This window comes from Beta vulgaris, chromosome 1 (assembly GCF_026745355.1).
Source record: "Beta vulgaris subsp. vulgaris cultivar EL10 chromosome 1, EL10.2, whole genome shotgun sequence".
Classification (NCBI taxonomy): Eukaryota; Viridiplantae; Streptophyta; class Magnoliopsida; order Caryophyllales; family Amaranthaceae; genus Beta; species Beta vulgaris.
In genome coordinates, this window is record NC_079202.1 from 59,337,698 (window position 1) to 59,392,519 (window position 54,822).

The 54,822-nt window shown below is 35.1% G+C and overlaps 5 protein-coding genes across 17 annotated transcripts; 3 read left to right on the forward strand and 2 right to left on the reverse strand.

The window, feature by feature from the left end:
* Window positions 1-3,511: 3,511 nt before the first annotated feature.
* Window positions 3,512-4,222, reverse strand: LOC125499392 (uncharacterized). Its single transcript, XM_048648139.1, has one exon. It carries the CDS (start codon window positions 4,220-4,222, stop codon window positions 3,512-3,514), a length of 711 nt encoding a protein of 236 aa, XP_048504096.1.
* A 1,739-nt stretch (window positions 4,223-5,961) lies between these two features.
* Window positions 5,962-16,316, forward strand: LOC104887345 (signal peptide peptidase-like 2). Of its 4 annotated transcripts, none has more exons than XM_010671963.4 (14): window positions 5,972-6,459; window positions 7,401-7,559; window positions 8,333-8,444; window positions 11,115-11,231; window positions 11,354-11,505; window positions 11,613-11,795; window positions 12,344-12,378; window positions 12,532-12,694; window positions 13,247-13,300; window positions 13,384-13,476; window positions 13,573-13,715; window positions 14,269-14,339; window positions 14,440-14,523; window positions 15,715-16,316. In XM_010671963.4, the coding sequence occupies exons 1-14, from the start codon at window positions 6,322-6,324 to the stop codon at window positions 15,819-15,821; spliced, it is 1,611 nt and encodes a 536-aa protein (XP_010670265.2). In that variant the 5' UTR covers window positions 5,972-6,321; the 3' UTR covers window positions 15,822-16,316. The 4 variants fall into 4 exon arrangements, with proteins under 4 accessions (XP_048494307.1, XP_010670265.2, XP_019103687.2 ...); XM_019248142.3 differs by having other exon boundaries at window positions 6,319-6,459; window positions 8,374-8,444; XM_048638350.2 differs by lacking the exon at window positions 8,333-8,444 and having other exon boundaries at window positions 5,962-6,459; window positions 11,338-11,505.
* Window positions 16,317-18,120: 1,804 nt separating this feature from the next.
* On the forward strand, window positions 18,121-30,478 carry LOC104887331 (SKP1-like protein 21). Of its 10 annotated transcripts, none has more exons than XM_048638301.2 (11): window positions 18,121-18,360; window positions 19,129-19,280; window positions 21,490-21,709; window positions 22,459-22,705; window positions 22,933-23,124; window positions 23,210-23,320; window positions 23,421-23,499; window positions 28,713-28,834; window positions 28,956-29,182; window positions 29,468-29,596; window positions 29,967-30,478. In XM_048638301.2, the coding sequence occupies exons 3-10, from the start codon at window positions 21,675-21,677 to the stop codon at window positions 29,568-29,570; spliced, it is 1,116 nt and encodes a 371-aa protein (XP_048494258.1). In that variant the 5' UTR covers window positions 18,121-18,360; window positions 19,129-19,280; window positions 21,490-21,674; the 3' UTR covers window positions 29,571-29,596; window positions 29,967-30,478. The 10 variants fall into 10 exon arrangements, with proteins under 10 accessions (XP_048494258.1, XP_048494261.1, XP_048494269.1 ...); XM_048638304.2 differs by having other exon boundaries at window positions 21,493-21,709; XM_048638312.2 differs by having other exon boundaries at window positions 19,129-19,230.
* Window positions 30,479-31,201: 723 nt separating this feature from the next.
* Window positions 31,202-37,539, reverse strand: LOC104887325 (elongation factor Ts, mitochondrial). The gene is made up of 8 exons (XM_010671942.3): window positions 37,130-37,539; window positions 36,771-36,943; window positions 36,151-36,240; window positions 35,884-36,058; window positions 35,492-35,676; window positions 34,206-34,331; window positions 33,960-34,048; window positions 31,202-31,492 (listed from the first exon to the last, which is right to left on the reverse strand). Exons 1-8 carry the CDS (start codon window positions 37,398-37,400, stop codon window positions 31,450-31,452), a joined length of 1,152 nt encoding a protein of 383 aa, XP_010670244.2. The 5' UTR covers window positions 37,401-37,539; the 3' UTR covers window positions 31,202-31,449.
* A 4,008-nt stretch (window positions 37,540-41,547) lies between these two features.
* LOC104887314 (probable aquaporin PIP1-5) lies at window positions 41,548-45,358 on the forward strand. The gene is given in 4 exon segments (XM_057395364.1): window positions 41,548-42,073; window positions 42,559-42,831; window positions 44,075-44,215; window positions 45,055-45,358. Coding segments are annotated over 4 exon segments (864 nt in total). The 5' UTR covers window positions 41,548-41,719; the 3' UTR covers window positions 45,151-45,358.
* The last annotated feature ends 9,464 nt before the right edge of the window (window positions 45,359-54,822 follow it).

A 54,822-nucleotide genomic window follows, 5' to 3' on the forward strand; every position in this document is an offset into this window, starting at 1 on the left:
TAAATTGTTGATCTCGCACCCCAAAGCACCTCTCAATACACTCAACTTTCCACTCATGCGTATCCTCATCAATCAAGTCATGCACTACATTTAGCCCCTCCACTCTCGCGCTCGTAATATATCGACCTTGCCCATCCCCTATCCAAGGCTCACTCCAAATATTGATATCACGCCCGTCTCCCACTCTCCATATTATCCCCTCCTTCACTAAACTTTTCGCACTCCATATACTTCTCCACGAAAAACTAGTAGAGTAGCCAAGTCTAGCATTCAACACATCACCATCAGGGTAATATTCAGCCCTTAATACACGACTCAACAAGGAATTTTTGAGTTGTATAAGGCGCCACACTTGCCTTCCCAGAAGGGCATCGTTAAAAACGGAGAGATCCTTGAAACCCATACTTCCCATACATTTAGGTTTGCACATTTTTTCCCAACTTAACCAATGCATTTTCCTTTCCCCACCCTTACTTCCCCACCAAAATCGAGCCATCGCAGAGTGAATCGATTGAATAATTGTTGCAGGAATCTTATAAACTCCCATCAGGTATGTAGGCAATGCTTGTATAACAGCTTTTATCAAAACTTCCTTCCCCGCCCGAGATAACATTTTCTCCTTCCATCCACCCAATTTCTTCCACACTCGATCTAACAAATCCCGGAACAATGTCTGCTTCGACCTCCCATAAATCGTCGGAATGCCAAGATACTTTTGGTGCTTCTCAACTTCCCTCATCTGAAGAATTCCCGTCAAACTTTCTTTCTGCACACAGTTCACTCCTTTACTAAAAAGACACCTCCGACTTTTCATAATTAATTTTCTGCCCAGATGCCGCTTCGTTATTTGTTGAGAATATCAATACTTTTATGCATTCCTGTCGGGTAGCCCTAGTAAACAACAAACTGTCATCTGCAAACAAAAGATGAGAGATTTCCGGACCATTCCTACTAGCCTTCGCTCCATGAAGTTCCTTATCATTAACCTTCTGCTGAATCATCTGGGAAAAAGCATCAGCCACCAGAATGAAAAGAAAAGGAGATAAAGGATCGCCTTGCCTCAAACCCGGGAAGGGTTAACAGCTCCACACACCTTCCCATTCACAACAAAAGAGTAGGAGACAGAGGAGACACAACTCATCACCAGATTTACCCATCTACCATCGAAACCCATTGTTAGCAATAACTTGCGTAGAAAGCCCCACTCGACCCTATCGTAGGCTTTACTCATATCAAGTTTCATAGCAATGAGACCCTTCCTACTGTTGTTTCTTTTCTTCATAGAATGAAAAATTTCCAGGGCAATCAGAGAGTTATCTGTAATCATTCTTCCAGGGACAAAGGCACTCTGGTTCTCCGTAACAATCTCATGAAGGAAGCTTTTTAATCTAAGCACAATAGCTTTCGAGGCAATTTTGTACAACACATTACATAAGCTGATGGGTCTAAACTCAGATACAAGAGTAGGGGACTTGACTTTTGGGATAAGCGCAATATTAGTACAATTGATAGCACCCTGACAGGAATAACTATGCAACATATTACTAACATATAAAAATACCTCATGTCCGATTATGTGCCAGAACCGTTGATAGAAAAGTGCATGCATACCATCCGGTCCCGGAGCTTTACTGGGGTGCATTTGACTCAGTGCATTGTAAATTTCTTCTTTCGAATACGGTTTCATCAACATTGCATTATAATCCGCAGTTACCGATCGTTTCACGCTTTTTAACACCTCCTCCATATCATCATCCGATGGCTCATTTGATTTGAAAATGTCCCTAAAATATTTTTCCACCTCCATTTCAATCTCCTCCTCTTCTACTCGCCACACACGCTGCGAATCATAGAGACCCTGGATCTTATTCCGTCGCTTTCGTTGGGATGCCTTGTGAGGAAGTATGCAGTATTACGGTCTCCATCTTTTATTTCAGACACTCTCGATCGCAAGAACCAATGTGCTTCCAATTTTGCATTCAAGCTATCAAGTTCACCTTCTAGCTCTCCACTCCTCTTACAATTAGCTTCAGAAATATCCTCCTTTTGATAAAGCACGAACCCCCATCTTGTTCCACCCCACTAAACCACGCGCAATTGCCTCCAACCTGCATTGAAGCGCCTCCCCCGTCGACCCCTCCCATGATGCTCGAACCACATCTTCGCAACCCTCCTCCAGCAGCCATTTTGTTTCAAACCGAAATCCCTTAGCCCGCTGTTTTGGGGGGGAAGGCACTTTGCCACGCAACAGGACCGCGGCATGATCCGACCGATAGCGTACTAGGTGCTCTATGTAAGCCTCCGGATATCGTTGCACCCATGACGATGAGACCAAAAAGCGGTCTATCTTCTCCGAATTCTCTTCTCTGGACTATCCCCCCTCTCCCAGGTGTACCATTGCCCTACAAAACGCAAGTCATGTAAATCACATTCATCCTTAGCCTCTCGGAATCGCCTGATCTCCCGTCTTTCTCTCTCGGCACCCCCTTCTTTCTCCGCATATGTCAAGATTTCATTGAAATCTCCCCCAAAAACTAATGGACCATCAAACTCCGCCTTCAACTCCTTCATTAACTCCCATGTACAATGCTTATTAGCTTCCTCCGGCCACCCATAAATTCCACAGAAACGCCACTGAAAACCGTCCCCACTCACCACATCTCCACAAATATGATGTTGCGAAAACGATACCAATGAAAAATCAACCCTGTCATTTTTCCAGTAAAGACATAATCCTCCAGAGCGCCCAACACTTGACACTCCAAAAGCATTTGAAAAATCAATCCGATCCTTCGCTTGCTCCGCAATCTCTTTTTTAATCATAGTTTCCGACACAAACATCATGTCGGGGGTATTAGAAGAATTCCATCTTCTAAGTTGTCGAACTGTCCAAGGGTTACCCATACCCCGACAGTTCCAGCATAGAATATTCATAACGCCCGACGGGGTTGGTCCTCGCCAACCTCCGCCTCGACAGTTTTGGAACTACTGCCACCATCTACATTATCGAAACCTTTCAGGCGCTTTTGCGCCATATCATCACAATTATCCTCATTAACAATCATCATATCATGCCACTTCCTCTTATCCCCACTGGTAACCTCATTCAGTTTAATAACTACACCACCCTTATTTGCCACATTAGCCACCTTCTTTTTATGAGATTTTACTTTCACTATTTTTCCTTTACTAACCCCACTCTCAACCATAGCAGTAAAAGAAAAGTTTGATGTAAGAGTATCACCTGGAAAAGTATTTGGTGTAGTCTCTTGAGTGACCACAACAGGTTCTAGGAGCTTTTGTGCATCAACCATGCTCGTATCATCACCTGCTGACCGCTCGCACTCCAGCCCACCTACAGCCTTCAATCCACCCTCGTCAATTTCTGGCACCTCATAACACCTCTCCTTCCCCACTGCCGACTCTTCGAGAAAACTCAACCGGCGAGCATTCTTGAGAAACAACTTCGTTTCCTCTTCGAGCCGTAGCCTCCCTTTGCGTGGAGATGCTCTCAACCATGTCCCCACTGCTTCCCTTCAATCCTGTCATCCTCGTTAACCATCGAACAATCTCGTTCAATATGTCCAATTAAACCACAACCATAGCAGAAAGTAGGGAGCCTTTCGTACTTGAATTCTACCAGAGCCGAAACTCCCTTCTTCACCGAAATCCGCTGCACTCTTCGCAAAGGTTTTGTAACATCTATTAACACTCGAACACGTGCCGACGTATCCCACTGTACACCATCAGATTCCACCTCCATAACCTCACCCAAGCATCCTCCCACCATTCGGATATGCCCCTCAGTCCGACAACCCAATGGCAGATTATAAAGGCGAGCCCAAAATGGGCATCGCGTCAGGTTGATGTTCGAAGGCTGAACATGATCCTCCATCTCCTGCAACATAACAAGATGTTGGTCGAACGTCCACGGTCGGCCATGTAAAACCTTCTCTTTGTCCCTGCGGCACGTAAACTGTACTACAAATAATCCGTTCTCAATAGGGCGAAATAGGGCAGCAGATGAAATTGCCCAAATCTGGTTGAACGTTCGCTTTAATGCCTCGAAATTAAAGTTTCTTGCGGTAAGAACCTTGCCTACCGTCGCCAGTTCAAGATTTTGGTTTGTTTCGTGGATTTCAACGCTATCAAGATTCAAAACTTCATTCTCCGCATCGGTAATATGTAAACTCGAAACCCTAGATGCAATATCATCAGCCATGCTGGCTTAAACAGATCCCAAGAGGAATTCGCAGCTCGAAGAATCGAGGAACCCTAATGGAGAACCAAGACTTTCCACTCAAACCCTAGTTTCCCTAGAGAGAGACTTCTTATTATTACAATGGTACTTTATTATACCCACAAATTACTTTCTCCTGTTCACTAATTACTAATTTTAACACTTCTTGTAAGATTGGATATTTTTATCTTAATACTTTTTACTATAGTTATTTCACTTTTCTTCTCACTCTCTATGGATACTTATCATTGAAGTCTATTTTTTCTTTCCATTTATATATCTCTCTTCTTTTTAGAAGTATTATTTACATTATTAATTACTAGGTGCACCATCGAAAAGAATGAATAAAGTAACCCAAACAAAATATTTGAATAACTCAATAATGAGCATGATTAACACTAATTTAACTTATAAGATAAGAGGGATATTATAAGAGAAAGAGTTGGTAAATTTAGTAATTTTATAGATTAGAGGTACATATAAATTGGTATCAAAGTCCGGTTAAATTCATATCAAAATTTTGGTACTAAATAAGAGAATGTGAAAATTACGTCACCAATTTTATTGTGTTGGTACTATCTTACTTTTACTTAATACTTCCAACATACAACTAACGTTCATACCCTTGTTGGAATCAATTTGGACTTGAACAATAAGATGGTAAACCAAGCTCGTATTTTACAACAATATACTTTTTATATTACTTTTTAATTTACTCATTTCATTTTGGAAAAAATAAATCAAAGATAAAATACAAAATTATGACAAAAAAATATTGTAAAGTAAGAGAGTAAAACTAAAAAGTGAGTTAAAAATATTAAAAAGTGAATGACACGGATAAGATAAAAGAAGACATTAAAAGTATGTTACCAAAAACAATATAAATAACAGTATAGATTAAAAAGAACAAATTAAAAGAAATTAATGTATATACTTCCTCCGTCTTATTTTAGATGTTACACTTTCTATTTTAGGAAGTTTTAAATTAGATGTTACACTTTTATTTTGGATAATAACCTTTTCTCTATCTCTCTCCTATCACATGTTCACATGGGACCCTTTTATTTTTCATTCTCTCTATCTCTCTCCTCTCCAAAAATTACCTACGAGTCCGTGATTTGAAAAATGTAACATCTAATAAAAAACGGAGGAAGTATTAAAAAGAAACAAAATGGTAAAAATCTCTCAAGTTTCTATACTTGACAAGTTGAGATAACATAGTTAAAAAAAAAAAAAAAAAAAAACTCCAAAGAAGAATCAAGGACTAGTCAAAATATTCTCATCAAACAAGTTGACTTTTTATGAAAGCTTTCAAATAATCCAAAAAAAAAAAAATTTAACATGAAACCCATAAATGTGAAATGTCAGTCACTTTAACCCTTCTTTTTCTTGCCTAAGTTCATAACACTTTTTTGACTTTTCACACATTCCCCCAAAATTAACAAAAATATAATTAATTTTATCATCATATAATTAAATTTAAAAACTAATAAATAATCACTGTTATAATTTCTCCCCTCTTTTTGCTGTCTTATCTGTACGGTTCAATACGGAACCACATTTCTTCAATTTCCAACCTCCTCAGATGATTTACCGGTTCAACCGGTAACAAGTTGCCATCACTCTAACTAAATCACCGTCAAACTAGCAAGTCAATAGTCACCCTCTTGTACGGATGCCACGTGCCCTTATATTCTGCGTTTTTATTGGTCCGTTTAAACACGCGCTTAATTGACACGTGCCCTTCAATCATCAGCTGTTTAAATAGATCAGACGGCTATAAATCAAAAGTACAAAAAAAAAAATTTAAAAAAAAGAAAAAGAAAAAAAGGCATTTCTTTGATGACTTACCATATTAACATTTTCTTCCCCCGTATTTTCTCTCTCCTATTTTCTCCCACCTTCTTTCTTGCTTCTCATGTTGTTTCACTCATATGCTTGAATAAATAAATAAATAAATAAAACCCTTTATATTTTGATATTTTGTTTGATGATATTTGAAGAAAAAGTTAAGAAATTTGAGGAAGAAACCCTAAAAAGATTAGATTTTTATTCAGGGGAAAATAGTTTAGTGTGATTTCATGAAGTTTTGGAAATTTTTGATTTTTTGTTGTTGTTTTTTTGTGGGGTGGTTTTCTATTGAGGTTTATGGCGGTGATATAGTTCACGAAGATGATACAGCTCCAAAGAAGCCTGGTTGTGAAAACAATTTTGTCCTGGTAAATTATCATATTTTCTTCTCTTTTTTTTTTGTATTTTTTTCATTTTTTCTATGATTTGTTTGTGTTTTTTTTATTAGTTTTTCATGATTGTTGATTACTAGTTTAGTTCAAATTGATTTGATTGATTTATGAAATTAGAGCTGAAATGGTAATGTTTTTTTTTGGAATTAAGAGGGTTTTTTTTGTTGGTCAGAAGTTTGTAATTTTGGGTTTTGACTTTTTTTTTTGGGATTATTTTTGTGTAATATCAAGTTCAATCATTTTGGTAGATTTATGTGATTTTGATTTTTGATTCAAACTCCAGGTTAGGTGCAGTGATGTTATACTCACTATAAATCTAGTGTTGTGAAAGTGAAATCTTCTGTTTGATGCAGTTTTTATTGAGTATTCTCTAGTAATTAATAACAGCAACAAAAATAACTAATAATAACATAGTTATAATTATCATAATCATGTTTGTTAATATGGTTATTGTTACCGTGATAAACTTTTTGCAGTCTATTCAATGGTTTATGATCTTCTTTTGATTTGGTCTCATTTGTGTTTCTTTTTCCTGTGATGGAATTATATGTCCTTTCAGTTTCAAGCTATAATATCTTGTGCTTGTGGATTGTGACATGTAGCTGAAAAGAACAATTGTATACATGTTTGAAAGGGAATTAGGAGTTTCAGTTGAGCAGAAATTGACTTCTGCCTATATTGCGTCTTGTCGATTATATGGCTGAAGTAATTATGTAGATATTTTCTTTAATGATCTTGGGATGTTGATTAATGATTATTTTGATATTTTGTAATAGTTCATTTATTTTTGATTTTTGGGCACTATTTAGTTTCATTGTCCTCAAGATTGGGTGTAAGTTGGGAAGAATAGATAGTCCTTTTAGTTCTTTTAATTTTTCCGGTAATGTTTCTGAACACTTCTGTTTTATCCTTAACAGGTTAAAGTTCCGACATGGGTTGATGGATTTGAGGATAGTGAGTATGTGGGAATCGGTGCTCGGTTTGGCCCTACACTAGAGTCAAAGGAGAAACATGCCAACCAAACAAGACTTGCTATTGCAGACCCTCCGGATTGTTGCAGTCCTCCCAAAAATAAGGTTCTTATCTTTGATTTTCAGCCAAGTCCTTCAGTGTGATACTTGATAAAGTACACCCTTGAAGTAAATTACGGTCTATTATTCTTATGGCAATTCTCCTATATCATTGTACAAAAAAAAAAAAATTGTTCTTTTCTTGCCATGGATATTAAGGATTACCCAATTCGCTATTACCTGGTGATCCCCCAAGTTACCGAACTCCTGGGGACACAATTGGTACCTTCAATTCCCCAAGTAGAACCCCTTTAGCCTTTACCATCGCCTAAGATGGCAGATCATTATTAAGAAATGCGAAAAAAACTGCACCTCGAAGATTCTTCCGATATCTACAAGTTAAGCGTCTGAATAAGAATCTGAAAGAAAAAGGGTTTTGATAAAAAAATCCTAGATATAGCACGTGAAGTATTAATTGGAACTTTGAGAGTAAGGGAGACCAACTAGAGCACCCCTTCCCTCCAAATTGTTTGCCTAGAATAGTATATTTGGGTGCTTTTACCTTTCCCTAGTAAGTAATTTTTTTTCCATGCAATATACTTTATATTAATAATTTGATATGGTATGATATCAGCGTGCCAGTAATATGTAGTACCCCATAAAATCAAATTCTTCTGAGGTACGTATTGCGTATCTGCACTGCATTTGCCATGTGAACAATTGCACATACAGTGAATTAGGTTACTCTGCCTTATCCTTTATAGGCTTTATCTTGTATCAACCTTGAATCCATCCATTCCTTTTCTAACAGCTATGCCTTTCTTATTTTATATGGGTAGCTTACGGGTGAAGCTATTCTGGTATACCGTGGCAATTGCAGTTTTACTACAAAGACAAATATTGCAGAAGATGCTGGTGCTTCAGCTATCCTTATTGTGAATAATAGCACGGGTATTTGCCTGTCTCTTCTCTGTTATGGATTCTGCTCGTTCATTTTTTATGCTCTGGTTTGCCCCTTTATGGTGGAGTGTTGCACTTTTTCCTAGCTCTCCTTTTTGATATGTTGGTACGAATGGTACCCACTTGATATTCTTCTTGTACATATTCTTCTTACTCATTACAAACATGTAGGCTCCCTATACTTATCTAGGTTATATATACTTCCTCCGTTCTATAATAATTATAACATTACCTCCATTCAGACATTTTTTAAGAAACCCATGTGAAAAAAAGTGGGGGCTATGCGGTAGGAGAGAGATAGAAAGAAGATATTACCAAAGAAGGAAACGTTGAATTAAATATAAAACTTCCAAATAAGGGAAATATTGCAATTAAAAAGAACACAGGAAGTATCCATTTGCATGAATTTCACTAGTCTTTGCTCTTTCATGTCCTCACTTGCCTGTGTTGACATGCTAATTCAAGTATATAAATGACAGAACATGTCTTGGTGACATCCTCGTGTTATTGGTTTCAGTTAACTCATGGCCACGTCAGTTATCTTCTCGAAGAAATCCTATATATAGTGTTTGTTCTACTATGGCCTTGAATGTACTTTTTTTGGCTCTTGTATCTCAGAGTTTCCTTCAGCTGGCTAATTTAGTATTGTGGACCTGTGGTCTTTGAACTTCACCACCTTTTAGAAGCTCTCACATGTTTCATACCTTATAAGTGGTCTCAAGTCTTGACAGATTTTTGCTGGCCAATTGGAGGTCTATGCCTTGTTTTGTTTATGGTCTATAAGAGACTTGGAATACAGGTGCAGTGGCATACTTGTTTATGGCTGGTGTAGCATGAAGCTTTCTTATAGAATACTATTAAGGCTATGTTCAGTTCACCTTATTTTTGCTTATTTCAGATCTAATCAGATCAGATCAGAAAAAATAAGTTCAGATCAGACCAGATCAGTTCAGATCAGATCATGCTTACATTTAAAAACTCATTATTATTAAATATCTTTCATTACATATTAGTAAAAATTATAATAATTGAATATCAATAAAGTACTTATTGAGACGAATCAAACAAGACCCCACATGACTATATTTTTTCTTATATATTGAGAAAAATCTAAAAGATTCTCTCTAATTGTGAATAGTGTCAAGATTTTAAGTGAGAAAGATAAAAAAATACAAAGGGATATTATTATTTATTAGTACATTTGTTCAAAAGAATTATTATGTTGTGTTGTTGTACTTATTAATTATTTATATTGGTAATTATTATCAATCTTGTTGTTACCATTATAAATGTCATTGTTATCATTATATTAAGTTATTTTGTTGTTATTAAATAATAGAAAATTAAAAGCCACGTGTTAAGAACATAAGATTGATGCAAAAATAAGAAATATATAAAATATGATATCTCAAATTCATGACAACGAAACTACTAAGTTCGGATTACATTTCAAAATAAGCTAAGTGTGAGATACAAATTATAAATTTAGATTCGGTATACCTCTTCCTACCGAATTCCAAATCTCTCTAGCTATTTGAAGTTGCACGATATTTATTTCTTTTTTGTTCAGTCATAGTTGTTTGTATATCTTATTTATTTTATATGGAAAAAAAGAGTTGAGTTTGCCGACTTCTCAAGTGTGAAACATTTTTTTTAAGGAAAAGTGTGAAACATTGTATAAGTGCTCTTATAAATTAATGACTTGAGTTATATAATTATTTTTAGTAATAATAATAATTATTATTATTATTATGATTATAATTATTATTATTGTTCTTATAATAATGATAATAATAATTATTACTATTAATAATAAAAGTTGTGTAAAAGTTGTAATAGAAATAAAATGATAATAATAGTAATACTATAAAGAAGATCTTATAATGTATTGCATAATAATGATTTACAAAGTAATAATATAATAGTAATAATATATTTTATAAAAGATAAGATCTTGTAAATCAGATCAGATCAGAAAAAATAAGTTCAGATCAGATAAGTTCAGATCAGAAAATTTCAGGTGAACTAAACATAGCCTAAAAGTGAGTTTGGCACAAGCATGTCAAGTTCTTCAAATCAGAGCTGCTGCACTTAAGTTCAAAGTTGAACTTTAATCTGGAATCAGCATATTTGTATCTATTTGTCCGGTTCTTTCTACTATATAGACCCCATAATCCAGGCCTCTATACACTTCTGACCCTTTATTTAGTAGAAAACTTGGTGAATTGGTCACGAGATGTCAGCTGTGTTCTTTGGGTAGAATTTTTTTTAAAGTGTGATAGATCAATAATAAGTGCTTGCATTAGCTGGTAAAGGGGTTGTTTCAGTTTAACTAAAGGTCTTGGGTTTGAGCCCTAGACCGCAACTCCACTTGTTGGGAGAGCTTTACCCCAATTAGGTCTTCCCTGCTTGAATCCGCAATAGTAGGAGTCTAGTAGTCTTTGAATTGCCGGCTGGTTTTAACCAAAAAACAATAGAAAGAAAAAGAAAGTGAGATCCTTTACATGGATAACTATGACTAATATCTGTTGGATGTACCTCCGTATGAGAACACGAGAGGATTTACTCAGTTTGGAGCTGGGAATATTTTCATTTGTGTCAGGGAAGAGAAGGCACTCGTCTGATAATGAAGCATAACTATTGATTGGATCTTGCATGCAGAACTCTTTAAAATGGTCTGTGAGGATGATGCTGATACAAATATCCGGATTCCTGCTGTCATGTTACCAATATATGCTGGTGAAGTCTTGGAAGATCTTCTATCTAACAATTCCAGGGGTAAGATATAGTTGCTTTTTTCTTTATTGACACTTATTGGTAACCATGTATGGCTTGATCAGCCATTATTTTCAACATGGGTTTTCATTTGCATTACAATTTACAGGATTCCCTTTCTTCAGTTTATGTGCAGCTGTATTCCCCTAAGCGTCCAGCAGTTGATGTCGCAGAAGTTTTTTTGTGGCTCATGGCTGTTGGTACTATTTTATGTGCGTCTTATTGGTCTGCGTGGAATGCAAGGGAAGCAGCTATTGAGCATGACAAGATTTTAAAGGTTCTTCCCTGCTATCTTTGGATGACTTTGTATTTACTTATTTAAGGTGTTGGAAGATGGATGGCACATATTGTTTGAACAAGCATTTATTTGAATCCGTTCTGTAGGATGCATCAGATGAGGTGGCAGCTTCTGTAGAAACTGGCTCAGCTGGTTTTGTAGATATCAGTACCACATCAGCACTTCTTTTTGTTGTGATTGCTTCAGGCTTTTTGGTTATGCTGTACAAACTTATGTCAGTTTGGTTTATCGATATTCTGGTGGTTCTGTTCTGCATTGGTGGGGCGGAGGTGAGCACAGCTTATACATTTAGTTATATATTTTACAATACTCTTCTATCATTGGTCAGAGAGGCATCTTATCTATGACTTTTATTAGCATGTTTAACTTTGCTTTCAGAGCCGCAGTGCATCTTAACTGATTTACTATTCCCAAACTGATTTTGCAACTTTTTGTGGGCTTAAATACTGAACTTGAGACAAAGAGGGGGAAGGAAGAATAATTATAAAATTACTTAATTTGGGAGGAAATAGTTGTTTAAAAGCATCTTCCTTTGGCTTGATCTCTCAAGTACTTCATTATATAACTGTTTAAAAACTCAAGAGATCAAGGCCAAAGAAAGATACTTTATCCTTCATATTTTTCTCCCTCCCTTTCAACCCCTCTCCTTTGGATCGTAATCCTGAGGCCTCTTTGACTCTTCGTATGCTCTGCAAGAACATATAGATTATATTATCTTCTGCATTTGATGTTTGAGTGGTATAATGTATTACCTGAATATTGTTTGTTTTTCACTGCAAATATTTGTTCTGATCTTGAGCTCTATGATTGTGTACAGGGTTTGCAAACGTGCTTGGTAGCGTTCTTATCAAGGTATGCTTCCATGATGCATGTTGTCACCTGTTGTGGTGGCATTGTATATCCAGTTCTAAGTGTGTTGGCTAGAAATTTTTACGTAATCTTATACATTCATGTTTATGTATAATTACAATTTACAAATATAAACTGACTTGCCAACAATTGTAGTTTCAGGTGGTGTAAACATGCTGCTGGAACTTTTGTTAAAGTGCCCATCTTTGGAGCAGTCTCATATCTGGCAATGGCTGTTACTCCATTCTGCATACTTTGTTCTGTACTTTGGGGTGTTTACCGCCGTGAGCCCTATGCTTGGATTGGTCAAGACATCCTTGTAAGAATAGATCTTTATCTTCTTGTCCTTAATTTTACCTTTTTTTTCCTTCTTGAATTTTACGCTTTAATTTTCTGTTTCGGCATTTTCGCTGCGTCTGCTAGATGCATTTTGTTCTAATGGTCTTGAAATAGGCTAATTGCATTGGTCAAATCACAAATATGCAAGGAGGAACAAAGGTTAGGACACCAGTGTTTGGAAAGGGTAGAATGAAGACTTGGATTAACTAACAAAAGAAATTAACTATAAATAAACAAAACAATTATTCTTTGGACTACCTTTCCACTCATAGTGTTCCTAAGTTATGCAGTGTTGGGGATTGTTAGCAATTTAGCATAAATGTTCTTTCACCTAGGTTTTCTCCAGGAGGGAGAATTGGAGAAAAGGAGGAGAAAAATTCAGATATCTTAAGGCTGAAGGGAGTGTACTCAGTATGGGTTAGATTGCTCCATATCCAGGGAAAACTTGGGGATGATCTATTATGCTTTTGCCCGTTCTAGGAGCTTTTTGTTGAGAAATTACAATTGCTAATTGATTTCTTACTCTGATCAGGGAATTGCATTGATTCTCACTGTACTTCAGATTGTACGCGTACCAAATCTCAAGGTAAAGCTTCAAGTTCATTGTACTTGTTTGTTTACCTATCTGTTTGGGTATGTGTAACACTATGTTTATTTTGTTTTTGACAGGTTGGCACAGTTCTTCTCAGTTGTGCTTTCTTTTATGACATATTCTGGGTCTTCATTTCCAAGTCGATTTTCCATGAGAGTGTTATGATAGTGGTGAGTTGTTCAATTCTCTCCCTGTAAATTTATCTGAGGATGACGGTTGCTGCTCAATGTATGAGATATATAAATTGTTTTCTGATCTCTATATAGGTTGCACGTGGTGATAACAGTGGAGAAGATGGCATCCCAATGCTATTAAAGATACCAAGGATGTTTGATCCTTGGGGCGGTTACAGTGTCATTGGATTTGGAGACATTATACTACCAGGATTAGTAATAGCCTTTTCATTGAGGTATACATGCTTTAATTTGAAAATATAAAATGACCTACTTCAATGTTTCAATTTTTGGTAATAACCTCAATTCTTCATTTCATCTCTATTATCCATGCAATATTTTTAACGCTTACATGTGAATTGACATGTATACCTCAGTTTGGACTTTCTAGGCATCTGCATATATCACATAAGTTGCTGAGCTCAAGTAACACTGTTGTAACAAATTGCCACAAGTGTAGGGGGAATTTGCCACTTTTTTTGTATATCTCTGATTACTATTGCTTATTGGAATTCAGAGTAGATGATTATGAATTGCATTGTCCACCTGGTAGCATACAATAGTTTCCTGAATGATGTATGTGGCAGGACTTGTGAACAGTTTTTGTGAGTTCTGTTCTGTTTTAAACTTTGAGGGTAGTGTTAACTGCACTCTTCTTCACTTCCTATCAGAATATTTTTTCCGTTGTCACGTGATTGCATTTGAATTTATTATGTGCAAATACTGTTTTACTGTGCAAGAGGTGATTCAGGTGGAAGATTATTTTGAGTTATTCAGTTGACTGTGCAGATATGATTGGCTGGGGAACAAAAAGATTCGAGCTGGATATTTTTTGTGGGGAATGACTGCGTACGGTTTAGGTATGAGCAATTATGAACTGTGGATGTAGACTTATTAACCACTGAAAGAATAACACTGTGTTCAGTCACATATAAATTACCTAATAAACTTCTTCTGCAGGTCTCCTCGTAACATATGTGGCTTTGAACTTGATGGATGGACATGGCCAACCAGCTCTGCTCTACATTGTTCCTTTTACACTTGGTAAGTTATATATCCATGTATATTTTGAATCTAGCGAACTAGGGATGTCTTCCTGTGGGGACTGAACAAATATTAGTCCTCCATTCAATGTGGGAAGATTAAAGTCAGAGTTCCTTTAATGTAATTTTGGTAGAATCAGAGCTTTATAGTACAAATTGAATTAGGTTGAAGACATTAAAGGACAATAACGTTGTGCACATAAATAGTCACTCTACCAATTATGACCAAAATATAGCACATTAAGTTCTCTCCACCTCTGCTCTCTTACCCCTCGTCTGCAACATACTAAATCCCATCTTGACCTTGCACAACACCAGACTGCAGCCATTGTAGAGGCACAGGTGCTATGTAGCCTTGTCAGCATATGTGAATTTCAAAAACAAAATTTATGGTATCTTAGTCATGAACTCATGGCCATTAGATATGTGAATTTTTGACGCCGAAGACTACATAAAATCATGGATGTATATATACGTCCTTAGCAAGTTACCACCTATGAAATAGTGACGGATAGAGCATTTTGGTTCAACATTTTTGGCCTCTAAGAAACTAAATCAATCACTTACTCCCTTTGTTCTTGTTTGGTTCAACCGCTACTTGGTGGTAATGGATTTCCCTAGTTTGTTACCTTCCTTTCCCGCTCAAGTAACAAAATCCATTTGTTGGTGCCTTGATGGTAATGGTTATCATTTTCTTTCCATTTCAAGGCTTGAACCAAACACCCAATCAAGGTAACAAATTTTGTTACCATTCTACTCTTCAATTTAATTCCATTCCCTTTCCATTCCATGACTTGAACCAAACATGCTCTTAGTTTCCCTGTGTACGGATAGAAAGAATTGCAAGAAAACGGATTGGAAAGCTGGAGAAATTCCATCTGCTTAAACTCTACTTTTTGAATATTTAAAGATTGAGAGGAAAATGCAAGGATATATTATTGAACTATATCCTTTTTAACTAAGTCAGTGAGATATAGTACTAACTTATAAGGAAGGCCAAGGCTTGAATCTTGCCTCACCCACTTCTCAGTTCTTACTTGCTTGTGCGGGTGAAAGAAAAGGGTATTGCCCAGCTTGAACTTCAGCCACCATTGGTGGGGACCCAAATCTCCTGCCTTCCTCGTTATATATACTCCACCGACTCCTCTCATGCATCCAGAGTGAGATTTTCATTGATCTGTAATTTGTGCAGGCACGTTCCTAACACTTGGAAGAAAAAGAGGTGAGCTTAAAAATCTATGGACAAGAGGAGAACCCGATAGGCCGTGTCCGCATGTCCGACTCCCGCCATCTCAATAATGAGTATTATTTAGGGTATAACATCAACTATCAGGGTTCCTTTTTAGAGGGGATTAAATCCTTTTGTAAGTTGTAGGAGATGTAACATAATGTTTGGTATAGTTTTGATACTTTACCACTGCCCCCAGGGTTATGTAGTTACCCAGTTATAGAAGAGAAATTTCTTTTTACTTAGCTTCTTTTTGTTATGTTTATTCATGGGATTTTCTATCTGCACTCCTTCAAAGTCTTTCATGCACTCCCATTTTTTAGGGCATAGATTGAAACAACTATGCTCTTACATAGTGGAGTAGAAGACTTTTCTGGGGTGCAGGTTGAAGTTCCCTCATTCATATGTTTGATTCTTTCCTTGTCTTTTATTCTTATCTCATGCTCCTTGGAAACAATGTAATACATTCACTTAAGCAGGTTGATGTTTGAGAAACATTTGGTGTATTACTTCTCTAGCATTTTCACTGTTGGATTTATAAAGAGCGTATCTTCTCATGTTTACCATCACTATGTTATGGAACTTGTTTGTGTTACCAACCTTGGTTATCGAAACAAGGCTGTCGAAAGTCGAAAGTCGAAACAAGTAAAACTAATGCAAAGATCACACCTTTTGCGGTGAGGATACATTTACATGTAGTGAAAGAGTGATTACACAAATTCACTCTTTGTGTTAAGCATCAAGTCATATGGAATACACTAACACAAGCTTGTGTAACATTACCATTGCACATGATAATGGAGCTAGGATGATTACTTCTTCCGAGAATAGACATTCAATAAGCTCATGATTAGATGACATACTTCCTCCGTTCCATCATAAATGGAACCTAGGATTGAGTACAAGATTTTAATAAACATCACTTTTAAAAGCCAAAAAGTCGTAAAATATCATATTCATTATCAGGAGGAGAGAGAAAAGCAAACCACACAAGTTTGTGATGGGTAATTTTGTCATTTTTTGATTCCTAGTTAATTTGCGAGATAAATCTACTATTCGGATTCCGGCATTGATTTCACTTTTATGGCACAGACTTTGTACGTGCAATCAGGTGATCTACTAAGGGCGCGTTCCACAATAGCTTTTGAGGTAGCTTTTAATAATGACTTAGTCAAAACTCTAATAATGGTGAGAATGTTTTGTTTGGTGAAGTAGTGTTTGTAGTAGCTTTTGGTGTTTGAACTAATATTTTGAAAAAACTATAGATATTAGCTTTTAGGGTAAATGTATCTTTAGAAGATTGAATATAGGTTATATTTGTTATCTTTTTAAACTAATAGCTAATTTTACATAACACTGCTTATCATAAAAGTTACTTTCATAATCAAACTCTAACTGTTAGTATAGGATAGTTGAAGCCAGTACAATACATATACGACAACTAATTCTACAGTTAACAGCTACCACAATGCTATTTACGCTAAACAAATCCTAAATCTCTCAAAGTTGTTTATTTTTTTCCCTCGAATCCCCACATCAATTTTTCCCTTAGATGTCGTGAAATTCAAAGGGTAAAAGAAAGAATTTGAAAATTTAATGAGTCAAATAAATGACTTGCATGTGCTAGCCAATGTCTAAAATGGTGGAATACTGGAATCAACATCAAAATCTGACAAGTTTTTTTCCATCTCACAAAAAGTCCATCAAAGGGCCGGTAGAGTTTATAAAATACTTTGTCACAAAATTTCTCTCCTAATTATTACAACAAATACTACCATAACGCATACAAAAATAATAACATAATATAATATAATAATATTTAATAATAATGATATAAAAATAAATAATAATAATAATAATAATAAAAAGAATAATAATAATTAGTAAAATAAATTAGACAAACATAATAATAATATTTAACAAAATGGTTATAAAAGAATGGAGCTAAGCTGAACTGAACTGAGCTGAACCGAGCTGAATCGAGTTGAATTGAATGGAAATGAGCTGAACTGAACTCAAAATAAGCTGGGAAAAACATGCCCTTATTTGTGCTTTTGACCTAAACCATGTTCATAATAATAATAATAATAATAATAATAATAATAATAATAATAATAATAATAATAATAATAATAATAATAATAATAAAAAATAAATAAATAAATAAAATAATATATGAAAATAATAATAATACTTAAGATATAAAAATATATTATAATAATAATAATAATAAGAGTAATTAGTAAAATAAATTAGACCAATATAATAATAATATTTAACAAAATGGTTATAAAAGAATAGAGCTAAATTGAACTGAGCTGAGCTGAATTGAACTTAAACTTGAACTAAATTAAAAATAAGTAGTTATTATAAACTCGTCCATTCAAATTTTTTCTTTATAAATCTTTTGGAGTCTTACATTTTCGGGTATTTTGGATCAAAAGAAAAATCTTAAACAAGGTACAGGCGCAAATTCAATTTCTTTAGAACTTTAGAACCACTTCACTCAAAAAAAAAAAAAAATTAAAAATAAATAAAACCTCCAGAACGGCAGAACCTCTCATACGCAAATTCGTCGCTCATACGCTAATTCCAAAGCTCGAATTGCAGGTTGTTGTTTTGTTCCTTAGATGAATCTACTTGTTTTGTTGCGGATTTTGGTGTGGAAATGCGATTTTTAAGATCTATTTGATGTTATTATTCATGCGATTGGTTTTATGCGGTTGTTATTGTTTGTTCTATGAATTCAACTTGTTTTTTCTTTATCTCATATATGTTATTTCATGTTTTTAGGGTGGATAATTTACATTGCTATAAACTTATGATTCGAATGAATTTCTGGTATAACTTGTTAATTCATTCTATCAGATCAATTTTTCAAAGTGTTTGTGGCTGGAAATTAGGGATGAATGACCTATCATCCCCGGGCCCGGGGCGGCCGCAGCCGCCCCTCCTGCCCTGGCTCAGGGACGGGCTTGCTGCCGACGTAGTTTTGCAATCTTGTGGTGTAGGGTTTAAAATGTATAATTAATTGCAAACTGTTGTTGCTTGAGCTATCATTGTTATAATTAACTATTGAAACTAAATCCGTCGAATTGATTGGTTCGTGATTGGTTTTGACTTTTTGAGGATAGATAGATGTTGTTAGAAACAGAATGCCAGTTATCACATATGTAAAATGTAAAAGAATGTTTCATTTGCTTCGTTTAAGAACTGTAGGTCGGAGATTATTCTGAACATATATCTGAATTTATAGTGTGAGTAGGACAGTGTGATTATCCTGAACTTAACTACCCATATAATTTTCTTTTTAATCACTGTCTGCGTTAAGAAACATTGGTGTTAAGGATGATCTTCCTCACAAGTCTTTTGTTTTAGGTTGTTTAGAAATGAAAAGGCTGCCTATTCTGAAGAACCTTGATTTATACTGATATCTCGAAAAGAATGTCAGATTTCGAGTGCTGACTCTATCTTGAGCTGGTAATTGACTAATACTATATGAGGGCAAGTGGCAGATATTATGTATTCAGGTTAGGCTTTAGAATGGATGTTATCTGATATTAATTTAAATGCTAATTTGGAGAGTCACCTTTTTTTCTAGGATCGTATGAATGGAAACAATGACATATTTCTTTTATTGATTTTGAGTTAGTTACGCATTAGTGAGAATTTTGGCTGTATATGATTTTTGAACTTTGTTATATGGGTGGTGTATAACTTCTGTAAAAGGACACAAAGTCCTTTCTTGGATTGTTGGATACTCCCTCTGTTTCTTATCATATAGTAGCATTTTAGCTTAATGAAATTTGTTTCACAATATAAAGCATTCTACTATATAACTGTAATCTTAAATGTCATTTTATACTTTCAAAGTAAGATTATAGGTGCATTTGTATTATCATTATAGTCAATTCTCATTACATATGTAAATACGATAAATGTTTACTGAATTATTAATATGCGTGAAAGTAATTTACATGCCTTATATTTAGAAACAGCGGGAATATATATCTATTGATTATGAACCATATTGCTGCCTCGTGACATGCTGCTTATGTGATGCACTTAATTTTTGATAATCTACTGCAATCGACTAAATCTTGTTCCTAGGATGGATAAAAGGGTGTTATTATCCTGTGTTGATTTTCAACTTCTTTTTTTCCTATTTATACCCGCTGAGCATATTTTATTTGGAGCACGTAGATGGGACTACCTAAGTACAAAAATCAATAGTACTCCCTCCGTTTCCTAAAGATCTTCCCTCTTTTACTTTATTCCTTATTTGGAATTTTTTTCCCTTTTTACCCTCTCATGTCCCTATCATATGGTCCATCATTACATTATTAATTCAATTTTTACTCCCTTTCTCTCTCCTACTTTAACCCCTTTTTATTTGTTTATTTATCTTAACCTCTTTCTCTCTCCTACTTTACCCACCCCACACAATTTGATTCTCATTGGTATTTGTAGTAGCAGTAACAAGGAAGATCTTTAGGAAACGGAGGTAGTATTACATAAGAAAAATCAAAGCTATCACTGTTCTCAGTAGATGAATTCTATGACTTCTAAACATCAGGTCGACATGCTGACTACTGAATAGTGGTATTGTTCTCAGTTTTATGTTTCTCCATCTTTCGGTGAAGTACTGACATCTGAGTATGAAATCATCTAATTTTTTTTTAAACAATCCCGAGAGACCTTCTTATGTATTCAGAGAGGTCAACATACTGTGTAGGGGGGATCTTTTGGATGTTAGATCGTTCTGTGTTCTGTTAAACCTTCTGTCTCTATTTTGAAGTTCAGTGTGTTGTGGTTTAGTATACTTCTTCATTTACCTTCAATTGCAACACCTCCTTTGAGGATGTTTTAATTTAATTGCAACATTACTTTATTTGGCATTGAGTTGTCTTTGTCTCTCTTCATCACGTGGTCCCTCTTTTTAATTCTCTCTACCTCTCTCCTCTCCTTAATCCTCGTGTCTCCCCCTCCCCCCATGGTGCAATCAAAGTAAATGGAGGAAGTAGTTTATAAATCACACATATTGAAAGTTTCACTTTTAGGACCTAATTTGCTCTAAGTCTCTCCATTATTCTCTCTTCAAGCTACTCTAAAAAACTATATCAAAAAAACACCCAACAATTATAAAGCTCTTTAATGAGCTGTCCATCGTATATTTCACTATATAATGTTCCCTGTGTCAATTAATGAAACTCATTCCTTTGTGCCGTGTATCACCAATTGATTGGTTGGGGCAATGGAGAGTCGTTTCCCATTTCTCCCAAATGGTATCTCTTCCAAGAGACACTTTTCAAAGTGTCTCCATGGAGATACACTCAAGACGCACCTAAGAGTCCTATTGTTGGGTTAGAAGTAGCTCTCTATTTTCTCTCTCCTTTGGAGAGCTAGTTGGAGATCCCTTCCAAGAGCCCTATTGTACAGGCTCTTGTTGGCTAGTTTGCTTGCACAGACAACCTTGCAAATCTGACCTCACTAACAACCTTGACTTGAACCCTACTTAATTTTCGCTTTTTTTTTACTCGAGTTATTAACCAGAAATATCTTATGAAATTTTAGTAGAAGGTGATTGGATCGAAACGTAAATTAAAGTAATCACTCCTCCAACTATTTTGACAACAGCCGGCTTGTTTTATGCTGTTTGCTATGTGTCTTACCACTATGCTCCCTTCTCAATGTAAGTTATGTTTGTTAATTCTGACTTGGAACTGCGCATTTTTGCAGCAGTGGCATACACACCCCAGCTGAGCCATCTGCTTGTTGCTCTGTGGTTGGGAACACTGGCCTTTTCTGCTGGTATTGTCTAGCAAAAGAAATAACAAATTGTTTATCCCATGCTTTTGTGAAGTTGGAAGTGACAAAGAGGTCAGGGTGTGGATCTTTATCTTAAGTCTGAGAAGAAGCTTTAGATGTCCGAACTGGATGTGGTGGAATCTGAACCAAGGTATGGTCAGTTCTCATTTTTTCACCAATGAGAAGATTTATAAACCATTGTGAACAACTCATCTTTGCCAAAACATGAACAAGTGTTGGCCATTATTGCTGGCCCATGCTGGATATTTTCCTCAAGGTGTTTTCATAATATTTGGAGTAATGTGCCAGGGCTTTAGGGTTGCTCTATATGGTAGAGAGGAGAATTTTGTTAATTTTTATGCAGTTATATGTTTGTCATCTTAACTAAACTAATATTTGGTGGTTGTAGCCATATACATTTCTAGCTCAACTGTTTCTTGTAAAAAGTCATGTTTTTCTTGGGACCAAAAAATGGTAAACTCAAGATCTAGATAGATGAAGAATAACAATTCAGGGTAGTATTTAGGATCCTATCCTGTTTTTTCATTTGCTAGGCCTATAGCGAAAAAACCTACCTTTTTACGATTACGAGGTTTATTTGAATATGTTTTTCTTGAGACTAAAAAATGTAAACCTAAGATTTAGATAACTATTTATTACTAGATAAAGAATAACAATTCAGGGTAGTATTAGTTGCAAGTCATGTTCCCTCACTTTTCTGATGGATGAGGGTTTCTAAAACAATATCGAAAGGTGTTATGGTAGTAAAAGTTCCAATTAGAATGTCTTTAGCTAGATTGCTTTCCCCTCTCAGTAATAGAAATGTTTGTCATTTTTGCAAGTCTGTTTCACTGACTTTTTGTCTTTCAACATGATGGATTTCGTGGGGATCTTTGATAGTTCACCTGCTCCAGTATATGGTCAGATGATGAAGTCATACATTTGGCTCCATACAGTTGATGGTTCTATACAACAAGTTGAACAAGAGGTTGCTATGTTTTGCCCAGTCATATGTCATGAAATACATGCAGGAAAGGGATCAGCTAAGAGTCATGCTATCTGTCTTCCACAAAGAGTCAATCCTGCCATGCTAAGTTTAATTCTTGATTATTGCCGCTTCCATCAAGTTCCAGGACATTCTAATAAGGTTTGGACCTTATTCTTTAATGGCTGTGGCTTTTATCCCATTCCAATATATTTGAAGTTTAAGCAGTTTCTGACGTTTTATGTTGGATAAACGGGGAATAATAATTTATGATAGGTCCTTTAGAGCCAAAGAGTGAATTTCTTACAAAGAAATCACCTGTTCTAGGTGTTTTACTTTCACAGATGCTAAGCAAATATAGAACCTGACATATGGTTTTATTTCCATAGGAACGGAAATCCTTTGATGAGAAGTTCATCCGAATGGATACAAAAAGGCTCTGTGAGTTGGCATCTGCTGCTGATAGCCTGCAGTTGAAGCCCTTGGTTGAACTAACAAGCCGTGCTCTGGCACGAATGATTGAAGGCAAAACTCCGGAGGAGATACGTGAGATATTCTGTTTGCCTGATGATCTTACAGAGGTTTCTGATGCTTTGCAATGTTGTGTGTGCTTGACATGGCCTCTTTATTTTGTCTATTATGTTAATGCAGATTTGATTGTTTTAGGAGGAGAAGTTGGAGCCTTTGCGAAACATGACTGATGATCCTCGAATCAGACTTTTGAACCGGCTGTATGCGAAAAGGAGGAAAGAGCTTAGAGAGAAAGAGAAAGTGAAGGTAACATACTTTCCTGTGCTTGCTGTCACTAAATTATAATTCTGTAATTCTGGTGAACTGTTTTCATTATGGTGATGGCAATGTGGCTTCCTTTTCCCAGTGTGCTGAAGCTGAAGAAATGCATGTAGATAATCGCTCGGTTGATGATTTATTGTCATTTATAAATGGAGGTGATGAAGGTAAATTGAATTTTTTTTTTCTCCCGACTTTTCTTTGCAGTTTAGTGGTAAAGCTAAAAGAGCCTTTTTGCACTTATATTTGGTGGTTTAGGAGGTTGTATTCTTAGTTTAGATTTTAGAACCCCTCCCTTCCAAAGTTAAAAAATAAACTTGCACCAGAAGTGTGGTATGGAGCCTCCTTATGTTTGGCCTAATTGGCATGTTTGTTCAATGATTTGTTTGTGATGAAGGCTTGTTAACGAGCCGAACCGAGACTTAACTTGGCTCGGTTCGGCTCGAGAATCCGAAGGATCGAGCTCGAAAATCGGGGCTCGGCTCGAACTCGAGCTCGGTAAAAAAAATTCGGCTCGGTTCAAAAAAGCTCACAAACTATTCGGCTTGGGAACGTTTTTGGCTTATTTCAACAAACCTGCTTTGCCTTTGTGTAATTGCAATCTGATCCTAAATTAGTTTGTATAAGATTGGAGAAGAGTGGCTACATATATCTCATAATAACAAATTGCATACACCTAGTGCATATTAATAATTCCATACATAATAGATGACAGAATGGGAGGACTACCTCCAACTTTCTCTATGACAGCAAGATTCAACTTGACTTTATGGAGAAGTATTATTGTGTGTTTGTATCTACATTGTTTCATGAGTATCGACTCATGTCCAACATGTTGGCTTGAGGAGTAATATGGGTAGTACAATATAATTAGGTTGGCTTGAGGAGTAAGCAAGTAAATATGGGTAGTACAATATAATTAGGTTGGCTTATGGAGTAAGCAAGTAAATATGGGTAGTACAATATTATTAGGTTGGCTTGAGGAGTAAGCAAGTAAATATGGGTAGTACAAGAGGGGATTAGTGTTAGCAGAGGATATCAAGAAAATATTGGAGAAAGTTTATTTTAGAGGTTAGTTTAGGAGTGTGACCAAGTCGCTCGAAAACTTGGCAATTTACCTTTTATTTTCTGTAATTTGCATTGTCATCAATCAAATATCATCATCTACTTCTTTACTTCACTGCACAATTTCTCGGTTCATTACAAATGGTATCAGAGCCAAACATCGGAGTGGTGGCCTGGAACCAGCCAGTCGTGACCAACGTGACCGTGACTAACGAGGATGTTGGTCCTTATGGGGGGATGAATGTTATGGACTGATCCCAGGGAAAGGATTTCACATCGACCGTATGAGAGGTTGGTGTGCTGTTTATATAGGACAATGGGCTCTCCTCCTCTTGAGCTAGCTTTTGGGAAGTGCATTCCTGTTGTTTTATAACAAATGGTATCAGAGCAGACGATTCAGGAGATTAATCGCTGATTTTTTTATCGGCTTTCGATTTCTGAAAAAAAAAAACTACAATGGAGCTTGCGGGCAGAAACGCAGCACAACAAATGCAAACATGGATTTGAGAAGAGTTCCCCTACATCACACACAAAAGAGATTTGGAGATTTCAAATTGTGAAGAAGAAAGGAGAATTCGGCAAGAACTTCAAATTCATGAGTTAAATGGAGGAAATTCGAAAGATGGGATCCTTCAAGGAAGATTTCTTCGAATTTTTTCAGTTAAATGAGGAAGCGAAGTTGAAGGTTGCCATCATCGGGCTTGACGATGATGCGCGGCGACTGCCCTTCTATGACTGGCAAGAACTGAAGGGGCAGGTGATGCGACACTTTTGTTCGTCATCAACGCCTTCGTGGCAAGTACAATCAGATTCGATGCATTGGAATGACAAGGAAAAGCGCCTGAGCTCATCCTTGGGTTATGGTTATGGTGGAGAGGCTGAATTTACAGGTGATTGTACTAGTGATAGCCATAGTGTGGTGTTGGCAGAAGAACTCCAAGAAGATCCAGGGATCGAAGAGGAGGATGAAAAATGTGAGAATTCAGATCTTAAGAAAGTTGGTGGAGATTATCCAACCTTCGCGGGCGAAATAACGGTGGCGCATCAGATTGGGGGACCAAGAGAAGGCACCACATGCGGTGGTCCAGAAGTCGCAGGTGGCTACACCGAGGAAGGTAGACGAGGCTTCATGGGCAAGGAATTTGGTGACAACGTCTTTATTGGTGGGGGAATTAACCCACACCAAAGGATAAACCTTCAACACGATGCGGTCAAAAGAAGGCGGGTGATGTAGAAAGGGCGGTGGGCTGGAGGTCCGGGATTCGCCGGCAGAGTTGCAGGTGGTCATTCCGATGTTTCAACTGGCCATGAGGAAGAGAGCCCATTGTCCTATATAAACCACACACCAACCTCCCATACAGTCGATGTGAGATCGTTTCCGTAGGATCAATACATAACATTCGTCCCCCATAAGGACCAACGTCATCGTTGGTCACAGCTGGCTGGTTCCAGGCCATCACTCCGAGGTTCTCTGATACCATTTGTAATGAACTGAGAAATTGTGCAATGAAGTAAAGAAGTAGATGATGATATTTGATTGATGGAAATGCAAACTACAGAAAATAAAAGATAAATTGCCAAAGTTTTTGAGTGATTTGGTCACACTCCCAAACTAACCTCTAAAATAAACTTTCTCCAATATTTTCTTGATATCCTCTCCTAACACTAATCCCCTTTATTTATAGAGCTATTTACTTGCTTACTCCTCAAGCCAACTTAATTATATTCTACTACCCATGTTACCCCTTCCCTAAACCAATCTATTACAGACTACCTCCAACTTTCTCAGATTCAACTTGACTTTATGGAGAAGTATTACTGTGTGTCTGTGTCTACATTGTTTCATGAATCATGAGTATCGACTCTTGTCCAACATGTTGGGTTTTGGCCCAAATTCTAGCCCGTCACTAAATATCTCGATTGGTATGACTATAATTATCTCTCAAGGTTATCTTTGATTTGGTAAATTATGGAGCTATCTAGAACTCCATATGGTAAGATACTAGATAGTTCAAGCTCCTTGCACAGGTTGACAACTTTTGATTATACACACTAGACCATTCTAGAGCATGTGAAACAAAGATAGTTCTTACCACTTTCCAATGCATTTGTTCAACCGACATCAAGCCCTATAAATTGGGAAGATGGGCATCCATTTGCATCATCACAAAAAGATCAACCAACAAGCACACAACTACAAGAAGCTATACCTACAAGCCTTTCTCTACAACCCTCCTTGTACATAATTCACCTATTTTATTAATCTACTATTATTTTTTGTATTACTCCTTTGTGAGTTTAGAGTGAGAGTTGTATATATACTACTCACCCTTATAAGTTTTGGGTGATTCTTGTACTCTTCTATTTTCATATAGTGGATTTTGGATACTCGTCGTCCGTGGGTTTCTTGCCTCTACTATTTGAGGATTTTATTCATGTTAAATTATGTGTCCATCTTTTACTACTTGTCTTGCCATATATTACGATCTCTAATACTCTATTTATTTTTCTCAATCTCTTTAAGTTGCTTCCGCTACGCACTCACAACCCTAACACAACATAATGCAGTTGAATCAAAATCCAAATCTACAAACAAAAGTGTATTGACAATCCAAATCTAGAAGACTTTCACTAAAGCAATCCAGATCCTCGTAACTGTCATCAAATTCATTAGAAATGCACTCATTTTAAGGACTTCAATCAGATCCTACAGAACCTAAATTATTAGATCTACCATTCACAATGTCAGATCTAGCAGTTACAGTCAATCAATCAAAATGCAAAAACCTAAAAAATAATATCACACCAGATCTGTATACAAATACCAAACAACATATGTACATACAACAGAGATGCAAATTCTTCAGCAGGTAGCTGGTTAGCATCAGACAAAAGATGACCAAATCCAAAAAAGAAAAATAAAAAAAAAACGTAGTGGAACTTTTTTCAGAGTGTGCATCTCTGTTAAGAAGGAACATAGTTTTTCTGTGCCCTATATTCAGTATACCATATAGCATGAAAGCGAGGACAATCAAATCACGACATTGACCAAATCAACCTTAGAATACCACTCAGATAAATACGGATGAAAAATAAAAAAACAAAATTCAAAAAAGAAATACAGAGGGTGTCATCCTGCTCGCCGGGAAGGACTACATGCCGCTCGCCGCCAAGCTCTGGACCACGCCGTTAAGTGTGAAACCTGGGAGATTTAGGGTTGAAGGCAAGTCGAAAACCCTTGAATGGCTATGAAGTGACAAAAGAGTTAATTCTTTTCTTTTCTTATTCTTCCATCTAGTTTGTATTTTTGTCAGTGGGCTGAAAATGGTGTATCTAGTTCATATTTTTGGAGTGGGCTGGAAGTTGGGCCTTATGTTTTTTTGAAGTGAAATTTCAAGTTCGATTAAAAATCAATGTATAAAGTTGTACTTCAAATTTTATCGAACATGTTTGCGAGCTTTCGAACCAAACTCCACTAGGCTCATGCTTGGCTCGTTAAAGTTTTGAGCGATCCCGAACTTGAGCCGAGCTTTTGAGCACCCCTAGGTGAGAGTACCTTGTTAGTTGTTATATAGGACTGGCAATAGGAAGTAATTTTGCACCTTTCACCATATTTTTTATCGGACAGCTATCTGGTGGCGAGTCCTGAGCATGTCTTGCATTTTGTTCTACGTTGGGTTGTACATTTGCGGTTGTCACCAGTAAAATAATGCTAAAAAGCGAATTGCAGGAACCCTAATTATTTAGTTTGGTGATGTTTAGTCCCATCTGTTTGTTCAAAAATTATGTTTCCACTACAAAATTTCTTCAGCTCAGCTTTTTGAGTGCGATCTACACTAAGGATTTTGTGACAAGAATTTTTAAGCATTGTAGCTCTGAGTTATTTGCTATGTGTTCATCTACTTGCTTCCAAATTTGAGAACCTTGCTGTGATACTCTCCAAATTTGCTGACTGAAACTTCACGATAAAGTCCCAAGGATGTCTTATGGAGATGAGCTTATGCTTCTTCTTGTGTTATTTTTAAGTAGGCAATCCTATTTTGTTATTAAATATACTTCGGCGGATTGCAGTTTTGGAGATCAATTTATTTCAATTTTCAATATATCCATGTAGAACAAAGTTGCTTTATCAATTATGTTTTCCTACAAACTAGAAAATAATGCAAGTCTATATGGAGTAACATCTTTCTTGTTCCCTCAGTCTAATTCTCGGTGTTTGTGCTGAGAACATCTTGTCCACTCCTATGCACTTTATGATGAAATTGTATATAATCTTTCTGCTCTCTTCATTTCTTATTTTGAAAATCTGTTTCAGTCACAAGTTTTTGTTGCTCAGATAATAAAGCTGCTAAAACATCTAAGAGCAAGAAAAAACACCGGAGGAGGAAGGACCAGCCAAAAAGTCCTCCATTAATAAATGGCATTGAACATCATAAGGTTTGTCTGGCTGTCTTTAACCTTCTCAATCTCCTTTGTTCTTTTTGCTCCTTTAATCACCTGATCATTTAGAAATGATATTGCATACAACTTTTCAGCAATTGTTTTTCATATACTGTAGGAGTCCAAGGGCAATTGCTCTCAAGTCTCTACGCTTGGGCCTAGCCCCAGTTTGAGAAGAGAGTTATCAAGTTTGGACAATTGCTTTATTGGAGAAGAGAACTTGGACGACGGGGATGATGATATTGATCCGGTGATGAAGGAACAAATTGATAGGTTTGTTTTTGAACCTCATGTTTTACTGAAGTACGAATATAAAGAACAAAGAGAGCTGCTATCTTATTACTTGTGAGTTTACATTATAAAAATAGTTCTTGTTTTCTGCTTTATCGTGTTCTTTTTTCGTGATTGTGGTAGGCTATGTTACCATGGCTACCCCCCCCCCCCAAAACCATTCTTATGCTCTTGGATGTGTAGAATGAGTGCTTAACCAGCTCATATATTATTCACGTATTGACCACCATTTCTGTGTAATTTACTAAAACAATAAAAAGTGGACGCTGTTTTTTTTTGTTGCATGAAGAAGGTTTCTTTCTGCTGATTAATATTGGATGTATCTACTTGTTCATTCAGGGAGGTAGAGGATTTTACTCGGAGGCTCAATCTAAACTGGTCCGAGAGAATGCATGAGCTTCTACACGGATCTAGAAAAGAAGTCAGTAACTTTATTCATTAATAACAACCAATTCCACTGGAAAATAAGTAAGTTGAACATCAATTTTGCTGCCCTGAAATTCATGTCTTGTTGCATTGATATAAGACCCTTCTGGTCAAGAATAATGTAGTGACAATGGAAATTCACGTAATTTTGTAGAGTTTTGCCATTGCTCAATGTAAATTCGTTACCACCAAATACCACCTCTAAATTGGTGATTGGCTAATGGATAATTATTGAAATATATGAAGAAAGAAAAGCTATTTGGGGATGGACAAGGATTACCTCGGACATCAACATAAGATCTCCATAGAACTAACTATAAATCCATGCTACCATTTATTTTCCGACAGAAAATTCAATAATATAGATGTATGAGATTTTTTAACAGCTTTTTATTTAATGTATATTGTACAGGGAGAGAACGAGGACGGTAAACTCCATGGAAGTGGATTTCGATGGCTTAAATTTATGATGGATGGTAGGATAAAAATGTCCTGTGTACATTAAGCTGATGATTCTTGCTGCAGAAATGAGGCGGGTAATAAGGTTGGTTACCAATGATTCTTGCTGCATGAACAGGAGCAATAAGTTGGCAACAGGGCAACATCAAGGAGTTTGTGTCCCTTTTTTCTCTCCTTTTCCTATGAAATTTTTCTCCCTGTTTTTTCCCATTCTTTTATAGTTGAGTAGGTTGCAAATTTTGTCGATGAAATTTTGTTGTAAAATTTAGCGGAAGTTACGATAAAAGAAGAGGATTTTTCGAGTTTTTTTTCGTGTATTGAACCCTTGTAAAGTTGTGATTAGATCGTGTAAAAGTACATCTGATGTTGTGAGATCATAAGTTGGGGGATCAGAAATCAGATCATCATTTCCTTTGTGATCATGATATTGTTAATGTTTAATGAATGTATATGCTGACTTTGTAAGTTCCTTTCCAATGTTTATGAAATTTCAACAATGACAAGAAACAATAATGAAAAAGGGTTTTTTTTTTAATTATACACATAGTGCAAAGGTTAAGCCTTATCAATTTATTTATTGAATAGATAACTTAATCTTTGCAATAGGTGCATAGGTTATTTCTCTACAGTGGTACAACCTACTTTTAGTCCATTTAAGATTACTCCTAAATCTATCCTAACAAAGATGACATATTTCTAATTTTTTTTCGATTTGAGCTAAAGTTGAGAAATTACCAAATATAGATTACAACTTTACAAGCTACGAAATCACTATAATCGTAGATATAGATATGTGTGTAAATCTAAAATAGCTGGAGATTGTTACATCCATCCACTGGGTAAACTACCCATTAAAAACAGACAATTAAAAAATAAATAATTCTACTGAATTGAACTCCACTTATTATCAATGTCTATCTCTAGTAGATAGATTACCTAGTGAGTGGATAAAATTTTTCCCTAAATAACCAAGTTTGATCCACCTAGCCCAGCTGTTGTTACATGTGTTCATTTTTTTTTATTTGATGATATTTTTTCTCGTCAAAAATCATAAAATTTTCATTACATTTATTGTCTGTTTATGTGCTTTTGACTTTTGATTTGTACGGAGAAAAGAGGGTTAAAATGCAATGTCAGGTTGTACAATATTGCAACCAAAAGTAGGTAAATGGAGCGTAGAACCAAAGGTCAGATCAACTGTCTTTTTACGTTCTCTTCAATATGGTAGGCTTTCTCATCATGGATTCACTAACTGTGTAAGTAATCCACAAGGGTTGTTTTATTCAACAATGAAAATAGGACTAGCACTAACTAACTGGGAAATTAGCTCGAAAATTGATACAAAATTTTCCACAAAACTCTAATCTTCCATTGCTCTGGGCACTGGTATGGCTGACACTATGAACGATGAAAACGGCATTCTCCATAACCAACTTCTAAGCTGCCTGAGCCACTGGTTCCGACTCATTTGACTCAGACCTGTATTAACGACCAAACTCTCAAGGTCAAGGTTTTATTAAAGCAGATAAAAATGATTCTCAAGTTAAGCAGCACAGTTGTTACCACACATGCACATAAGAAGAAAACCAACAGAAAGATCATTGCTAGGCTATTTCCTCTTTTTGTCTTCTCACCAACTATAAGCATACAATAAATCACAAACTAGACCCTACCATCCGAAGTTGTATGCATTTAGAACCAATGAATTTGCTAGACTTGTAAGCACTTTTTTCCATAATTATTCCATTTTCTCAACAGAAATTACATATTTCAGATGTTACAGGCTGTGATTTGCAGATAAGATTGACCAAAACAATACAATCAAAAGTGATATCCTGATAAGCAGGTCATTAACGTATTAAACTGAAGTCTGAGCATACAACAATGTCAAAGCAATCAGACTCCAGTTAAGTTAGATAAGTTTCTTATTCGATATTCACCAATTTTAAAATCAGAGAGCAGTATGGTCAAAGCTCACTAAGTTCGTTGAGGCAAACTTTTGAACTTCAAAGCAACAGGTAAGCACTAAGCAGCAAAGAATGATTTGGAGGAGGGACAAATTTTCAGTGAGCAGCAATAAACACTGCAGAGGAAAAGAGATACATTGACAGACGCAGTTAAGGAGGGCGGAAGAATTTATTTTGAAGAAAAACCAGATAGCTAAATCTCTTGCCCGCTACGCTGCTTGACACTAGAAGTTGATCATCAATCAGTATTCAGGGCAGTGGTTAAGACACAGATGGGGAAGGATTAGAGACAATAAGCCTTAGGATATCTGAAATCCATTAATGTTCAGGTATTTCAGAATATTATGGATTTGGTCCATATATGAATGTCATGCCTCATCAATCATGGAAGGCTTGGCGCAAAGTCAGAATATTACTTATTAGTTTTTTATCTCAAAAAATCCTACTTTCGATTATAAGAGGAACCACCCGGTGTTCCTAAATTAGTCTACAATATCATTCATCTATCATCTAACTGCAAAACAGCATTTAATATTCATCTAATTTAATCATGTATACAATGATATTTATGTCAGATCACCTTATCAAAATACTTTTGCCTTTGCTTGTCTTCTATTTAATCGATGAGGAACTATCTTAAGAGACTGAGGGAGTACTACCAAATTCAATTTATGAACAGATCATGTAGTTTACACAAAAAGTGAAGTTAAAAGAGCAATCTGATTCATCTGAAAGACTAAATCAATCTAAGTAATAAGCTGCATTTGATTTCTTTTTTATCAAAACCTTTTGGCCTCTTACAGGAAATGCAATATAGGACCAATGAAAATGAAATATCAGCATATCTGGGATAAAAATGGAGCATCTCAGTGTCAAAATCAACAAGAAAATTATCAAATTCAAGATAAGAAAGGGATAGTTAGATTGGTTATTGCCAACAAAACAGCAACAATGAGAATGACCTAGTGGAGACTTGAAATCTAGAAAAGGGAAGTCCAAATGAAGAAAAAAAATATGAGATAATAGAATTTGGCAATTTGCATACAATCTTTGAAGCTTATCCTCTACCAGCTCATGCAGGGGTCTTATTTTGTGAGGGTTGTAGGCAACACTTACAACCCTCAGAACACCTCAGTTTGAGAATAAAAAATGGCACAATGTAATCTGGAAACATTCCCCATAATTAGGGAAGGGGGTTATACTCCACGAACCGTGAGAGTCATGCATTGTAGAGTGACCTTGAAGGTGATGACTGTCTTTATGATTTGCAAATTGCAATCAGCCAATCATGCCTTGCGGTGTGTCTCAGGCATTTTGGCAATCCTCAAACTTTTAAGGGCTTTTCCATTTAGGAGGCCCTTCTGGTGAGAGCATGGGAGAACCCAAACATTGTTTGTTATCATGTGGCACGTTTTCTTTCCTTTCCAAGTTCCACCCAACGATCATCTAATTTTGTGGCATGTTTATATGTTAGTCTGTAATTTTATTTACTTGACTAAAATTTGAAACACCCAGAAGAGAATTTCGAGAAGTATAAGTGGAAACGGCATACTCAATTTGAGGAACATAATATAATCTATACAGGTACGAGGAATCTAAGAATACCATTTTCACATTCTAATTCTATACATATTTAAATAATTGATACTCGAAGTTTAAATAGTGAAAGAGAAAAATCTTTCAAGGACAAGGAGGGGGGGTATGAAAGAAGGGAAATTATTAGAAAGTCAACCACAAAGACAGATGCCATTTCAATCATTTCAGCAAAAAAATTGCTTTACCCCCCTCCCTTCCCCTTCAAAGAGAAGAAAAACTGGAACAACCCTGGTCATACTCATCCAATTTAATTTACAACTAGACAATATCCTACTTCAGAAAACTTACTCTCGTCCAGGCACAATTTCTTGATAAACAAGAGAGAGTAAAAATATATCAGAGGAACAGACAATACTCGGAGTAAGATGCTCCTGATTTCTTACCTCTCGATTCCTTCTCCGACTTCCACCCTGAAAAAGCTCCCAATCTTTACAGTAGAGCCAACTTCCTTGCTCAAATTATCCAACACTTTCTGCAGCAGTATAAGAAAACAGTAAGCATCATATCCCTTCAACTTCTATTTCATGCACATGAAAAGAAAATTGTTCCTGGTCTACTCTCAGAGGAACTCCAATTGGCAGGGAAAAGAAAGGAAAACCAAATCCAAGTTTATCCACTTGTTAACTCACCGTCACATTAACTGTATCATCAACAACAAACTTTTGCTCCATCAGAACCACTTCCTCCATGTATTTCCTTAAACGTCCTTCTACCATCTTCTCTATGGCCATCTTTGGTTTTCCGGATGCTTCTGCCTGTATTCACAAAAAAAAAGTAAGCTCACAAATGAACAATGAACTTATGAGCTATTACTTTGCAACCCTATTGTATGACCAATATAATTCACCCCCCCCCCCCTTTGTAGAGGCAGAAACAACAAGCCAGGAGTTGTATCAAAATTGTGTGTTTATGACATCAGAATTTAAAGTCTGGCAATTATGGTTCATTGAGAAATGAAGCATTCGCAGTGCGATAAAGTGTTATATTAAATTATTGCAAGACAATCAATTCATAATGAGAACAGGTAGCGCATCAACCACAAGCAGGAAGGCTATGGAATCAACTTCACATGGTCACATAATAGAGAAGATGAGCAAGAGATTTACGGAAGAATTGACTAGGCTTTTTGCAACGACTAGTGGAAAATGCAACATCCAGAAGCATCAGTTTGAAATTTAATTCTTCCTCTCAGATCAAAGTCCAATCATTCTAGAATTCACGCCACAAAAGCACGAAAAAATGAAATCTATATAAGCTCGAAGCCTACACACAGGGAGGAAATTTAAATCAAATTAAAGAAAAATGGTCCAGACCAAGGAAAGCTTCAAGACTCTTTGTCATGGAAAAAAAATTCAAAAAGAACATATTTCATAGGATAAGCAAATGGTGCCTTGATCAAAAGGAAAGCTTGGGAATAAAATGGAACAACTTCACCGGAAAAGTCTTATTTATCTCAAGAAAACATCCAATCCCAAGAAGAAGCCTCTAGAGATGTTTCAAAAAGAAGAGAACTGAAAGACAAGTTTGATGTTCAATGGTAATACCTGAAACAAAGATCAAAGCCTAAATGGGTAAAATTTGTGGATCAAAATCCCTAACCAAAAACGCCAGATTCGAAATCCGAGCAATAGAAACGGAGGAGGAGAATGGTTAACTGATCAAATAGATATAAAAGAATGCTTCAATGCTGGTATTCAAACTATGGTTACGGTGATTTGAAAATGCTGACATGATTAAATTGCATTTGGACCAAGCTGGGGACAGAAATGACAGTTTAGGAGAGACATTCTTGTCTCTCAAGCTTCTGGACATAAGAGAACAGGATAACCCTAGTCGCAAGTACATATCAGCATAGTCATATCTTTATAAATAGCCAATTGTGTACTAAGGGCAACCCACTACAATAATATTGTACCTGAGATCTGAGAATTTCCCGTTCATTTTCTAGGGCATCAGAAGAAACGAATTCCTTTGAGAGAAATAAGGGTTTGGCTGCTACCACATGCATAGCTAATTCTGATCCAACACGCTGAAGGGAAGTTGAGTCAACATTTGGGTCCTCCACTTCTAAAGATAAAATTCCAGCAATACGACCCAAGCCTGAATGAAGATGTAGCAAAAGGTCAAGTTTTTCTGAATCTTAGTCTTAAAATATTCTTCTATTATTGGCATGAAAACTCCTTTTCAATTTCTCAGCTACACAAAAATACATCTTTCGTGTTTGTAACAAGAAGTTCCAAAACGAAGCTTTTTGTCTGAATAATATACAGGTTTGTTTTTGGGTGAGTCAGAACATAATCACCTTACCTGGTTGAGGACTTGAATGGAGGTACGTAGAAATGACACCAGGTGAAGTTTTAGACATTGCAAAACCCCTCCTTAGTTTTACATTCTCTCCCATCATAGCTGCCAGTTCGGTGACTGCTTCTTGCACGCTCTTCTCTCCACTTAATTTTGGATGAGCTAGATTCAGCTTCAAGCTCTGCAGCATATGTATGTTTCACCGAAACAGTTTTAAACCAGAATGAATGTATATGTGTGTGACATATTAAAAGTTGAGAGTAAAGTCCTAACCTCCAAATACTCAGGTGTCATTGGTAGGGCTTCGCCCCCTTGCTGAGAAGAACCATTAGCAGCCAATGCCGACTTGGCTAAAGATATAGCCTAACAGAATGGTGATCAAGTTGAACATAGTTACAAGATGAATCTCATATAAGAAAACACATCAAGTGAGGAATAAAGACACAAGCACAACTTAAAGCAATTATTTCTATAAAGAAAATGAAAAACTGCTTGATTACTTCTAAGATAACCAATGCCCACTTCAGAGTTCAGAGTCAATTTTACAGTCAAATCTTCAGCTTCTCAATGTCTTCCAAGGAAGTTACTACTTAGTAAAATTACAGCTTAAGCTACAAGACTAAGATGAGCATGATTAAGGATGTGTTCTCTTCACCTTACAAAGTTAGTTTTTGGTCTAATAAGTACATATTAGTTCAGATAAGTCTTAACACCTTATAAAATAAGTTAGTTCCAATAAGTGCAGCCAAGTTCAAATAAGTTTACAATAAGTTCAAATAAAATCCGTTCATGAAAAATAAGGTAAAGAGAACGCACCCTAAGGTTTCTTCGATATCACAACATTATGAACAATAGCAAGCAATACCAAAAACAAAAAAGGATCTCACACTGACCATGTATTGAAATATGTCATTCCTCGCCACAAAATCAGTCTCACAATTCAGCTCAATAACAGCAGTATTTGTGTCATCCTGAGCTAAGGCAAGCACACCTTCCGTCGCCATTCGAGATGATTTCTTTGATGCAAGGTAAACCCCTTTCCTCCTCAACTCTTTCTGCGCCGCCTCTACAATAATATTATCACATTACAACTTCTAACACTAAAATTCATATTCTTACTAGTACCCAAAAAAAAAAACACAGCAACAAAATCAGCAGCAGATCAAAAGTGAATCATTTTCTTAGTTTTCCATCCAATATATTAAATGGGTAGGAAAGAAATTTCAAGAAAATATATAAAAAAAAAAGTTACCAATATCCCAATTGCACTCAACGAGAGCAGATTTAACATGTTTAATGGGAGCACATGTTCTTTCTCTGAGTTGCTTGATAAGATTCATCTGATCTGATGATGATGCAGCAGAATATCTCCTCAAACACATTCCAGAAAATTGAAGATCATCAATGATTGAATGAGAACAACTTCCTGTGATAGCCATGGTTGAAAATCTATGATTCAAAGAATGCATCTTTTTGCTGCAAAGAATCCCGATTGAACGCTTTGCACTCCCAGAAAGAGCCATTTGAAGTATAATTGTTGATTTTACAACTGGGTTATTTTGGTATGATTGATTGCACAACAAATGAATATCACAATTCACAGTGAGTAGGGTTTAAGGAAATCTACAAGGGCTTTCAATATTGAGTCTTTCACAACAGAGTAATTGCAACACGGTTAGTTACCTTGAGGTCTAGGGGCATCTTTGTCTTTTGATGGTAAGTTACTTCAATAGTTACCGACTATCCTAATCTTTTGAACTCGATTGAACTAAAACTATGAGAGAGATTTCTCTGAACTTAATTAAACTAAAATGATCTCAATTTTCACTAATTTAGTTTAAAAGAACATGTAATTCACTAGTTATTTCATATGCTCGCCAAATCTGAAAAAAATCTAAAAGTTATTTGTATTTCTCGAAAATCCTCCTACATCCCCATTCAAAGAGCTAAAACTTAATCCCTTTTTATATAAGGGAAAAGCTATATGAAGCCCTAAGGGTTGTATATAAAAAGTTAAAAATGAAAATAAGTTACATTAATTGATCATTTATTACATCGGTTGATGCAAAAAATTTCCATAAATTCACAACTTATTTACATTTTAAGTAGTGTATTTATGTCTTATATGCACCCTAAAGGGCTGCATATAACATAACCCTTTATATAACTGTGCCCAAATGACTTGCACGTTTGTGCCGAGAAAACGAAAAAGACAGAAGACTTGCACGTTTGTCAATTTTACAAGTTTGATCAATATGTGATATTGATAATTATAAAAAGTTGATAATGTGAAAAAAGATGTAAATATTGATATATAGATTTTGCACAATTCTGTGTTTTTCCATATGTATATATAATAATACAAGAGGGCTATAGTTAAAAGTGTGAGTGCTAGGAAATAGAATGTTATAGTTTGATTAATGCGGAACAAAAAATTAATGAAATAATAAAGGTGAGAAAACAATAAAGATGAACTTACAAATAACACAAGGGTTTACGTGGTTCAGTCAAATTTGACCTATGTCCACAGGTGGAAAATTAGAGCTTATTCACTATAATGGAGAAAATCAGAGAGAATAATACAAGGAGTCTTAAACTCTAAAGGTTAAACGTGTTTCATAAGTCGTGTCCATAATGAACACCAGGAAGCCTTTTTATAAACATAAGTGTTAGGAATCTATTATTTCGGATAAATATTGACTATTTAAGATAGATTTTAGGAATAGGTTTGTTATTCCTAATAGGACTCTAGATGCATGATGTATGAATATATGTGATTAATGAATGAGAAGGACAACGGGAATTAACCAAACTTAACATGATATCAAGAGCCTAAGATTGAAAAATTCCTCTCCACCCAAAAACCGAAAAATCGAAAAAACCGAACTTGAGAATCGATTTTTTCCGCCTCTCTTCCTTGATCGTACATCTCTTCACCGATTCGATTTCTTTGATCCTTCATCATTACTTCCCCTCTTCGCACCTACTCCCGTGGTGCTAGGCGCGTCATAATGACGGAATCTAACGAAACAAATCTCCTGATCCAGCCTACTTTATAGGCTCTAATGATAATCTAGGCAACTTAATCACTCCGATTCAGTTGAAAGATGACAATTTTGATGAATGGGCACGCGCGATTCGCATGTCTTTGAATGCAAAACGTAAATTGGGCTACTTGGAGGGAACTATTCCCAAGCCTTCTACCCCGGAAAAATTGGCCGACTGGAGCACAGTACATTCCATGCTTGTTTTGTGGCTCTTAAACACAATCTATCCGACTATTCACAATTACGTTTCGTTCTATGAAACAACTCATGAATTGTGGGTTCATCTGCAGGAACGTTATTGCGTTTCTAATAATGGCACTAGAATTTGTCAACTCAAATCTCAAATTAGTGATTGCAAGTAGCAAAAGATAGAACCTTTGGCCGATTATTTCGGCCGTTTGACTCGTTTATGGGTCGAGTTGTCATCCCAGAAGGTGGCGCCTACTTTCTCTAAGGGTGGCGGGCAGTGTGAAGTCGTTTGCTTTCTCGAACAACAATGTTCTGACGATCGCTTGCATCGTTTCTTGATTGGCCTTGAAAATTGTTATGGCCCCCTTCGATCCCATCTTCTCGCGCAAGCCCCTTTGCCCACGGTGGCTTGTGCCTATCAAATTATTACTTAAGAAGAGCGTTTGAGGGGAACCCGTGCTTCTTCTTTGCCTTCGTCGGGTGAATCCTTGGCCTTCAAGGTTGAAACTCGATCAAAACCACGTTTTGCTAATGACTCTGTGATTTGTCCTCATTGTCACCTTGAAGGCCATGATGTCATAGGTTGTTTCGAATTAATTGGGTATCCCAACTGGTGGAGGGACCCCCCTCGTGGCAGGCGTGGCGGTGCGGTGAATCGGGGCGGCAGGACTGGCCGCGGATGAGGCGACAGGGGTGCGCCACCAGCACGCACAAACAAAACCGTGGCTGGTGGTGGTGGCTCGCAAGAAAAACCGAGTGGAGGGGTGCTTTGACCTCCCAACCACGTGACCCTGCAAGCGCAGGACTGGCCGGCATGACAACTGAACATGGGATATATGGTATGCATAAACAAGAAAATAACCACTACTCCCGGCATCACAAAGAAAATGTTCCACGCGGCGTTCTCTCTAGGGAGTTTTAATTCATGTAATCCATGTACAATAAAAAATTTAGAAATTGTGTAGTGTAGAGTTTGATCCTGTGACATCGCGTACATATACCAAAGTTTGAACCACTAGACTAAGTTGTATTCAATGTTATTATCAAAAGTATTATATTAATAAATCAATTTTTTTCTTACCCGGGTCATAACCCGAACATAATAAATAGTTAATAGTTAAAAATGTGCACCTACAAATATAAAAGCCATATTACGAACATCAATAAGAGAATGAGGGAGTTGACGTATTGGGTTTGATATCAAGTAAGACTGTTACGGCCTGTTTGGTAGTCGTTAATAAATTGCGGTAATGGAAATGAATTTTAAGTGAAATTTATTAAGGACGCACCCTAAAATTTCTATGAGGAGACATTTTTTCTCTATTAGCGAGCAATCTTACCTCTAAATTGTGTTTTTGTCTCCAAAGGAAATAAATTTTCATTACCACTCATTACCACTTACAATGTGGTATTCGATGGGAATGAAAATTCAAAAAGGAAAATGGACATTGTAGGATAAATTAGCATTATCATGGAAATAAGCAATGATATTTTTCACAAGTTTACACACAAATTCACTCCCATTACCACCATTTATAACCAACTATCAAACGAACCGTAAAAGTATATTATTTGTTTTTGGGAGACTTAAGTGGGTTTAAAATCCATCTGCATTGGTGGACTGTATTTTTCACAAGGCTGCTGTTGCTTCGATAAGGCACGTAAAGTCCAAGAGTAATTGGTCCATTTATCCTTACTGGGCCTGTAAGTAATGAGAATTACTATTGATGAGCAGTAATGTAATTGTATATTGACATGTCTTTATCTCCTCTGACATTTTCTGGAAACATCCCCTCTAAATTCTAATCCAACTCTTATAACTACTTTAATCTCAACATTCTTCTTCACCTCCTAATTATAGTATAACTCTTTCTTTCAGCTATGTTTGTATTCTTATCTTTGTCTTAAATAAACTAAATTGGTATTTTTAGTATTCTGTGCTTCGTACTATTAGCTTATTACTACTCACTCGACAATAGAGTTTCCTTAAAATAATTTTTTCCCACTTATTATTATCTAAATAGAACCTTTTTTTAATGATTAGATGTAATTAACTCTAAATACATGTTACTACCTCCGTTTTTTATTATGTGTAACGATTTGACATAAAGTAGAAAGGGAAAATGTCTAATCATTACAAATAATAGAAAACGGAGGTAGTAGTAGTAAACATTTGCTTCTGCATAGATGTTTATGGTATGATTCGACTGTCTTTTGAACTTATTTTCAATTCAATTATTCTATAATTCAGCTTCTTTCAGTTTAGTTCTGTTCAATTCAATTTAGTTCAAATTTCCGTGTTTCAAGATAACAAGTTCTCAATCTAATTTAACTACAATGTATTCTCCCTAATCATAAAAATTTCAAAAAAAGTTAAACAGCTGTCCAGTACAAATAAAGCTCTCTCTTTTTGTCAAAACTGAGAACCTACTAGCCAGTACTCGCACAGTCTCTCCCACAGTTCCATAAAGCACTCATCTTTCCCTATAAAACTCACTTCTCTCTCTTTTCACTTTCCCAACACAAAACAAAAAGAGAGAAATTTCCATTTTTTTGTACACCATTTAGAGAGTATTCCAGAGAAAAAAGAGAGAAAATAAAACAAAATGGAGGGGAAAGAAGAGGATGTTAGACTAGGAGCAAACAAGTACTCAGAGAGACAACCACTAGGAACATCAGCTCAAACCAAGGACTACAAAGAACCACCACCTGCACCTTTGTTTGAGCCAGGAGAGCTTCAATCATGGTCATTTTGGAGGGCTGGAATTGCTGAATTTATGGCCACATTTTTGTTCCTTTATATCACTGTTTTAACTGTTATGGGTGTTAAAAGAACACCCAATATGTGTGCTTCTGTTGGTATTCAGGGTATTGCTTGGGCTTTTGGTGGTATGATCTTTGCTCTTGTTTACTGCACTGCTGGTATCTCAGGTAAAAAAATTTAAACCTTCTTCTTTTTGGTGTGTGTGTTTTTTCTTGTTTGGTAAAGATTCAAACTTGGGTGTTTTTTTATTTTACTGTGTGTTTGTTTTTTGTTCTTTAGATCTTGTAATTGCTTTAGGATTGTTCTGTTTTTGCTGGGATGTTCCTCCTCTTTTGTATATGTCATTAGGTTTTGAAGCATTTACCTTAGTTTTATGAAAAGATTTAGCTTTTGTTTGGGATGAAGGGTTATATTTTCATTTTTTGGGTTTATCTTAGATTTTAAGCATATGGGTTGTCTTATTTTTTTACAAAAATTCAACCTTTTTGGATGAAGAGATTAATTTTCACTAGTTTTTTTTGTAAGAAACTTTTTTTTCTTTGAAATTCAAAGAATTATGATTTGAGAAGCTTCAAAGAAATGTAATTTTTTATGTTTTAAGTTCATAAATGGTAAATGTTTGAGCTGAAAAAAAAGTTTTTTGATAGTATTGAATGTGGACAGATTCACAATTAAGTCCAGCTAACCTTTGGTCTTATTGGCAAGAAATTGTCCTTAGACAAGGGCAGTCTTTTAACATGATTCAATGCTAAGAGTCTTATCTGTGGTGCTGGTGTGGTTAAGGGTTTCCAGCCATCTTTGTATGAGATAAATGGTGGTGGGGCCAATGTGGTTAACCATGGTTACAGTAAAGGTGATGGTCTTGGTGCTGAGATTGTGGGCACTTTTGTCCTTGTATACACTGTGTTTTCTGCTACTGATGCCAAGAGGAGTGCTAGGGACTCCCATGTTCCTGTAAGCACATCTTTTTCTCTTCTGAAACCCTACTTATTTGTAGTTTCCCTTGTTGTTTTTGTGATTTCTGAATATATTTGTTGTATTGTTACTGATTTTGTATGGATCTAGTCCATGTTTTGTACCCTAATTGAAAATTAGTGTGATTGTTGATCAAGGAGCACCGAGCGCCTTTAATGCATACAGATTATATGATGGAAGATAAACTACTACTATATCTATGGTTATAGTTTAAGAAACTAAATTCGGGTACTTGGTAAATTTGTAGTGATGCGAATTTGGGTAAATGTACGTACAATTAACAAAAATGACATTTGTTTTTGAATGGCTGGAGTTGTTGGTAGTTGCACATTTCTTTTTGGATTGTCACATGGGTGTAACAAATACAATGTCGGGAATAAGGTTGTCTTTGTTGGAATTCTTGAATTATAGTTAAGGTTGAGTGTCTTGGATGATGATCGTGGTGAGTTTCTGGATCATGGTAGGATCCCTTGAGCGATTGCCAGTATCGAGGGGAGAAAACTAGTAGAAATGAGTAGTATATTGAGTCAATTAACTTTTCTATCCCTTGGTGTGAAACATTAAAGTATAAGGCTATAGGCTTTGCTCCCTAACTTTGCTCCCTAACTATGTATCTAGAAGGAATGAAATTATCCATTAAAAGCAAGGTAGGATCAATATTCTTGGTACTTTGTCAACAAATCAATCATGGTATCCATAGTCCATAAAACTATATAAGTGTCATCTTATGTAAGTTTCTTAAATCACAGTAATGGTTTATGTTGTTGATGTAGATTTAACTAGACAACTCTTCTTATTTTAACCTTCCTTCATATCTTAACAGTTAATATTCTGAGCTTCATTGTGTGAGTGTATATGCTTTCTTAACAGGTGTTCGTTGCTTTTAAAACACATTAATTTTGATTGCAGGATATTAGTGAATATAACGAAATCAAGTTTTTGGTAGCTTAGGATTTATCATGATTTCTGATTCGTGAAACTAGATAGTATTTGTGAAGTTTGGTTTATAGACATTCATATCAGAACTCTTCTGAATATAATCTGCTTCTTAGAATGTGTTTGGTTTAACCAAATGATGTTGGAAGCAATTGGCTTGTAGTAATAAGTGTTTTTCTTAGGAAATATACCTAATTTTGTAAAACAAAGCCTTACGTAAATGTTAATGATTCCCCGCATCTGACAAGATGATGATACTTATCCTTGTATTGTTGAATAATTGCAGATCTTGGCACCACTGCCTATTGGATTTGCTGTGTTCTTGGTTCACTTGGCTACAATTCCCATCACAGGTACCGGCATCAACCCAGCCAGGAGTTTGGGTGCTGCCATTATCTTCAATAGGGACCAAGCTTGGGATCACCACGTATGTATTCTCATCTTATCATGTCAACGTAATTTACAATGCTGGAAAGACAAGTAATTAAGTAAACGCTTAATATCGGAAATTTATTACCATGCCCTCTTGTCACCCTATGCAAAGATACTCGTACACTAACGGTCCGTTTGGTAGTTGGTCATAAATGGTGGTAATGGGAATGAATTTGTGTGTAAATTTGTGAAAAATATCATTGTTCATTCCTATCGTAATGCTAATTTATCCTAAAGTGTCCACGTTCCTTCTTAAATTTTTATTCCCATCCAATACCACCTTGTAGGTGGTAACGAGTGGTAATGAAAATTGCTTCTCCTTGGAGATAAAAACACAAGTTTAGGGGTGAGAATACTTGTCCGGCGAGAAAAATGCCTCCCCATGGAGATTTTAAGGATGCTTCCCTAATAAATTACACTTAAAAATTCATTCCCATTACCGCAATTTATTAACGACTACCAAACAGGCCGTAATTACCCTACCTTTCGTTTGTGACAACTGACATCATATCATCCCAATGAGCCATGAATGTAAACATCAATCCAACAAAGGTTGGCTCAATGTAAGGTCAGGGATTCGGTTCCTGCCAGGGTCACACTTTGAGGCTTAATTTCTCTGATCTCCTCCGGACTCTTAGGTGCTTGACCCTACAAAACCTGGATCAACAAACATCTTTTCACTCGCTAGGAAACACAAAATAGTATGGGAAATCTTGCACACATTTCAATTTTGTTGGGGTTGGAGGAAGTTTTATTAGTGCGACTACGATACTCCGGACTTCACATTTATAAGTGATAACTAATGGTGATCTTTTTTTCTCCTTGTGTATGCAGTGGATTTTCTGGGTTGGACCCTTCATTGGAGCTGCACTGGCTGCATTGTACCACCAGATTGTGATCAGGGCTATTCCTTTCAAGTCCAGAGCTTGAAATTCGATGTTTGTTTCGAGTTTTAATTGCCTGTTTCTGTTATGCCTTTGTTTCACAGACTTTCTCTTAGTCTATCTATTAATGAAGTCTGAATGATGGTACTGTGAATATGTAAAACTAAATTTATTTTGCTGAATTGATGGCATCAGCTTCTTAATTTCAAAATCCTATATGATTTCTGGGCGCGCTTCGTCGCTTTATAACTTTATATGTACGATTTGTAAACTTGTAAGGCAGATAAATTTATCATTAATCCAGGGATAAGTTCTAATTTCTAAACATGCAAACCAATTCAAGGAAAGAAATTTAAGTTTCAGGTCAAGGAGAGATAAATGTGGCGTGGAATATTTATATGATCAATGTGCTCAAAATTTTATAATATGGGGTGTAACATTTATATGGTCAATGTCCTCAAAAATTTATAATATGGTGTGTAACATTTATATGATCAATGTGTTCAAAATTTTATAATTAGGAGTATATATCATGAATTCTTTATTATAGTGAACTTTATAAAATTACACTGTTAGAAAATACTCTATTCGTTTCATAATATAGTGCTTGTTTTTTTTTTACACGGTCTCCAAGACGTAACTTTGACCTTTAATATCTTCAATTTCGTATTAATAAAAAAATAAAAAAAATTGTCAAAATTAAATACAAGTTTTTGCGAGAAATAACTTTCTTAAAAAAATCTAGCAATTTTTTTTTTAAGGTCTTATTTTGCCATATTCTTTTAAAAGGTTATTTCTAGCAAAAACTTATGTTTAAAATGTTGTTTCTAACAAATTTTTCTAACAAATATAAAAAGTTTGTTGAGTCACTATGGGTTTTGATGATGACAAACTACATTAATAACTAACAAGGTTTATAAGTTATATGTGTGTAAGGTTCATTGATTAATAATGGTGCTTTATAAAGATAATAAGTGAAGTTCCTGAGTTGGAACTCCAAGAGAATAACGAAGTTTCTAAGTGATGATTCATGATTACCGTTCTTGTTCAATAGTTCTTTAAGGAACTGTCTGCTGTTCCTGAGCTGGACGCATTTGTGTTTAATAGTTCCTCAAGAAACTGTTTGTTATTCCTTGCCAGATGCATTTGTGTTTAACAGTTCCTCAAGGAACTGTCAGCTGTTCTTGAGCTGGACGCATTTGTATTTAACAGTTCCTCAAGGACTGTCTGCTGTTCCTTGCCAGATGCATTTGAGTTTCACAGTTCCTAAAGGAACTACTTGATGTTCCTTGACAGATGCATTCGTGTTTTACAGTTCCTTCAAGGAACTGTATGTTGTTCCTGAGATGGGACGTAAGGATCTTCATAGTTGAAGATCTAAAGGGATGACATGAAGTTTAAGTTTAAGAGTATGTACTTAGGATTTATGTAAGTAATTTATGTTGCTTAATACTAAGGAACTACATGGAATTTAATTAATGCAACAGTGGTTTTAAAAAGTATTTAACTGAGAGTTTTTAGGAAATATTGTTTATAAATAAAATAGTTTTTATTTTAAATAAAAATTCTTTCGGTGTTAATAAAAAGCGAATTTCCTAAATTAATTCCTTATTATTCTCAACTGTTTAAACCAAGTACTGTTAGTGGATTGTCCATTACTTTGCTTGTTCCTTAAGAAATGTGAACATGGGAAAATAATTCTACGTGGGTTACTGCTTCACACTTAGTGGAGGAATAAGTGGAACTGACATAAGAAGACTTCACTATATAAAGAGAAGTCTTCCTCATTGCAATCTACCAACTGAAAACATATTTCTATTGCTGAATCTTAAGTGTTTTCTAAGAAGGTTTGTTGCATTATTAAGTGAGTTCCTAAGTTCCTTAAGTACTTAAGTTCAATATAATTACAAGTTTTCACAAAATTTGAGTTGTATTTTGGGGAACAAGGGTTGAGTGACTCTTGTAACGACTTAGAGTTAAGTTAGTGAGAAGAGGCTTCGGAGTAGAAGCAAGAGAGAGGAGAGTTCCACCTACTGTCATACTGTGGGAACTTGAGTTCGAGAGGAACTTGAGTTGTAGAGTGTTATTGTATTGCAATAATAAAGTTTTCGAGGTTTTCTTTCTTGATCGATTAGTGTCAAGAAGTTTCCGCAATTTTATATTTCTCTGCCTCTCGTATCACGTTTCCTTTATAGTTTTAAAATTTCGCAAGAAACTTTGCCAAAAGTTACAAAGTACAATTCACCCCCTTCTTGTACATGATCCATTAAAGTATCAAAGTTGACATTATGAAATTACACAATGAGACAAATCTAAGTTTGACCCACCAAAAATAAGGTAAGCACTATATTATGTGACGGAGGGAGTATTAGTCAATAAAACTATATTTCACTACATAGTTAAAGTCTCAGGTGGCCTCAAAGTCACATATTTCATCACGTAGCTGAAGTCCTGTGTGGCCTCGAAGTATAATACACTTCCCCACAAAATGTCAAATGTGATTTCTTCTTTACTTCTATATTTTAAGTTTATAACTATTTCAGATTAGTTTGTTATTACAGTTATGTTTCAAGTTATATATATTTATAGAAAGTAAAAAGCATATTTAATAGTTGATTGAGATGGTCAAATGTCTACGTTAAAATTTATTAATCGCGTTAAGGAATCTTATGACACAAAGTTTTATAATACATATTTCTTGTTAAGCATACGACATTGGATGTTTCTGGTGACTGTAGAGTTGATCAACTGATCATAGAACTTTGAAAAATCTGCTTAAGGAATCTGGTTAGTCCATACTCTGAAATGGTAAACCTTGTCAATAAGGTCCAAATGGACCAAATCTGTTTGGGGAATTGGGTTAGAAACTAAATTTGCATTGAACATGTTTGTGCAAAAACAACCGGACTATTCAGACTGGTGTAGCATGTCATGTATTAAGTATTAAGGTCTGTATATCAAATTTTCAATATCACAAAATAAGAACTTCTTAATACGTTTGCACAAATTTGATGTCATGATTTTTTTAAGGTAAAAATAAAAGATCCTATATAATCGACATATCTCACAGTTGATCTAGCCTGGCTACATTCCGGAGTAGGGATTTCACCTAGGGCTACTTATCGATTGAGTCGAGCCTAATTGTGGTTTGCTCAACTTGTGTTCGTTTAAGTTTATTCGAGCTCGAGCTGAGCTCAAAGCTTAACGAGCCAAACTTTGTTTGAGTCGTGCTTTGACCAATGCAAATTTAAACGAGTCGAGCTCAAACTGTTCATGAACAGGCTTGACTCTTTATCACCCCTAGTTTTGACATGCTTTCTTTGTTTTTCCTTTTTAATATTTGAAATTTTTAGGTTTTCTTTTAGACCATGAAACTATTAACTTATTATTGTGTGATATTTAGGTTAATATATTTATGTATATATATATATATATATATATATATATTATTTTTCTATATAAAAGTATAATTGAGCCTCTTCACAACCTTTCTAGTCAAGCTTTGCCTATCTCAACTCGGCTCGTTAAAATCTCGAGCCGAGCTACCACGAGCCAATCTCGAAATGTTCGTGAGCAGGACAGACTCATTACCCCTAATTTCACCCATAGGATTGATCTATTATATTAAATTAAAGTCATATTGGCTTGTTTGTTTCAAATAATGAGCATGTTTACCACGAAATCGATAGTACACAAAGATTTAAATTTTTAATTACCCTTTTACCTATATTTTTATAATGTTTATGGATGTATGCTTGATCAAATATATTTCTTCGATAATCGAAAATTCTAAAAACAAAGACTTTAGATTAATACAAAGCAAATATGATTTAAGGAAAATAGGGTTGGGTATGAGCGGATTAGGTTAATTCAATTATTCAAGACTAGATATCGCCCTAAGGGCTTGTTCTCTTAGGCATAAAACAACTGAACTGAACTGAACTTATTGGAGCTGAACTGAACTGAACTGAACTAAACTGAATTGAATTAAATTGAATTAAATTAAATTGAATTAAATTGAATGTAATAAATATATAAATATATTTTAAACAATAATAATATGAATATTAAATAATAATTATAATGATAAATAATAATGAATAATAATAATAATAGTATTTTGGATATTTTTAAATGATAGTTATAAATAAATAATATTAATAATCATAAATTAATAATAATAATAATTAATATTAATAATGATAATTAATAATTATTATTTTATATTATTTGTATTAATATATTAATACTTGATATGATATTAAATAACAATAATATCTAAGAAGTAAATTAATATTACTATTTTAATAATTAGATTTATAATATAAAAATATTTAGTAACAAAAATAATGATTGGGTTGGACCACGAAAATTACATCATAAAACGTCTTGACGCGATTTGATTGGTTTATGGGCTAAAAAAAGTGGGTTTATTTGTGCTTTGACCCAAACCATGTTCCATCTAATAATAATAGTAATAATAATGAGTAAAGGTATAATAAACAAAATAATATATAGAAACAATAACAATAATAATAATAATACTTAATAGTAATGATAATAATAATAATGTTAATAATAATAATAATAATAATAATGATATAATAATAATAATAATAACAAGAGTAATTAGTAAAATAAATTATACCAACATAATAATAATATTCAACAAAATGATTATAAAAGAATGGAGCTGAGCTAAACTGAACTGAACTAAACTTATTGGAGCTGAACTGCACTGAACTTATTCGAGCTGAACTGAACTGAAAATAAGCTGGGGAGAACAGGCCCTAAAAGTACGAATATTTGAATAACAGAAGTAAAAAAAACTAACATTTTAAAACAAAGAAGTTAAAAACCTTTTTGTAAGTCTAAAAAATCTCTATTATATAAAAGCAACACATGGACGGACACCAAAAAAAAAGAAAAAGGAAAAAAGAAAAAAAGAGATAAGTAATTACTTTTTTAAAACAAAAAAGGGGGACTAAAAAAAGTACTACATAGTAACTAAACAATTAATTAATTTGCTATATACTTTCGCAAACATTGCGTGCATATAAGGCCAGTAGCTCTTTAAAAAAACGCCATATTGAAAGGCGACTGAATAATTTTAGTATCAACTTCGAAGAGGCATCTATGGTCCTGTTGACTATGATGTAATTCACAAATGGGTCCCAAAGCTTTAAATTTAAGTTTCTTTTCTTATTACCTCTATAATATTTTGGTTTTAGCATCTATATAAACCTCGACCCAATTTTATTCTAAAGAAACAAAACTATGTGTTTATATACTATCGTTGTATTTTTTTTAGTTGCATAATTTACTTACTCGTAGGACAAAATACTTTTTTGATTATTAATATTTCTAATTATTGCGCATAATTTAAAACTATAGAAAGTTGATATTTGGAATCTTTTCATTGAGACAATCTAACAAAATCCTAGTTGAATAATGTTTTCTTATTGTACAATGGTAAGATAATTTACTTCTAATAATTAAGTTGGTTCATAAAAAAATGGTCAAAAATTAAATTAAATAAACACTTCTAGATTGATAAATTTAGGAAATCATCTATTTATCTTAACATATTTGGAGGAAGTTAGAAGTATAATATATTGTTGGATTTATCTAAACGTATATATACTAATATATTATAATAATATTAATTTATCTCTATAATTTTACATATAATTTTTGTCAACGGGTGGAGATTTTTAGTGATAAATATTTAATTTAATATTATTATATTCCCTTTGTCTCCTTTTTGGATTCCTATATTTTGTTTTTCACCATTTTCAATATACAACTTTAAACCTTTATATCTTGCAGTATGTATAAAAGAAAATTATATAATTTATATATTTGAAAAGTAGATATTAAAAGGAATAAAATATAATTACGCATGATTATGCTTTTCTTTATGTATATAAGATAAAAGAAGATCAAAATTATCATGTAATAATATCAACATATACAATGTAGCCCTTATGAAAAGACTGAGGAGGTAAATTAAGATATTTAAGTTATAATATCACGTTTTTTAATATATATAAGGAAAGTTAGGACACTCTTCTCTCAACAGAGAAACAATATCGCGTTTAAAAGCAGAACTACTATGACTACTAGCTGCCAACATAAAATGGCACTTCAACTAACAGCTGGCAGCTTTCCGTATATTAATGACTTATCCGAATATTCTAATTTTATTATTATGGTATGAAACTTTATTTTTCATATTTGGGCAGCTAATGCCTAAGTGATGGTCGTTTAGTCATTACCATTTTGTGGGACTAATCTAATTATACTTTGTTCCTTTTCTCTCCTTGTTAGGTTTCCTTCGTATTATGCGTGTGAATACAACAAGTATTTCCCCATCTTATTTTTGTAACTTTAACCAGCCAATGCAAGACTAAGACCACCAAATTAATTTTGGTGATACAAACAACAAAGTAAATGTTGCAAATTAAGCAACTTCAAAAAGAAACGAGGTTAGAGAGAGGTGGTAGTTCACTGAAGTATCATCTCGAATTTTAGTGTATTGTCTAAGATTCCAATTCTTATCTCAACAATATGTTGAGGAATTTACTTCTTGATTGTTTAGCTTTGTACACAGCTTCTGAACTGGTGTACGTTGCAGGCTAGTAGCCGGTTGGCATTCATATCAATTATCTTTCCTAATTAAAAAAACAAGGTTGAAGAATAAGGAAGTGATGAGAGAGAAAAGGTGGTGGCTAAATGGCAAGCCGGACACCGGAAGGCGGCGTCGGAGGCTCGGAGAAATGGTGCATGGTGGGTTGTAGTGTCTCTGGTGGAGTGGCAGAGCCGCGGGGAGATTTGATTTTTGGGGCTTTTTTAACAATAATGCAAGTAACAGAAGATACTGTATTGGTTTTTCATAAATCGTGTCAAAAGTCTTTCATCTATAGTATTTATTTTCCTAAAATAACAAAAACATTTCCTGGACAACATATATGCTCTGGTCCCAGCACAAATGTGTGGTTCTCATTGATCATCGCCGCACAATTCAATAGTATGATACTACTAGTATGATTGAGCAATTATATCAAAAAACTCAGTTTGAAAATTTACTTGCTAGTAAATGATGCGAGTCGAGTTCGAGTTTGATCAAGTTCGACTCAACTCTCTAGCATTTCGAGACGAGGTCACTCGAGTCGAGTTTTGACGATCGGATTTTGACTGAGTCAAGCTTTGATAAGCCGAGGTTTGACCAAGTAGATTTCGAGTAACTTGTAAGTGTATCGCGTTAAAAGTAACCAATAGAAATATGTCAAATTTAGGTATTTTACTATAGTTAATTAGGTATTTGAGTTTCTCACGAGTTTTCAAGTCGAGTATCGAATTGCTAAGTTCGATCATCGCCAAGATTTCGAGCTCGGGTTCAATTTGATGAGCTCACTTGAGTCAAGTTTTGACCGAGTTTTAGCCGACTCGATCTCAAGTAGCTCGTGAGTTATCTCATCTCATTTACACTCCTACTGTACTCCCTCCGTTCTTTAATTGCTACATTGTTATGGAAACAAGTATCAAGGATATGGAAAAAAATTTGTTGTCGAGACTATAACTTTATGAAAAACTGACAAAAACAAAGGGAAATATTGATACTTCTTGGTGGATCATAGTTACCAAATAAAGAAATGTAACAAGCTAAGTAAAAAGAGACGTCCATTTCTATATGGAAATTGTAGCAAGTAAAAATGGTGGACAAAGTATACTGGAATTTGGAGTGCTTGGTACATGATTTTTGTGAGAATTTACCATTGAATTTTAATTTTTGGCTTTTTCACATTGTTAAATAGAGCTAAATTGTTTGTAAATAACATTTTTGATAGCTTAAAAGTTAGCATTTCGACCAAAAGCTTATTCTATTGACTTTTATATTCATGTTATACTAAATAATCGACACCAATAACTAAATTCAGCGAACACTTTAATAGATAATATATTGTCAAAAAATCAACCTAAGCAACCAAAATAAACAATAAGTCAAGCGAGCCAAGTAAAACAACTAATATATAATTGGTTATTAAACACCATCCTTTACGAAAAAACAGGAAAACTACTATGTTGCATATGATATTCTTATCTTGACCATTTATAAATTTATGTAGGTTATATTGATTCTTTATATTACATTTAATTTGTACATTTACATAGATGTACGTAATATATTCATTTTAATTTACCTCAACACACATCCCTATTGATAAATGTTCAATTACTTTCTAATATCTCTATATCCATATCGATAAATAAAAGTTCATCCTATATTTTATTTCTATACATCCGACTATATTAATAAAATTAACCTAGTTTTTTCATTGTTTGTGCATCTATATTGAGCAAATTAAAGCATATATCAGCATATACCGAGGTGTACATACAGTACACACAAGTGACAAGACTATATTTTTGTTCAATTCTTAATTATTTGTTACTTATTTGAAGCTGATCTACAAATGACAAATAAGAAAAAAATACTCTTAAGTATACGATACATCCAAATATACAATATTAATTGCACATATTGGTAAAAAATTAGAGGTTTGCCCTACATTATTAAAATTTTATAAGTTCTTGCTTATCTGAATTTATTAGAACTTATTAATCCTTACCTTTTTCTTTGTTGAATTGAAATTAATTACTCCCTCCGTCCCAAAATATAGTTCCTATTTCCATTTTGGGTGTCCCAAAATATAGTTCCCATTTTCATATTTAGTTCCACATTTTTCCGTAATTTGTCTAGAAAATCGTGTCCCATCATTTATTTGCTTCTTGAATTTTGTTTTTTCCTTTGTTTATTCAACCAAAATGTTACAATTAATGCTCTTTCACCAATTATCTCCATTCTCTCTCCTAAAATCATCTTTTCCCATACAACATTTATATAAATAAACAAAAAATCTTTACTATCCCAACTTGCATAAATTATCGTTAAAAAAGGAAAATGGGAACTATATTTTGGGACGGAGGAAGTAATCCGTATCTTATTTGAACTTATTTTTATAGATAAGAATTGAAAATCAGGTAAATAAAACAAACGTTTAGTCTTTTTTAACATGTGCACATGCCTAGGTGGCTAGGTGTAGATGTACATCTTTCATAAGCATCTATTTATTCATGTCGGTAATAATTATCACTTAGACATTTTTACACCTGAGTACGTCAATACACACTTCTTCTCCAAAGAAACGCTACCTAAAAAGCCAAGAAATTTGAAATCAGTTATAGTATGATCGGCAAATATCCGGTCCCAAAGGGTTCAGTTAAATGGCTGTTGGGGCGGGTCCCAGGCTTCGCCAGCTACCGACTCAACATGCCACTTCAATTAGCTGTTTCTCGTGTTTTGATGACTTGTCCTAATTTGGGCACATATGTTGATTGCTCTCATTTTCTTGTGGTTCTCAAAAATTATCATGTTCTTGCCCCTTAAATTGGAATGATATTTGCAAACATTCTTTTTTTCTTTTTTTCTTGGGGTTCCCTGGTAAAATAGAGGATCATGTTAAAGCAAAACCTCTCGCAGGTTAATCCGGTCTAAGTTTGCAGGCAGATACTGAGAGTGAGGAAATAGTAAGGAGAAACACTCTTTCAATACTGGAGATCGAACCCCCACCTTTGAGGTTGGAGGGATCTTCGTTACTTTTTTTTAGTCCCTCAGACCTCTTGGTAAGAAAAGGATCTTACTGGACCAAGATCT

Bases quoted from the DNA above. Each gene is read 5' to 3' on its own strand.
- LOC104887345 (XM_010671963.4), top strand. From the start codon at position 6,322: ATGAAGTTTTGGAAATTTTTGATTTTTTGTTGTTGTTTTTTTGTGGGG. The intron at 12,695-13,246 runs GTAAGAATAGAT...TACTCTGATCAG, and splicing joins GGATTGGTCAAGACATCCTT to GGAATTGCATTGATTCTCAC. The intron at 13,477-13,572 runs GTGAGTTGTTCA...ATCTCTATATAG, and splicing joins ATGAGAGTGTTATGATAGTG to GTTGCACGTGGTGATAACAG.
- LOC104887331 (XM_048638301.2), top strand. From the start codon at position 21,675: ATGTCCGAACTGGATGTGGTGGAATCTGAACCAAG. The intron at 21,710-22,458 runs GTATGGTCAGTT...GATCTTTGATAG, and splicing joins GTGGTGGAATCTGAACCAAG to TTCACCTGCTCCAGTATATG. The intron at 23,500-28,712 runs GTAAATTGAATT...AATCTGTTTCAG, and splicing joins TATAAATGGAGGTGATGAAG to TCACAAGTTTTTGTTGCTCA.
- LOC125499392 (XM_048648139.1), bottom strand. From the start codon at position 4,222: ATGGCTGATGATATTGCATCTAGGGTTTCGAGTTTACATATTACCGAT.
- LOC104887325 (XM_010671942.3), bottom strand. From the start codon at position 37,400: ATGGCTCTTTCTGGGAGTGCAAAGCGTTCAATCGGGATTCTTTGCAGC. The intron at 36,944-37,129 runs GTAACTTTTTTT...ATATTATTGTAG, and splicing joins TGAGTGCAATTGGGATATTG to AGGCGGCGCAGAAAGAGTTG. The intron at 36,059-36,150 runs GTTAGGACTTTA...CATATGCTGCAG, and splicing joins TGACACCTGAGTATTTGGAG to AGCTTGAAGCTGAATCTAGC.